Source organism: Anomaloglossus baeobatrachus, chromosome 1 (genome assembly GCF_048569485.1).
Source record: "Anomaloglossus baeobatrachus isolate aAnoBae1 chromosome 1, aAnoBae1.hap1, whole genome shotgun sequence".
NCBI lineage: Eukaryota > Metazoa > Chordata > Amphibia > Anura > Aromobatidae > Anomaloglossus > Anomaloglossus baeobatrachus.
The window spans coordinates 752,300,933-752,373,021 of NC_134353.1; the positions used below are offsets into that span (position 1 = coordinate 752,300,933).

The following is a 72,089-nucleotide window of genomic DNA, read 5'->3' on the forward strand; positions in this document are numbered from 1 at the left end:
GCACTGTAACACAACAAGGCAAAAGGATCATGTACACACAAAGGCACAGTGCAAGTGTAAGGTACTCAAAATTAGAGCACAAAATATAAACATAAAGTGATGTCATAGATAACACCGATAAAGTGATACAAAAAGAGTACGGCACTCAAAATTGATGCTAGAGTGAGTATTTTAATTGTGGTCCAAATAAATGGTGATTGGTGATGGAGATCACAAAGGAGAAAAGGCGCCATTTCCATTGCGATCTCCATCGCCGATCACATACGCTCTGCCTACACTCCATACACTAATGTGGTTCAGATTTTTGCATTATCAAAACCCTTACTTAACTGCGTATCCTGAATGGATTGATTCTCTACCCATTGTCACAGTTTTCCTGACAGTGTACATTTGATAAAGGTCATTTTTGAGCCGAAACGTCACATTTTGTGCACTCTTTATTTGGACCACCATTAAAATACTCACCTTAGCATCACTTTTGCGTTCTGGATTCTTTATGTATTATCTATTCTACCTATAAAGTGATGCCGCAGCAGGGTTGCTACAGTAACTTAACTTATTATTTTCTGGAGAGCTTGTCAAAAAATCACGGATATAATTTTCTATGCATATTGTGTACTGTAGGATATTGTGAAAACCTGCTGACAGGCAGCACTCAGAGGGTTAAGTTTCCCCTGTGCAGTCAGCCAATGACCGCAGTGGTATGAGTCCCATGCAAGGGGAGGAGCTAACTCCGACTACACGTGGAAGGATAGGGTCGGTTGGGAGGCGACAGTTGTGAGGAAAAAGAGAGAGTTGACATCCTCCATTTTGTGAGGATTTTCTAACTGACCCGGAGAAGAAAAGCTTCTCCTCAGAGGTCTGCCTGTCTGCTGTGGTTGAATCTACAACAGTATGTGTGGAAAACACTGACCATCTATCACCTGTAAATAGTTATCTATATTGTTATCACCAGTAAAGAGACTGTTCATTACCAAAGAAGAGTTGTTTTATGATTAAAGATTAACAACAAGAATAACAACTATTACCACCATCAGACTCTACCGTGTCCCACACGAGGTTACCACAATGTTACTCAACCAGTTTTTTTTCAAGGGACAAGAAACAAAGGGACACCGGAATAAGGAACTTAGCCAGAGAGCTCATTCAGACGTCACTTTTTCTTGTACAAAGTGTTTTTCACAAATGGCACTCATAGCTACAATAGTGAATGAGGCTTGTTCACGTCTGAATCTAGCAGGGAAATCTCTGTCCGATATTGATCCAAGAGTGGAATGAAAATCATCAATGCAAATCTATGGATCTGTAAAAAAATGGGACAGCACTCCAATGCCATCCAAGTGCAGTCTGATTTTCATGAACTGCTAGATAGGAAAAGAATAAAAAAATCATGTATGAGAAAATGTGATGACATTTGTGCTAAACTTAGTCCATACACTAATGGCAATAGGATGAAACTTTGTGATAAATCTGTTGCCTTTTCAATCTGATCATAAATAATACATTTAATAAGTGAAATCTTATGTTGTGCCACCTCAAAGAAGGATTACAATTTGGTGAGGCACCACTTCCTTCTATATTAATACAATCACACTTGCCGTATTAGTGTAAATATCTGCATCTAAACAACGGTGCAAACGCCTGAAGTCTAGAGCTTGGGGGCTTTTGGGCAAATTTGCCATATACCTAGTATATTCCTTCTTAGATTTATATAATAGCAATATACGCTGCCTTTGACAAGCAGAGGTATGACAATAGGGGCTGTGTCCCTTTGTTGGCTTAATAAATATAGTTTGTGAAGAGAAGTCTGAGCTTTATTTAGCTTGTAACAGTGAGAAGAAAGAACAGGTTCAGCTATAACAATGCAATGATACCTCGGGGCCACCATGCAACCACAGCAACAGCTGCCCTCATGTCATGAATCCAGAAAAGAACAAACTCATGAAAGAGCTCTGATGTGGAGGCATTGTTACAATATGCATTGTATTGTGCTGGGATTCCTTTATGTTGGTGACCTTAAGAATGGTAACAATACATTTTAGAGCCTTCCTGTATAAACCAACTTGAAAATTGAAATATGAGATCAATGTAGCTATTGATATATATTTTAATTATCAGGGATGGACACTGACAGCTTAGGGCCCCCGTCCCTGGGCCCCCCTCATTTTATTGTGACAAAGCTACAAATCTAGATATTTATGTATATGTGTCTATACAGTCATGGCCAAAAGTTTTGAGAATGCTACAAATATTAATTTTTACAAAGTCTACTGCTTAAGTTTTTCTAATGGCAATTTGCATATACTCCAGAATGTCATAAAGAGTGATCAGCTTAACAGCAATTACTTGCAAAGTCAATATTGGCTAAGAAAATGAACTTTAACCCCCAAAACACATTTCAACATCATTGCATTCCTGGCTTAAAAGGAGCAGCTAACATTGTTTTAGTGATTGTTCCATTAACACAGGTGTGGGTGTTGATGAGGACAGGGCTGGCGATCAATCAGTCATCATTAAGTAAGAATGACACCACTGGACACTTTAAAAGGAGGCTGGTGCTTGGTATCATTGTTTCTCTTCAGTTAACCATGGTTATCTCTAAAGAAACACGTGCAGCCATCATTGCTCTGCACAAAAATGGCCTAACAGGGAAGAGTATTGCAGCTACTAAGATTGCACCTCAGTCAACAATCTATCGCATCATCAAGAACTTCAAGGAGAGAGCTTCCATTGTTGCCAAAAAGGCTCCAGGGCGCCCAAGAAGGACCAGCAAACGCCAGGACCGTATCTTAAAACTGTTTCAGTTGCGGGATCGGACTACCAGCAGTGCCGAGCTAGCTCAGCAATGGCAGCAGGCTGGTGTGAGTGCTTCTGCACACACTGTGAGGCGGAGACTGCTTGAGCAAGGCCTGGTTTCAAGGAGGGCAGCAAAGAAGCCCCTTCTCTCCAGAAAAAACATCAGGGACCAACTGATATTCTGCAAAAGGTACTGGGAGTGGACTGCTGAGGACTGGGGTAAAGTCATTTTCTCAGATGAATCCCCGTTTCGATTGTTTGGGACATCTGGAAAACAGCTTATTAGGAGAAGTAGAGGTGAGCGCTACCACCAGTCTTGTCTCATGCCAACTGTTAAGCATCCTGAAACGATTCATGTGTGGGGTTGCTTCTCAGCTAAGGGAATCGGCTCACTCACAGTCTTGTCTTAAAACACAGCCATGAATAAAGCATGGTACCAGAATGTCCTCCATGAGCAACTTCTCCCAGCTGTCCAAGAGCATTTTGGCGCCCAACAATGCCTTTTCCAGCATGATGGAGCACCTTGCCATAATGCAAAGGTGATCACTAATTGGCTCATGGAACAAAACAGAGATTTTGGGTCCATGGCCTGGAAACTCCCCAGATCTTAATCCCATTGAGAACTTGTGGGCAATCATCAAGAGACGGGTGGACAAACAAAAACCAACAAATTCTGACAAAATGCAAGCATTGCTTATGCAAGAATGGACAGCTATCAGTCAGGATTTGGTCCAGAAGTTGATTGAGAGCATGCCAGGGAGAATTGCAGAGGTCCTGAAGAAGAAGGGTCAACACTGCAAATATTGACTTGCTGCATTAACTCATTCTAACTGTCAATATAACCTTTTGGTACTCATAATATGATTGCAATTATATTTCTGTATGTGATGTAAACATCAGACAAACACAATTAAAAACCAGAGGGCAACAGATCATGTGAAAATATAATTTTGGTGTCATTCTCAAAACTTTTGGCCATGACTGTACATATTGTAAAAATGCAGAGGGTAAAACATCAATGCTCTGATGAGTTGGTGCATTTTCCTTCTCTCAAAGCATTTATTTATAGTTTTGTACAAAATATCAGTTAATGATGAAAGTTCTGTCAATAGCTACTGTATTAGAAGTAAATGATTGCGTGTCTGTGAACAGTGGGGACTTTTATCTTTTTGGTCTGTTGATTAAGTTTTTTTATTTTTTTATTTATTTATCTCCCTGTAGCCCCTCTTTTATAGTTATTGGGATGGTGCAGGGTGCTGTAACAGTCACCGCTCACTGTATAGTAAGTATAGCTGTAATCACTCCCTGGCACAATGATTGACAGCCAACTCTGCACATACATATTGTGATGGGGTTACTCGCTCAGCTTGTTCCTTCAGGTAATGACAGGAACACTTTTTACTTAAAAAGTCCAGCAGTTTTATTCAACAAAACCTATACTTCTTTCCAGGAACATAACACAAGCCCTCTTATAGCTTCAAAAAGCATAGACAATATGTTACCCTTCATTTCACTTGCGGTACACCGCACCTTAGAAGTATCCCTAGAGTATTCAGCAGCCTCCACACACTGACCCCGGTCTGGACAAGCGAAACCTCTCTCTATCTCACTGATGTTTCTTCCAGAGCTATAACACCCTCCACAAATTGACCATGTGTCAAACAAACAGACACCATTATAACATATGAGTTGCACCCATGGGTGGAGGTATGTGGAATGAACAGGTGGCATGGTGGCTCAGTGGTTAGCAATGCAGTCTTGCAGCGCTGGGGTCCTGGGTTCAAATCCTACCAAGGACACCATCTGCAAGGAGTTTGTATGTTCTCCCCGTGTTTGTGTGGGTTTCCTCCGGGTTCTCCGGTTTCCTCCCACACTCCAAAGACATACAGATAGGGACTCTAGATTGTGAGCCCCAATGGGGACAGTGTTGCCAATGTATGTAAAGCGCTATGGAATTAATAGCGCTATATAAATGAATACAATTATTATTAATTGAGAAGAGAATACAGTGTGCTCTATATGTAGTAGATAGAAATTGTAACTGCTCCCTGCACTGCCCCTATGGCTGGAAGGACTGTCTGCAGAGAGAATAAAACTTGATATTTTCCCTGTAGCCACTGTTCCAGTATGTCAGCCATTTTAATATATATATTTGCAGATTACATCTATATCTGCAGGTATATAGGGCTTTTGAGGTTTCATTTTAAACATATCAGCAATTTATTTGGTATAAAAAGGGAAACTTGGATGAGCCTGTTCTTTACCAATCAGCTATGTTTTACATATTCTCAGGTTAAACATTTGCTGTTGACAATAGCTACAAAGTTAATATTTTTTTTATACTATAACAGAACGTAATAAACTAGAACAAATAATTAATTCCATCACCTCTGCTCTGTTTCCGGGCGTGCAAAAAGTTAACTTCATTATTGAAGAATATTCATTATATAGCTACCTGAGGAGGCCAAACTCTTTTTATCTCTAGCCATAGATCTTGTCACTCAGGAGTCCACATAAACCAGCCATCCTCTGATCAAATAGTCATGACAGTCACATCACAATGACCTCAGCGGTGATATGTTGGCCACATATAATCTAAGACTGGAGGCACTGCTATAGGGTCGTACAGGCTTGGAACCAAAGTCTGCAGTCATCAACACTGTCTCAATTCACTGGAATTGCCAGTGTATGTGGGTAGTCACTTGACTACATAAATATACACGATTTGCACGTTTGCAGTCACGTGCTACTTGGACAAGCTTGACGTCTCAATAGAAGTGACATAAAAGAAGCCGCACACTTCTAGCTGGTATGTTGGTATGTGATTGCAAGTAGGCAAATTGCGTTCATGTGGTCTCGTCCGCCCTCTCGCACCATCAATACCAAAGAATTGTAACATGTGCACACAAGATACTATCATGATTCAGTAGTTTGATGTCATAAACGGTGAGGGCAGACTTTCGTTCCAAGTCTAGGCTACCCCTTAACAATTAATACACAAAAGAAAATTTGGCACTTTTCAAAAATGCCTATTTTATCTGCTTCCAGATTACCTAGAGACTTTAAAATATTTGGGCTCAATGCATAGGAGCGCAGCTACACGAAGCAGGGCTTTGGAAGAGGTCTCTGATAGTTAGGGGTACTTTGCACGCTGTGACATCGCTACTGCGATATCGTCGTGGTCAAATCGAAAGTGACGCACATCCGGCACCGGTAACGACGTTGCAACGTGTAAAGCCTAGATGCGCCGATAAACGATTGCAAAAGCGTCGAAAATCGGTGATCTGTGTAGCATCGGTCATTTTCATAATGTCGCACCAATAGGTGATACAATGTTGTTCCTCATTCCTGCGGCAGCACACATTGTGGTGTGTGAAGCCGCAGGAGCGAGGAACATCTCCTTACCTGCCTCCACCGGCTATGCGGAAGGAAGGAGGTGGGCGGGATGTTTACGTCCCGCTCATCTCCACCCCTCCGCTTCTATTGGCCGCCTGCCGTGTACCGTCGCTGTGACGCCGCACGACCTGCCCCCTTAGGAAGGAGGCGGGTCGCCGGCCAGAGCGATGACGCAGGGCAGGTAAGTGCGTGTGAAGCTGCCATAGCGATAATGTTCGCTACGGCAGCTATCACAAGATATCGCATGTGCGACGGGGTCGGGTACTATCGCGCTCGGCATCGCTAGCCGATGCTAGCGATGTCGCAACGTGAAAAGTACCCCTTAGAGTCCCTGTAATGAAAGTGTAAAGGAGAAAAGCTTCACCAACGTTGAAGAGGAGTTCTGATATTAATTATTGTCAAACTAGACTACTAATAATTAACATCAAATATTAAATGCACCTTAATGCTTTCCTGTTCCTATTGCTATATAAATATTATAGTATATGATTTGTAAGTAAGAACGGAAAATAACTAAGACAAAACTGTATATTAAAAATGAATATTTATTAGACATCGAAAAGTCGACAATTAACGATTCTACTCACTACACAAACACAGTAATTGCATGATAATACAAATATTATTTGCTAATAAAATTACCCACTCACATTACCTAAAACACACACAGAATTAGCAGCCCACTCACCTAACACGCGCTATACATACAGAGGAGATCAAAATTAGAGAACAATGTATGATCAGTTGCTTTTTTTTCCAGAAATAATGTAATCTACATTAATCAACATGTGAAGGTTTTTTGTAAGGGGTACACTATGCCACTAGAAGAGTGTTTTACATAAGATCCAAAGTTTATCAACATAAAACCTGTATTTTGCCCAAAACATGATGATCATAATTATAGAACAACAATGACTGTAGCCACAGAGAAAAATTCGAAGTAAATTTTCTGTAGGTAACAACATTCACCAATCAGTAGGAAATATACAGGCTGCCACTGTGAATGACTTCAGCACATCTGCAGCCTCAGGACATCACTAGTCTCTCACACTGCTCTGGTGTAATTTTGGTCCTTTCTTCTTTCAGTCTCTTCCACAGTTATTTGACTGTTGTGGGTTTCTTGGCCACAACTTTGTCAGCAAGGATTTTCCAGAGGTTTCCTATTGGGTTTAGATCAGGACTCTGGGCTGGCCATTTCATTGTTTCAATGTTTTCTGTTTCAAGGAACTGCTTTACCCTTTTTGCTGTGTGACAGGGGACATTGTCCTGCATGAATATTGCTGGCTGCTTGAGTGATGAACACAAGTAAGGAACCATGTGTTGTTGAAGAAGGTTCTGATACACACTCTAATTACACAGTGTTCTCTAATTTTGATCTCCAGCATCACTATTTGTATATCAGAAGTTCCATACTACAGTAACAAAGCATGTCTGCTGGGGGCAAGGTACTCCCTGAACAAAGGAAGTGTACAGGAATGGGACAGTTGTTAATAAACCTGTTAGTTGCTGCCCACTGTTCCAATTTGTTTAGATCTTTTTGAACCCTCTCTCTCTCTCTCTCTCTCTTCTCTAGTACTAGCTATCCCTCTTAGCTTTGTGTTTTCAGCAAATTTAATCAGTTTACCCTCAATTCCTTCATCTAAATCATTGATAAAGCTGTTGAACAACACAGGTCCCAAGAGAGAGCCCTGTTGTACTCTCCTTGAGATATTCTTCCAACCAGATGTGCAGCCATTTATTACCACTCTTCGGGTTGGATCACTAAGCCAGATATGAATCCACTTAGTATTTGCCTTGTCCAATCCGTACTTGGTAATTTTTTCAATAAGGATGGTATGAGATACTTTGTCAAATGCTTTGCTGAAGTCAAGATATATTATATCTTCTGCATTTCCCTGATCCACCCAGTCAGTGATTCTGTCACTGAAGAAAATTAAGTTAGTTTGACATGACTTATTAGTCAAAAACCCATGCTTGCTTTGGTTAATCTCTTCATTCTCATCCAAACCATTGCATACATGTTGTTTAATAATTTGTTCAAAGATCTTTTCTGGTATAGAAGTCAGGCTCACAGCTCTATAGTTCGCTGGGTCTACTTTCTTCCCCTTTTTGAAGATGGGGACAACATTTGCAATTCTTCAGTTTTCTGGCACCTGTTTTCCAAGAATTTTCAAAGATTATGGAGAGTGGTTCAGAAATGTCATCTATCTCCATCCCTACCCTTGGGTGTAATTCATCTGGACCTGGAGACACGAATGCATTTATGTTAGCGAAGTATTCCCTCACTATCCCTGGATTCTTCTATTCCTTCAAAGGTACAGTGAAGATCAGTTGATGTTAAATTAATTTTCTGCGAGAAAACAGATGCAAAATAGAAATTTAAAAATGTGGTCTTCTCTACACCATTTTTTACTTGGTTTTCTGCCAGGAGATGTAGGTCTGTAAACTCAGTGACCTCACCTGAGGTCACTGACTTTAATGAGGTCACCTGAGGTCAATTTACTTGCAATCAAAGCTGGAGTACTATGGGAACCTCCAGCTATGACGACAAATAAACTGAGTGACGTCACCACTCATAGCTGTGGCTCAGTCTCTGCCTGAAGCCCACAGCATGCGGTCATTTTCTGTGCCCACGCACTGTGTCTTCAGTGTATATGTGTGGAAGGATGGGTCTCATGCTTATCACCATTCAAGAGGCAGATGTTTTTAATCCATTATTATTTATTCAAAATGCAGATACAGGTCTACGCATTTCAAGGGTCTCAACCCCCTTCCTCAGGACAATTTTGAATGACAGGATAATGATAATGTTCATTCTTTCTTGCATTTTTGTCAACATTTGTCACCCATTGAAATCAATGAGGGCATAAAAAATGCAAGGAAAAATGCATGCTATCAAATTGATGCATTTGGCATTTATTTTGCATGCGTTTTACCTTTTGTCAACAAAACTGGAGTGATTTTGGCATGCCGGTGTCCGTGTGTCAGTGTCCATGTAGGTGTCAATGGCCGTGTCAGTGCCAGTGTCGGTGCCCCTGTCAGTATCTCTGTCTCTCTTGCGCTCTCTCTCTTTCTCCCCAAGTAGTACATACTTACCGCTCACCGGCTGTCACACTGCTTCTGCAGCCTATCATCTTCTTCCGAACCGCTCATTAGCCTCATACATATTGACTCCTACCACCATCTGTGATTGGTTGCAATCAGACGAGCCCCATGCTGAGTGACAGCTGTGGACAGAGCCACAGCGACCAGAATGAACTGGGGTGAACCCCTGACGTCACAGCTACGGGTCCCCCAGTATGGCGGGTGTTGCAGCAATGACGTCACGGGTTTACTGCGGTTCAGGCTGCTACTGAAGTGAGCCGTGTGATCAGCGGTGCCGTCACTCACTTGAGTCCTCCAGCTGCGGCTCAATTCAGTCGCGGCCTAATGTGCGCTCACAGGTAAAGGACTCGAGCTGTGACAGCAAACACCTGAGTGACAGCACCGCTGATCGCGCGGCTCACTTCAGTCACTCGGGTAGTTTTCTGTGACAGCTGGAGGACTCCAGCTGTGGATCACATCGCTCTACAGCTGGAGTCCTCCAGCTGTCACAGCAAACCACCCGAGTGACTTAAGTGAGCCGAGCGATCAGCGGTGCTGTCACTCAGGTGTTTGCTGTCACAGCTCGAGTCCTCCACCACTGATAGAGTAACTCTCTTCAGTGCTGTACGATGTAGACACGCTCACCGGTGGCTGTGATTGGTTGCAGTCAGACAGCTGTCACACAATGAAGGGAATAGCACGATCAGCTGTATTCAGCGTTGTCCGCGAGTAACCTCAGTGGCAGCTCAGCTGATCGCGCTATTCCCTTCATTAGCTGCGTGGAGCGGACAGGAGCGGCGGTGTCTTCTGCAGCTCTGGTCACCTTCATGCAGCAGAGCTGGATGCGACGCTGCACCATCCTGGAGTACGCCGGACATGGAGGGCTTTTTCGGGCTTATTAAATTGGTGAACCAGGGTATATGTTTGTGGTTTTTTTTCTAATAAAGGATTGTTCGGGTGTGTGTGTTTATTTACTGTAATTTACAGATTAATCATGGAAGGTATCTCGGGGAGACGCCTGACATGATTAATCTAGAACTTATTGGCAGCTATGGGCTGCCAAAAACTCCTTATTACCCCGATTTGCCAACGCACCAGGGCAAATCGGGAAGAGCCGGGTACAGTCCCAGAACTGTCGCATATAATGTATGCGGCAATTCTGGGCGGCTGCTGACTGATATTGTTAGGCTGGGGGGCTCCTCATAACGTGGGGCTCCCCATCCTGAGAATACCAGCCTTCAGCTGTATGGCTTTATCTGGCTGGTATTAAAATTGGGGGGGACCGCACGCCGGTTTTTTTAATTAATTATTTATTTATTTTACTGCACAGTATAGACACGCCCACCGGCTGCTGTGATTGGGTGCAGTGAGACAGCTGTCACTCAGGGTGGGGGCGTGTCTGACTGCAACCAATCACAGGCGTCTGTGGGTGGGGAAAGCAGGGAATACGAGATTGATGAATGAGCGGCCGGCATATTCAAAGTAATTGTTGCCGCGTATTCTCTGCACAGCTGTTCCTCGCCGTGCTGATGATCGGGGAGCGGTAAGTATGAGAGAGGGCTGCTCACTTCAGTCACTCGGGGGATTAGCGGTCACTGGTGAATCCTTCACAGGTGACCGCTAATCAGTACGCGGCACACAGACAGAGCCGCGGCATGACAATGAAGTCGGGTGAAGTTCACCCGAGTTCATTCTCATTGCGCAACTCTGTCTGCTGTCAGCCGACATGTATCAACGACATTGTGCAACACACAAACGGACATTCCACACGGACATTCCACGTACACATACACGGGCATTTTAGACACAAACATGGACATTTTACACGTACACATGGCTCGCATACGCCATCACACGGATGCCATACGTACCGGAGAAACGCCCCAAAAAAATGGAACACGGACCCGAAAAACGGACCGTGTCACATGGACGTTTTTTTTGCGGAAGTGTGTTTTAGGCCTCACAAGGTGCAGTTTTGGTTGCTGTTTGTGTGCAGAAAAAACTGCAGAGTGCGCATGTAGCCATAAAGTGACACTGGTCAGAATTGAAAAAATTGGCCCGATCAGGAAGGTGAAAACAGGCTGGCTGGTAAAGGGGTTAATGTTTTTTTTTTCTTTCTCTTTAGTTGCATTGAAGTTCTCACATCAGAGTGCCCTGCATTGTCATGAAATCTTCACGAGGTGGGTGAAAATTGTTGTTACACAAATGGCCCCTATACATAGGCTTGTAATGACATTGCTACATAGTTCATCTTCTATCAGTTATGTTAATCTATACCTAATCCTTCATTAGATATGGCTTTCCCACCTACTTACTTAATTGGCCAGCTGCAGAGAAATTCAATATGATAAAACCATCTATGTAATGAATATTTCAGGATAAATCAGTCTTATCACCAGATATATAACATTTGTCATATACAGAAGTAATGATTTTCTGGTCTGTATTTATATTATACTATTTATACTATTAGTGTTAAAAGGATATTTTCAATATAGTAACTCCTTCCGGCTGAAGCCTGTTTTCACCTTCCAGACAAGGTCACAATTATTTATTTATTTTTATACTCTGCTTCGGGGAGTCAAACAGATAGTGTGAGGGCAACCAATCACAGACGCTGGAACAGAGGGTGAGGCCACAGTCTGACTGCAACCAATCAAAAATGCTGTCACAGAGGATGGACTGGGGAAGCAGTGGATATTCATAAGATTTCATTAGCAGACCCAGAACCAGTGTGAAAGCTGCGCAACTCGGTAAGTATAATTGTCCTGCTTTGCAGCCCCCACTAACACCATTTTATAACACTAAAGTTCGGGGTCCCATAGACTTATATAGGGTACGTGGTGACATGCGGGTCAAATCTAGTCCCAAACGAGACTTTTTTTTAAAGTCTGGCTGGACCTGCCCAACCCAAACATCTGCAAGTTCGCCCATCTCTACATATAACTGATCAATTACAGAGTCTGGCTCTGCTGCAGGAGTGGCGCCCCTGCAGCAGTCGAACTGCTTGAATCCGGGGTCACTGTGGCTCGAGGGTCTCCGGACCCGGGGGCTCGTGGCCACTTCAGTTGTAAAGGGGGTATTTACAGGGGATAAATGTTCGTGATGCCACCTGCGGGTTGCGGTAAAGGGGAGTACCACCGCTGCCGATGGGAGTACCGGGGCAGATGGTATGGGGCAGGCAGATGTCAGTCCCTCCGCAGGTAGGGAAGGCCTCGGATGATGGGGATTTGGTGTTCGGGTAGCTTGCTTGGCCTTGGTAAGCAGGGTACAAGAGTTAGATTACTCAGTGCGGTAGTCGTGGTGTTGGATCAGGTGGATTAAGCAGACACTCACACAGATGGTAAAACAAAGTCTCTAGGCACCGCAGTCTCTACGGGGGGAGCCCGTCCAGGTCCCGCTCCCACCAGTGTCACTTAGTAAGTCCGGAGCCCTGCCTCTGTGCACAAATTGTTTGACAGTTGTGGCCCCTTGGCTTGAAGCTTTCGGGGCCCCGCTACCTGTGTGTATAGCAGCTGTGCTCTTGGTGGCTGGCACTTGGGATTTCAGTGGGTTGTGTGTTCTGGAGAACCCTATCCCCCACGTTGTGCTGATGCCTCGAATCTCTGAGCTCTTGGGGAAAGTTCATAAAGAGACTATCCTCCACAGGTTAATTATCAGGTTGCTTGAAGCTACTCCCCGATCTAAGGTCCTGTACCCCGCCATGCTCGGTACCGATAAAGTTGCTGGGCTTTCTAGTGCCAACAGTCCTCCTAGACTGTGTCTGCTACACTCCTGTCCAGTGTTCCTAATACCGGTCCCCGACTCCTGTGGTCCCGGACCACCGTTTGCGACCCAACCTCTCATCTCCCTGGGAGCTCCAACTCCCACACTCCTCTCTCTCTGAGGGCTACCACTGAACTAACTTTCTCCCTCCCACCAGTCTACCTGACCCCTAGGTGGGCGGCCATGCTCCAACTTGATCAACCCACTGGTGTGTCTGTCCAGCCCTGGTGTGAGGTGTGGCTGGGATTTGTAGTGCGGATGGCATTGACACTGTTGATGGGAACCTGGAACCATGGTGGGTAGGCCCTGCACCCAGGTTGACAGGATGTAGTTCCCTGCAGCATTCTGACACAGTCAGGGGCGCTACACAGGCACCTCTCCTATCACTCTCTCTCACCTTATCAATTAAATCTCTGTATTATTCCCAGACTACTACTCTCATATTCATCAGTGCTGAAGTTATACAACACATTGCTCTCTGGAGTTTTTGCCCAATGTTGTAAGGCTTTTTCTTCCTATCTCTAAGGTGAGCTGTGAGATCTAACTATCACCATGAAATAGCTGCTGTACTCCCTGCCTAGGCTTTTATACAGGCTGTGATAGTTCCTCCTGATTGGCTATGTGTCACGATGACTGAGATAGCGAGGAACCAGGGCTCTTAATCTGTCCGTCAAGCTAGGGGGCCCTATGCTGTCCTTAATCTCAGGGATACTGTTGATGGTGGAGATGCCCAAGTCTCCTTCCTGGTCCAGCTCCTGACCAGTCCTGATCTGATTCCCCCTCCCCCCAGGGAGGGACGGGACAGGAATGGGTTGAAACCCAAAGATAAAGACAGACCAAGGAAAACTAAAACTCACACATATACAGGATAAGTCAATAAGACATTCAGGAGGAAAACAAGATCTGGATGGAAGCTACAAAACAACAGGGGTAACCTCCAAAACCACACCAAGCAAATAAGCACAACACAACGTTCACCAGACAGTCTGGGACACCACACCTCACAGACTAACACAGAACAAACTATAGGTGGCATGAGTGGAAGAATTCAACCAGCATAAATAGGAGGGGGGCAGATGTGATAGGCCTCCCCACATCATGTAATCAAAGGAGCATGCAGACCAGCAGAGATTAACTCTTGCTGGCCTGACTATCAGCAGCACACAGGAGGTTGATGCCCAAGTCTGTCTGTCTTAATCCCAGACACAAGCAAAACCATCGGGCAGAGTGTTAGAATCTGCCATCTGAACAGAGTCGGCTGCCACCATAACAGTCGGCAAAGTTTGTGCAAAACGCCACATGACACTTTGGTTCACCATTAGTGATGGGTCGATCCGGACTGTAAAAGTCCGGATCCATGCGGTTTCAGAGGTGCCCGGGTGCCGGGCCCAGGATTCCGGGTGTTTGATCCAGATCTGGCACTCAAGAAATTAAAAAAAATAAAGGCAAAATAAAGAAAATAAGAATGAAGCGAGTGCTTCATACTTATCAAGGCTCCGTTGCGGCTGTAAACTGCTCCCACGCAGCCGTCACACTGCTCCTGCGGCCTCCCTAGGCCGCTCATCATTGCTCTAACATACACACTGCTTTCCCTGCTTTCCCCTCCCACTGGCCGGCCTGGCTTCTGTGATTGGTTGCAGTCAGACGCGCCCCCAGCCTGTGTGACAGCGTCTGCCTGCAAATAATAACAGGCTCTGTCTGTGAGTCAGAATCATGTTTCATGAACCAGGAGGGCTCAGGATGAGCAGAGGAGGAGACATCACAGGCACAGCTCATCCTGAGCCTGCTGATTCCTGAACCAGGAGTGCTCAGCATGAGCAGAGGAGGAGACATCGCAGGCGCAGCTCGTCATGAGTCTGCTGCTTCATGATTCATGAACTAGGAGGGCTAAGAATGAGCAGAGCAGGAGACATCGTGGGCACAGTTCATCCTGACCCTGCTGCTTTATGATTCCTGAACCAGGAGGGCTCAGGATGAGCAGAGGAGGAGACATTGCAAGCACAGCTCAATCTCAGCCTGCTGCTTCATGATTCATGAACCAGGAGGGCTCAAGATGACCAGAGGAGGAGACATCGCGGGCGCAGCTCATCTGTGCTGCCCCCATGGAAGCAGCCAAGCTGCTCGGATCTGGGTTCACTGTGGCTCGAGGGTCTCCGGACCCGGGGGTCGTGCGGCCCCTCAGATTTAAGGGGAATATTTACAGGGGAATTGGTATGTAGTTTGTGATGCCACCAGTGGTGTACGGTAATTTGGGGAGTACCGCCGCTGCCATTGGGAGTACCTGGGGTTATGAAGCAGGGCAACAAGGTGTTGTAACCCTGCACGGGTAGGGGGGTGCCCCGGGACTCAGTGAGGGGTGCCGTGGGGCACAGGGGTCACTCTTGTACTCACTCAGTTCATAAGCAGACACTGACAACCGGGTAAACCAAGTCTCTGGGTACCGCTGCCGCTGAGGGGAGCTCGTCTGGGCCCCGTCCCCAATGGTGCTTCCTGGTGATCCGTGACCTGCCTCCTGGCACTTAGTTTGACTTCAACTTGATGGCCCGGTAGCATGAAACTAGCCGGGCCCCACTCCCTACTATGGCTAAGTATGGGAGCTTGCTCTCAGGCCTCCCGCTTGGGATTTTCTGGACCGTTTTGGATTTGGAAAGTCCTATCCCCCTCATTGCGCTAATACCCCGATTCTGGAGCAGATCATAAAGGCTTCGTTCTCCTCAGGTGAATTGTCAGGTTGCCTGCAGCTACTCCCCGACCTAGGGTCCGTGTACCCCTTCATGTCTTCGTTCCCGGACCGGTGATAGTGCTAGGCTGCCAGCTGTCCTCCTCGACAGGTCCAGGCCCCTTGATACAATCCCCTGCGACCGGGGGTCCAACTCCTCTAGCTCCAGACCACCATCTGCAACCTAGACAGTTCCTTCAGAAGTCACCACTCTCGACTTCCTCTGAGCTCCTCACAGCTCGAGGGCTAATTCCCAACTCTCTCCCTACTCACCAACTAACTAACTAACTAACTGACTACACTCCTCACCTCCCCTCCCTGACCCCCCAGGCAGGCGACTCTATTCCACTCAAGCCATCCACTGGTGTGTCTGGTGGGTGTGGTGCAGGGTGTATCTAGGATTTGATTTGCTGTTGGAGGCAACACCATTTAGTTAGGGACCCAGAACCAAGAAGGAGGCGGAATACTGCACGGAAGGGAAGCTTGTGCAGTACTCTGTGACGACCTGATAGTCCAGGGGCGTCACACATCCGTAGCCTGCTGCTTCATGATTCATGAACCAGGAGGGCTCAGGATTATATGGGTACCGGATTCCATACCAGAAACGGATTTTTTTCAAAAATTAGCAGGGACCCGCCGGTCCTGGTTTTCTGTGAGTCCACCCATCTCTATACAGTATGTTATATGATTGTTGTAAGGCATTATGAGGAAGCCCACACAGTCATGCCTGAGGTCATGTCAGCCCTTTGTGACTGATGCAATCTTCTGCAATGTGTAAAAGGCTATTTGGTACTTTTCGGTAATTTTCACCAATTGAACCACAAATTGTTCAAATTTGTATCGAATTGATCATCTATATTTAAGAGACATTGCAAGTTTAATGTCATGGCTATATATGCTTTTTTTTTGGATAACATAAAAAGGATCCCATTTATTCAGTTATTACATGAAACACCCCCCTTAATTAAAAAAAACAACAACATATTTTAGCACACAAAATACGGAAGTTGAAGCTTATAGATTTCTAATAGAGAGTTTTCATTACTAGTATCAAGAAATATAAGATTAAAAACTGGCAGAAAGTAAATCTGTGTAAGCAAAAAATCAATTTAGAAATATAGGAACCATATTGAAAAGCAAAGAGTAAAGACCCCATCACACATAGAGATAAATCTTTGGCAGATCTGTGGTTGCAGTGAAATCATGGACATATTGTTCCATTTGTACACAGCCACAAACCTGGCACCGATTGTCCACAATTTCACTGCAACCACAGATCTGCCAAAGATTTATCTCTGTGTGTGACAGGGCCTTAAGAGTTAATAGAAGCTAAATACTAGTGCTAAGTACTACATCACACCTTCTACAGTTTCTGGATTAGAAGGAAGTGAGAATCATTAGATATTTCCTGGTAGATAGCAGAAATGTACTCTGTATCATGTAGATCTCATATTATCTTACTTGTCGATTTGACAACAGATCAGGGACATCACTGTCAATTATTTGGGAACCTCAAGTATGTTGTTTTTTAACAGTTTGATAAGTCTAGGGCAGCGTAATCCTGCTCCCTGCACATTCAGGATTGTTGCTCTCTCGCTGTCTGTTAGGGCCAGGTGGACGGGCAGACCCAGGAGGTGGATCCACTGGGCCGAACACCTTACTGAAGGCAAGGGGTCCGGTAGCTCAGGTTCGGAGGCCGAGATGTTGTCAGGCAGAGTCCGGAACCGATGGAGCGAGAGGACGGATCACCACAGGGATCAGAGATGGTACGGACTGACGGGATGGCAGACAGTCAGCGTTCGGGGTTCTGGAATCGTCAGGACCGGATGGCGAGGCAGGAGCGGCTCTAGAAGAGAGATAGGTAAGTATACCAGCAGACGCAAGGAGACCTGACTCCTAGCTTAGGAAACACGAAGAACATGCCCCGCCCACTTGGACATTAAACCCCTTTATACCCTGTACCTGTGTGTTCAATATCCTATCAGTGGACGCTGGCCCTTTAAGAGAGGGTCAATGACCGCGCGCACGCCCTAATGCGCATGCGCGAGGCCCGGGTGCCAGAAGCCAGGGCAGGGAGCGGTGAATAGGAAGCAGGGGAGCCGGCCTGGAGCAGAGCTGCCGACGGGCGCCGGGAGCGAGGACCGGGCCGCCTGGAGACCGCAGGTGATGGGGGCTGGAGGCTGTGGAGCGGGGGACGCCTACCAGAGGAGCCGGGGAGCGAAGCAGGGAAGCCGGGGAGCGTGGCAGGTGAGCCGGGGAGCGAGGCAGGGGGCAGGGGAGCCGGGAAGCAGGGCAGGGGACCCGGGGAGCGTGACAGTACCCCCCCCACGCCCCCCTCCCCGCAACCGGGACAGGAAGGCACGTATCAGAGGAGTACCCACATTCTCCCGGGGTTCCCAGGACCATACCCTGCCCAGTCCACCAAGAAGAACTGCCGGCCCCGTACGGTTTTCATGGCCACGATATCCCTTACCGCATAGATGTCATCATCAGCAATAGGAGGAGGAGCCGAACTGGCAGAAGCGGAGAAGGGACCAAGGACAACCGACTTGAGCAGGGAGACGTGGAAGGAGTTGGGTATCCTCATCGTGGCCGGGAGCTGCAGCTTGTAGGAGACCTCATTTATTTTGCTGAGGACTTTAAACGGCCCGATGTAGCGAGGACCCAGCTTGTAGGATGGTAGCTTCAATCGGACGTACTTGGAAGCAAGCCAGACCAGATCTCCTGGAGAGAAACACGGAGGATCCAGACGCCTCTTGTCTGCGTGTCTCTTCATCCGCAGGGAAGCACGTCCAAGGGACGCCTTGACAGAGTCCCAAATTGTTGCAAAGTCACGGGCTACAGCATCAGCAGCAGGGACATCCGAGGAAGAGGACACAGGTAAAGGAACGGAAGGCTGAAGTCCGTAAACGACATGGAAGGGAGAGCTGGAGGAGGACTCACTGACGTGGTGGTTATGGGAGAATTCACCCCAAGGAAGAAGCGTGGACCAGTCGTCGTGATGGGCGTTGACGTAGTGACGTAAGAAGGAGGTCAAGATCTGATTGACTCGTTCCACTTGGCCATTCGACTGAGGATGGTAGGCTGAAGAAAAGTCCAGAGTCACTCCCAGATGTTTGCAGAGAGCCCTCCAGAAGCGGGAGGTAAACTGAGTTCCTCTGTCGGACACAATGTGTGATGGAAAGCCATGCAAACGGAAGATGTGCTGTATGTAAGCGTCAGCGAGTTCCTGGGCAGAGGGCAGTCCAGCCATAGGGACGAAATGAGCCATTTTGGAGAACCGATCCACCACGACCCATATGACTATGTGTCCGGAGGACAGGGGCAAGTCCGTAATAAAGTCCATTGCAATGTGTTGCCACGGAACAGAGGGTATAGGCAGAGGCAGAAGACGACCATAAGGCAGGTGTTTGGGCGTCTTGTTCCTGGCACAAGAGGAGCAGGCTGAGACAAAAGAAGCGACGTCCGTGCGAAGGGATGGCCACCAGTAGTGACGTACAATCGTACTCCATGTTCTCTTCTGACCAGCATGGCCGGCTGTTTTCGAGGCATGGCCCCAGTGCAACACTTTTTGCCTGTCAGTCTCAGAGACATAGGTCTTCCCGGGCGGTAGCTGGGCCAGGGTGACAGGGGCCACCGGAATGATTTTACTAGGGCAGATGATGGGCTGGGATGTCTCCTCCTCCTGCTCCATGGGCATGAATGACCTGGACAAGGCATCTGCGCGTACATTCTTGTCCGCGGGTCGGAAATGGAGCTGGAAATCGAACCTGGCAAAGAACAAGGGCCACCTGGCTTGCCGTGGGTTCAGTCGCTGAGCGGACCGCAGGTACTCCAGGTTCTTGTGGTCCGTGTAAATGATCACGGGGTACACTGCTCCCTCCAGAAGGTAGCGCCATTCTTCCAGAGCCAGTTTGACTGCCAATAGCTCTCGGTCACCGATGGTGTAGTTGCGTTCAGGCGCTGAGAAGCTCTTGGAGAAGAAACCGCAAGTAACCATCTTCCCGTAGGAGGACTTCTGCATGAGCACTGCTCCGGCTCCCGAGGAGGAGGCATCCACCTCCAAGGTGAACTGTCGGTTTAACTCCGGACGGTGGAGCACAGGGGAGGAAGCAAATGCCCGCTTCAGGGAGCCAAACGCGGCGTCGGCCGCAGGTGACCAGTCCTTTGGATTAGCCCCCTTCTTGGTCAAGGCGGAGAGAGGTGCAGTCAGAGCAGAGAAGTGAGGGATGAACTGACGGTAATAGTTTGCGAATCCCAGAAAGCGTTGGATTGCCTTCAGTCCAGAAGGAGGGGGCCAGTTGAGAATGGAAGAGACCTTCTCAGGATCCATCTGCAGGCCGGTATCGGAGATTACGTAACCCAGAAAGGGAAGAGAAGACTGCTCGAAGACACACTTCTCGTACTTGGCGTACAGACGATTCTCCCTCAGTCTTTGTAGTACCAGCTGCACGTTCTCTCTGTGGGTCTGGAGGTCCGGAGAGAAGACCAGGATATCATCAAGATACACTACCACACAGACGTAGAGGAGGTCCCGGAACACGTCGTTCACCAATTCCTGAAAGACTGCTGGTGCGTTACACAGGCCGAAGGGCATCACACAGTATTCATAGTGCCCATCGCGAGTATTGAACGCGGTCTTCCATTCGTCCCCAGAGCGGATGCGGACCAGGTTGTAGGCACCCCAAAGATCCAACTTGGTGAACACACGAGCTCCTCTAAGCCGATCAAACAATTCGGGGATGAGCGGCAGGGGGTATTTATTTTTCACGGTGATTTGGTTCAATCCCTGGTAGTCAATGCATGGGCGTGTGTCGCCCTCTTTCTTCTTAACGAAGAAGAAGCCTGCTCCAGCAGGAGAGGAGGATCTCCGAATGAATCCCCTTGCCAGGTTCTCTGTGATGTAGGTAGACATGGCCCTTGTTTCGGCAGGAGACAGCGGATATATCCGTCCTCGAGGTGGTGTAGTTCCCGGGAGCAGGTCGATGGCGCAATCGTAAGGACGATGTGGCGGCAGTACCTCTGACTCCTTTTTATCAAAGACGTCCGCGAAGGACCAATAGGCCGAGGGCAGTCCCGGTAGGGACTCTGGAACCGGAGGTCGTCGGATGGGTTGTATAGTCTTCAGACAGTTCTCGTGGCAAGAGGAGCCCCATCGGGTGATTTCACCAGTACCCCAGCTGACTGACGGTTCGTGTGTCCGTAACCAGGGGAGTCCCAGCAGGATTTGATGAGACATGTGTGGGAGGACGTAGAGAGCGATGTTCTCGGTGTGCAGGGCACCGATACGCAGTTCCACAGGTTTGGTGATCCACGAGATGGTGTCAGAGAGGGGTCTCCCATCTACTGAGGCAATCACGAGGGGTTTGTCGAGTGGAGTAACAGGCACCTGGTACTTGTCCACCGTGGCCTGCTGGATGAAATTGCCTGCTGCCCCAGAATCGAGGTACGCCTCGGCCGTGAACCGCGTCTCTCCCGTTGTCACTTGAACAGTCCACGTAACCGGGTCTGAGAGAGTCCCAGCACCTAGGGTGGCCTCTCCTACCAACCCTAGGCTTTGGAGTTTCCCGGCCTCTCTGGACAGGAGCGTAGAAGGTGTGTACCCTCTCCGCAGTAGAAGTAGAGACCCTTGGCGAGCCGTTCTGCTCGGCGTTGTTCAGACTGCCGCAAACGGTCGATCTGCATGGGCTCGTGGACGGAGACACCAGACGACGTTGACTGAAGTACGGCGGGCTTCTGCGGAGGAGAGGAATGCCGTATCGGACGTCTCTCACGGGACACCTCTTTGGATCGTTCCTGAAAGCGAAGATCCACTCGAGTCGCTAGGGCAATCAGGGCATCCAGGGTGGACGGCACGTCACGACCAGCCAGCTCATCTTTAATTCGACCCGAGAGTCCTTCCCAGAAGGCGGCGGTTAGTGCCTCATTGTTCCACCCGAATTCCGAAGCCAAGGTGCGAAAACGGATGGCATATTGGCCCACCGTCAGAGTCCCCTGACGTAGCCGGAGGAGAGATGAGGCAGACGCGGAGGCGCGTCCGGGCTCGTCAAAGGTGCCACGAAATGCCTGCAGGAATTCCTGGATGTTGGTGGTCACCGGATCCTCCTTCTCCCACAAGGGGTTCATCCAGGCCAGTGCCTCTCCCTCCAGATGGGACATCATGAACGTGACCTTGGCTTGGTCGGAGGCAAACAAGTGCGGCAGCAGCTTGAAATGGAGAGAGCATTGATTGATGAATCCCCTGCAGGTCTTGGGATCTCCGGCGTACCGGGGTGGTAAGGACAAACGAAGACTGGAGGCATCCGAGGAGGCTGCCACGGGAGCAGTGGCCGTGGATTGTACAGTGGAAACCCGAGATGCCGAGGATGTGGCCGCTGCTTGTAGCGCGTTCAGCCGGGTATCCACAGAAGACATGAAGTTCAGCATGCGGGTCTGGGTCTCACGCTGGCGTGTGAGTTCCTGCTGCAAGGCCGCTAGTGCTTCGGCGGGATCCATGGCCTGTTCTTACTGTTAGGGCCAGGTGGACGGGCAGACCCAGGAGGTGGATCCACTGGGCCGAACACCTTACTGAAGGCAAGGGGTCCAGTAGCCGGAGCACTACAGGTAGCAGGACAGTCCGTTCAAAAGAGTGGAGTGGAGAAGTCCCTGGGACCACGGAGTCACTGATGGTAGTCCGGGTGACGTAGCTCAGGTTCGGAGGCCGAGATGTTGTCAGGCAGAGTCCGGAACCGATGGAGCGAGAGGACAGATCACCACAGGGATCAGAGATGGTACGGACTGATGGGATGGCAGACAGTCAGCGTTCGGGGTTCGGGAATCGTCAGGACCGGATGGCGAGGCAGGAGCGGCTCTAGAAGAGAGATAGGTAAGTATACCAGCAGACGCAAGGAGACCTGACTCCTAGCTTAGGAAACACGAAGAACAGGCTCCGCCCACTTGGACATTAAACCCCTTTATACCCTGTACCTGTGTGTTCAATATCCTGTCAGTGGACGCTGGCCCTTTAAGAGAGGGTCAATTAACCCGCTCGCGCCCTAATGCGCATGCGCGAGGCCCGGGTGCCAGAAGCCAGGGCAGGGAGCGGTGAATAGGAAGCAGGGGAGCCGGCCTGGAGCAGAGCTGCCGACGGGCGCCGGGAGCGGGGACCGGGCCGCCTGGAGACCGCAGGTGATGGGGGCTGGAGGCTGTGGAGCGGGGGACGCCTACCAGAGGAGCCGGGGAGCGAAGCAGGGAAGCCGGGGTGTTACGAGGGGGACCCGGGGAAGCGTGCCAAGATGGGAAATGGACTGCTTCCGCCGGTCAAGGTCCACTGTGCGGTGTAAGGGACCGCCGCTATGGTGGGTGAAGAGTGAGCGGGTTGCTGCTAGCGATCGTCTGGAATGTCACAGACGATCTATGTACACCGATCTGCCCTAACCCGTGAGGGTTGTATGGCACAGATCTCACGGCTCGGTGTACCTGTTGCACGGGGAAGCACAGAGGTGCCCACGCACGTGTGCCAGTGGAAGTCACGAGAATATGGCACGAGGGTAGCACAGAGGTGCCCACGCACGTGTACTTTCAATAACCAGGTGAGTCCAATGGAGACTTGAGGAGCTCACCTGGGACAGGAACACGGCCTGTTGACGGGGGTACTGCCGGAGCAGCAAGACAGGAACATGGCCTGCAAACGAGGTACTGCCGGAGCAGCAAGGGCCAAGCCCACAAGAGACAGTAATGCCTGAGCAGTGGCGTGGCAGCATGCTGCCAGACATCCAAACATAGAAGGACGGTCGCGCGCCGCCATGATGGCAGGGGGAGCTTTTAAGGAGGTGCAGCTCCACCCGAGGGCAGGCGCAAGGCGGAGATGACGGACTTGACCCAATCAGGGTCCACGACGTCCCAGCCTGGCCAGTCAGGATTCACCACGTCACCAGCCTTGTCATCAAGCCGTGTGACGTCAGTGAGCGAATCAGGACCCACCACGCATTGCACATGCTCACCCTCCTGCCTCTGGGAAATAGAGGCGGGATCCTCGGTCTCACAATGTGCAGAGATAACGGGAATCTCACTGCTTCCCTGAGCAGTAAACCTCTGCACATTGCGCAGCCTCGCAGACCTTCGGGGCTGCTGAGCAGGAGAGTCTGCGGCAGGCCAGGAATGGGAGACCGCTTCACTCCTTGTAACAGGAGAACCACTAGGTGTCACCATTCTGGTGCCTCTCTGAGAAGGTATCTCCTGCACACTGCGCAGTCTGGCAGACCTTCGGCGCTGCTGAGCAGGAGTGCTCGTGGCAGGCAAGGAATGGGAGACTGCCTCAGTCCTTGCCTCAGGAGAGCCACGAGATGTAACGCCGGGGAGCGAGGCAGGGGAGCCGGGAAGCAGGGCAGGGGACCCGGGGAGCGTGACACTGTCACACACAGCGATGTGTGCTTATCAGCGGGAGAGCAACAATAAAAAAAACAAACCAGGGCTGTGTGTAACGAGCAGCGATCTCACAGCAGGGGCCAGATCGCTGCTCAGTGTCACACACAGCGAGATCGCTAATGGGGTCACAAAAACCGTGACTCAGTAGCGATCTCGCTGTGTGTGAAGTAGCCCTAAGTCTTATGATTTTCTACAGTCTACTGGCAGTCATAGATTACGCTGCTTGTTGTGTGACTGTGTGTTGTCTCAGCCTTACATGCTTATTGTTAACTAATACATTTATGAATTTATAGGCTTTATGGAAACACTTTTGGGTCACTTACAATCTATAGGTGATCTAAAACTAAAATAAAGAGTTATTTAGTTTTCTCTTCCATCTCTTGAATCATCAGCAGAGATACGTAGGTAGTAATAAAAGCACATGACAAACAATGGGTGCGTGAAATCAAGAGTTCTGCATCAATTGTCATGAGTTCACAGCATCTGCTATGGCATTGTTGCTTTAAATAAGATTGTACATGGGATGGAGCTTCACAGGCATTGGGTTTCCATAACCTTCAGATCTTCTTTGTCTCACATATCATCAGAGTGCACAACAATGTGTCAAGTTTGGAGACAAGGGAAAGGCATGTTTGAGGATGGGGCTACCCTACACTGCCAAAAGTGGGCATGAGTTTATTTATAACTAGTATGGGGCTTATTTATTGTGTGACTGGGCAAAGCTCGCAGATCAGGACTAGCAGGTTCGCTGACAGTAACACCCCAAGTGCCAGCCGAACAATGGTAAGTACAATGTGGAAATTTGTAACCTTGGTGTATCTCATCACTCAGGGAAGGGCAGTGGGGAATCATGAATTAAGAGATGGAGTATATAGTTATGGTTCATGTAAAATATACTGACTGAGTTCAGAAGTGGGAGAGTGATGGTAGAAAATCCACACTTAATGTTTTTTACTGGGTTAGTAAAGGCATCTTACTTATGCTACCATCTTGTCTGTATTTACTTCTCACATTGCAATGATATATTTTTTACACACAGTGCAGTATATAACAGATATGCAATACATCTGTTTGTTACAAATTTTGATGACAATTATTGACACTATTTTGAGACAATTATTGCATGACAATTGCTTTACATTACCTTGGATGACAATATGTTTTTTACAATAATTGCATCTGTAGTATCAGAATAATCCTCATGAGACAGCCTTCATCAATATCCAGATTGGTTTATGAAATTGAGAGTCCTTAAAGGAGTTGTCTACTTTCAAACACCCTTTTTAAAATATCTTAATAGAGAATTCTGTTCAAGACCCTCATCTGTAACCAGACTGAGCAGGTTCTAAAAGCAGTTTGAATTTTGGAAGACAGAATAAATGGAAATATCACAACACCCCACTAATAAATAATTGTGAATCCTTTAAGCTATATCCCTACCCTGGTTCTTACACATGTAGCATCCCAACCCCAGCCACCTGTATGAGCACAGGACTCTGAAAGAATTGGTATAACCTGAGTCCTATAGGTCTCAATGTAAAATTTGGACCTGCCACCCCCTGCATGGTGGTCAGATGTATGGGCCATTGTAGCATTTTAAATCCTATAAGAGATGTGTTGCCCTCCCTCTCTCTTCATCATGTAGTAACGTCCTCCATCATGTACTATTGTCCCCCATCCTGGGTCACTTCCTGGTAAATATTTCCCCCATTCTGGTATATATGTCCCCATCTTGGTTAATATAACCCCCCTCCTGGTCTATAGTTCTCCCATCCTGGATCCCTTCCTTGTAAATATTTCCCCCATTTTGGTATATATGTCCCCATCCTGGTTAATATGACCCCCCTCCTGGTCTATATGTCTCCCATTATTACAGGAAGAAACCAAGAAGGAGGACATTATTACACAGGGGGTGAACATATGTATTTATAGGATCTAGAATGCTGCAAGGGCACAAATATCTGAGCAACATGCAGGTGGAGTTCCCAATTCCAAATTTTGCACTGGGGCCCATTGGACTCCAGTTATGCCACTGGGTGGAGGATGTATCATGCTGACAGTTTCCTTTTAATCTTCTAGGTTAAAGTTTAAATAGAACCAAGAAACTTAAATCTGAAGTATTCAGCAGTCATTCATTTTTTCCTGCCTTCACAGTTACTCTCAACAACAGACGTACATGCAGTTATTTTCATCAGTGTATATTTTTATGATTTATAGGACTGTTGAAGGGGTTGTGCTTTTTCAACTAGCCTCAGGGCCGTATTTGGCATTCATGCTGCCCTAGGCACTTTAAATTGTAACGTCCACTACTGGTAAGGCTGCTTTCACACTTCTGTTGTTTTGCATCCGTCACAATCAATTGTGTGATTTATGCAATGGATGCGTTGCAGATAGTGGCACAACTGATGTGACTGATGCTGCAAAACAACGATCCGTTGTTTTTTGTTTTTTTTTTACTGTTTTACCAGCGGCTGGCTATTGTGAACGATCAGCTGATCACCCGGCGGCCGGCCACTGGGCGATCACCTGATTGTTCACAGTAGCCGAGCGATCAGATGATCATTCTCAAAACCAGCTGATCGATCTCAAAATCCAGCCACCGAGCAATCAGCTGATCGTTCAGCCGCCGAGAGAGAGAAAGAAACATTGATTTCAATTATTAAACACAAGAGCTGAGCATGCGCAGTAGAAAAAAAAAGTATTCCGACGCTCAAAAAACGCTACATGCTGCGTTCCTATGGTCGTACATAACTACATCACAAGAACAACCATCAGTACATGAATACATCACCAGAACCACAGTCAGTACATGCCTACATCACCAGAACAATCATCAGTACAGAAATACAGCCCCAGAACCACTGTCAGTACATGACTGCATCACCAGAACAATTGTCAGTACAGAAATACAGCCTGAGAATAACCGTCAATACATGACATATCACCAACGTTATACAGCGATCACTTTCAATGTCAAGTTAGCCCCCATCATATAAACATGTATACCTTAACAATGGTAAAGAGATTATTGAAATTGTTGTTACCAACTATCATCAAACTAGGTACCACAGTACTGATTACTTGCTAGTAGCTGCACTAGTAAACATTTAAAGAGTAACTTAAAGGTTTGGTCCGAAGGCAAAGTAATTTTCATTCTAAATCCCTATATTTAGTGCCAAAATATAATTTATTTTTTTTTAATATACTTGCATTAAGAATTTCCTATCCTGTCCCTTGATGACGCTTCATTTCAGGGAGGGGCAGAGGCTGTGGCAGTGACTGCAGCCTCTGCCCCATGATAACGCTTCTTTCGAATATCCCAGCATGCACCATGCTATAGGATTCTCAAAAGAAGGGTCATCAAAAAGGTCCATTAATTCTCAAACTGGTGCAGTAATGTGTCCTGAGACCCCCATAGGTGAAGTGCACGGCTCAGGAGACAGGACTCTGATTTTCTACTGAATCCGCGCTGCTCTGTCTGCTCTCCTGCACTATCCTAATAGGTCTTTGGAGCAATTGTGGGGGACTCAGGACCGGGTTCTCCTCAGATATGCTCAAAATTAATTACCCTAAAACATAAAATAATTTCTAAAACATTAAGTCGCTCTTTAAGGTGCGTTTACACTGCTGCGGATTATTGGTCTACCTCAACAAACTGTCAATCAGCTGATGTAGGAGCAAAATATCTGTCACCCACAAAATGCCGATCACCCTGCACAAATATTCATAATAGGGATATTCGCCCATAGAAAAATCACACCAGGTGTATACAACCCATACAGATATCACACCAGGTGTACACAGCCCATACAGAAATCACACCAGGTGTACACAGCCCATACAGAAATCACACCAGGTGTACACAGCCCATACAGAAATCACACCAGGTGTACACAGCCCATACAGAAATCACACCAGGTGTACACAGCCCATACAGAAATCACACCAGGTGTATACAGCTCATACAGAAATCACACCAGGTGTACACAGCCCATACAGAAATCACACCAGGTGTACACAGCTGATAAAAGATTCCCTTTTGTTTATGCCATAGGCCACTCCAAAAGTGTACAATGCCCCCTCACTGCAAAATAAATAAATAAATAAAATAGAAGATTTTTTTATTGTTAGGTTGCACTGTTACTACCTGGCATGATTTTTATATGGGCTGTGTTCCCTAAAAAAATGTTTGTACAGTTTAATTGGCATTTGGGGGGTGACAGACGCCTTTAAATATCTTTCTTGGCCGCACATTGTCCTGTGAACACATGCTGCCAAGAACAATGCTATTCTATGTGCACAGGAGGATCATGGTAAAGATCGTACTGTGCACATGAAAGTGCGGTCACACTCTCAGAAGCTGTTAAACCACTGACCATCTGCTGGATATAGATCAGCGATCACTTAAAACCTGCATTTAGCAATGTGTTTAGCCATCACCTGCATTTATCCAGCCTCAAACCTCGGTACCTCACAGGTCCTGGTGCCATGATGACTTCACATCCACAGCTCGTCTCTGCACACCTCCATCTTCTCTGCTCTTCTGCAGCACATCACGACACAGTGCCCTTAAAAATAACATGTCATTATAAAAATAATCAACCATGCTGTTCCCTAAATAAGCCCCCAAAATAAATAAATGTCCCTCACTTTAATCCCTGCACAAAAAAATGACCCCCACACTGTCTATATTATGGTACATGGCTTCCACACTGCCCCCTTTATATACCACACCGTCTCCCCTCATGAGTTACACCCACTACACCCTCCTCACTTAGGAACTACGATCTCCAAACTGTCTGCACCACATGCTGCCCCCTATTCGAACTGTCTCCCACACATTAGACTTCTACATATTGAGCCATGTTGCCCTTTCTCCATACTGAGCCCACCCCACGCTGCCCCCTTTTCCATACTGAGCCCACCCCACGTTGCCCCCTTTTCCATACTGAGCCAACCCCGCAGGCTGACCCCTGCCCCCCACAGAGCCAAATACATGCACCCCCTTTATCATACAGAGCGCTCCCTATGCTACTGCTCTCTGCCCCCTAGAGATGACCCTCCAATGCACCCCCTTTTCCCATACAGAGCGCTCCCTATGCTGTTGCCCCTGCCCCATAGAGATCCCCCTCCATTCACCCCGTTTTCCTATATAGTGCGCTCCCTATTGCTGCTGCCCCCTGTTCCACAGAGATCCCCCTCCATGCACCCCCTTTCCTATACAGTGTACCCCCTATGGCTGCTGCCCCTGCCCCATAGAGATCCCCCTCCATGCACTCCCTTTCCTATACAGCGCGCCCCCTATAGCTGCTGCCCCTGCCCCATAGAGATCCCCCTCCATGCACCCCCTTTCCTATACAGCACACCCCCTATGGCTGCTGCCCCCTGCCCCATAGAAATGCCCCTCCATGCACCCCTTTCCTATACAGCGCGCCCCCTATGGCTGCTGCCCCCTGCTCCATAGAGATGCCCCTCCATGCACCCCCTTTCCTATACAGCATGCCCCCTATAGCTGCTGCCCCTGCCCCATAGAGATCCCCCTCCATGCACCCCCTTTCCTATACAGCGCACCCCCTATGGCTGCTGCCCCCTGCCCCATAGAGATCCCCCTTCATGCACCCCCTTTCCTATATAGAGTGCCCCCTATGGCTGCTGCCCCCTGCCCCATAGAGATCCCCCTCCATGCACCCCCTTTCCTATACAGCGCGCCCCCTATGGTTGCTGCCCCCTGCCCCATAGAGATCCCCCTCCATGCATCCCCTTTCCTATACAGTGCGCCCCATATGGCTGCTGCCCCTGCCGTATAGAGATCCCCCTCCATGCACCCCCTTTCCTATACAGCGCGCCCCCTATGGCTGCTGCCCCTGCCCCATAGAGATCCCCCTCCATGCACCCCCTTTCCTATACAGCGCGCCCCCTATTACTGCTGCCCCTGTCCCATAGAGATCCCCCTAAATGCACCCCCTTTCCTATATAGAACGCTCCCTATGCTGCTGCCCCCTGCCCCATAGAGATCCCCCTCCATGCACCCCCTTTCCTATATAGAGCACCCCCTATGGCTGCTGCCCCTGCCCCACACAGATTATACCCCAAGCACCTCCTTTTCCCATAGAGAGCTCTCCCTATGGCTGCCCCTGTCCCATGTAGATTACACCCCGCCGGTTACCGCCGCTATCTTCGGCTCTACAGCGCCTACCTCCCGGCTCCGGTGACTTCTCTCCTCAGCTCCTCAGCGGCACTCAGTCTGCAGAGACGCCGGCAGCGGTGACTCATCGCGCTGCCCGTGACGTCATCAGTGAGCGCGCCAGGCCAGGTAGCTGATTGCAGCTCCTAAGCCCGGAAATGCCGGCACGCAGGGAACAGGTTTGGAGGATGATTTGTATTAGCGTTTAAGACGCTAATACAAATTAAAAACGGGACCAACTAACACCCCCCAAGCCCCCCCTCCCCACCCCCGACTCCGGTTATAGTAATGAGTCTGGGGAGGGAAATTTTAAAAAAAAATATTTTTTTTTTTTACTGTCGCCCTTGGCGCCGCCCCCCCGCAACACGCCGCCCCAGGCACCGGACCCCCGGTGCCTAATGGTAAATACGGCCCTGACTAGCTTTCGTCCATAAGCTCAGTTATGTGTAAATGAGAAACCAAGCTTTACAGACCCTCCCTGGTCCAGCACATCCTCTCTGCCGCTGCCCTGTTTTCTGTTGATCAGAAACTACAGCAACCTCACAGTAACGTCACATTGACCGCTGCTGACAGTGATTGAGCTCAGCAACTCATTCCATCTTCATCAGTAGAGCCGCTGAGCTCAGTAACTGGCTGTAGTGTTGTTAATGTGATGTCACCACTGCAACCAATACACAAAGATCAGGACTGGGCTTACAGAGAGCTTGGTTTGTCTTTTTTTTACACATGACTGAGCTTATGGGCAGAAGTTTTTTTGAAACGGGACAACTTTAAATAAAAATAATGAATTTTGGGCTGTCACAACAAAGTTTGTTCTGCGTTCCAAGTACATATTCTCTTCTATAGAAGGCTTTTAATCTTTATTCAAAAATGTCTATTTAAACATTATATAGAAAGTGCTGAGACATTAGTTTCATTCTATTTGTTGTGACAGCAGTTTCTTAACCACATTTGTTTTGTTTTATGTCACCCCATTGTGATTAACTTTAAAGGTGTTTTCTGGGACTGACATAGTGATGAACTATCTGTACGCATCACTTCAATGGGAATTAAAGACTTTAATTCCTATTCAAGTGATGCCTATGGATAGTTCATTTAAAGTGCAGTACTTGATGGCAGCAATTAAAGAGGTGGTTCAGTGACCACATCTCTTTAAAACTGATAGGGGAGGCTTTTTGTAAATACCGTGTGTTGCCAATTCAGCCTCTGAGCAGCGCTATCTCTGTCTGCTCTTCCCCATAGTGTGACCCCCTGGGCTCATGACCTCTGGGATCCAAGGCCAGCCCCAGTCTTCCAGAGTGACTGGGCTGTGGGTGGCCTTTCACCACTCGTCACAGCCCAGCGTCACAGCCCAGGATCTTGCGTGCGCTCTCCTTCACTGCAGATCGCCGCAAGCAGGCAGATGCTGCGCTGTGACGCTGGGCTGGGATGAGCGGTAAAACTCTGCCCACAACCCAGTCACTCATGAATACGGGAGATGGCCACGTGATGTCAGGTCAATTGGAAGCTGACGTGACATAACCGGATCCCAGAGGTCACGGAGCCCGGGGGTCACGCGATGGGGAAGAGCAGCTCAGAGGATGAATTGGCAACACAAGGTATTTACAAAAAGCCTCCCCTATCAGTTTTACAGAGATGTGGTCACTATTGCAGAGTAGTGAACCACCCCTTCAAGCTATGTATAGAGCTGTGGTGTTCCACCCCATACATCGCTGCTGTAGTGAATTTCAGATCAGTCGGGATATCAGACGTCAGACCCACTGATCTCATATTGATGATCTATCCTATGAATAGTTCATCTGTCAGTATATCAGTCCTGGACAACCCCTTCAATGGTCTGGTGTAATATAGACAATAGGAACAAAGATCTGATTGGTTAACGTTTATTGAACTACAAAAGCACTGTTCCTATATTTACCATGGTAGGAATCATTTTCCAAAGTAAGAAAGATTTGTCCAAGAAACGTCTCCGACATCTACCCGCCTGTCTCAGCTGTACTAACAGGATTCTCCCTATATACAAACAGGAAGAAACATGTGAATTACAGATTAGCTGTTACCATGTCGAAAGTCGCCCTTTTTTCTTTCATTTTTTTCCTGCTGCTCCCCTGGGTATTCAATTTTTATTTTCCTTTTTGGTTTTTTTTAACTCTCCATACGTTTTCAGAGATATTGACCTTTTTCTTAATGGACTTTAACAAGTGTTTGTGGCTTGTTGAATTCACTGGGAGTGTGCCTTTAGGCTGCTCTGCATTATTACCCTGTGAACCACGTTCTGTCCTTAAAAATTAGGACCAAATATCTCTGGAACCATGTAGTGGATTTAAAAGAAACAAACAAACAAAAAAAGAAACAAAACAGAACAAAATAAGAGCAAAAAACTGGCTACTTTTGCTCTGGTGACAGGAAGAAGGTAAAGAGCGCCACTTAGTGGACACTTTATAATTAGCCAGGCAGTTAGTAAACCTACTGTATATGTTTTCGTTGAAATATTTCAGTACTACAGAGTAAACTATATTTCAGCATATTCAAGGCACTTCCTGGTTGAGTTTAAATAAAAGAAGTTAAGTTACCAGATTGTCTAACCAGCCGTATACAGTATAAGAAAGAAGAGGTGAATCGTGATCTATCAGACAGGTCAAACATCTGTCTATTCTTCTGTTTTCTTATCCTACAGACTAAATTTGGACGTTTTTGACCAGAATGACACTGTTGATAATAAGCAAATATAAAATGTTACTTTCCATTAATATGTATTACAACTTTTTTTAAGTCTCCCAAGAAAGCAAAGAAGAGGGCAGAAGGGGCCAACTCCAATGTATTCTCCATGTTTGAGCAAACACAGATTCAAGAGTTTAAGGAGGTAAATGATGTGTGTAGGTAAATGGAACGACAGTCGTAATCTGTCATACTGCTTTGGCTCTTATGATATTAAAGTCGAGCACTAAGTTTGGCTGAAGTCTGGTATATGCAGCCAAAAACTAAGCAAATAGAACAAAATGGATCAAAACTACTACATTTATGTGAAACTCGTAAGAGATGTTTATCAGTGGAAAACTAGAGATGATCGGATCTGCAGAGATTCTAATTAAATCATGTGGATTTTTCAGGGAAAACTGGTGTACAGGGAACTAGAGAGGGTGTTACACGCAGCGATATCGCTAGTTGTTTACCATTTTGCTGCATTTGCATGGAGGAAATTACAAAAAAATCAATTTTCTGAAGAATATGAAGTTTTGTAAAATTTGAGAATTTAATTCCACTAAAATAAATGTACTCCTCTCTACAGAAAATGATATTCTGTATCATAATCTGATACAGTTTGTTAATAAATTTAGCCATCTTTTTTTTTTTCTAGAGACACATGTAAAAAAGTGTCTAAATGCACTTGCCACAAATTCCACTTTTTTGGCAATAAAATCAGAATTGGACTCTCTTATGCTGCAACTTAATTTATCCACCCAGCAAACTATACACCAATAGTAGTACTTTTTGTCATGGTTTTTGTTTTATATATATATATATATATATATATATATATATATATATATATATATATATATATATATATATATATATATTTATATATATATATATATATATATATACACACACACACACAGAGTATGTGTGTATATATATACTATATATATGTATATATATATATATATACACATATGCAGAATATTGCAAGAGTGAATACTCCTCTGACATTTTTCATTTTTGTAAATATTTTATTTTATCTTTTCTTCATGGAACAACACTGAAGATCTGACACTTTGAAACAATGTAAAGTACTCAGTGTACAGCTTGTATTTTAGTGTAATTTTGATGTGTCCTCTAAATAACTCCACACACAGCCATTAATGTTTAAACTGCTAGCAAAAAAGTGAATACATCCCTAAAGCCCGCTTTACACGCTGCGATCTCGCTAGTGAGATTGCTAGCGTGCGTACCCGCCCCCATCGTTTGTGCGTCACGGGCAAATCACTGCCCGTGGGCACAAAATCGCATGGTCCCGTCACACATACCTGCATAGCGACGTCGCTGTGACCGGCGTACCGCCTCCTTTCTAAGGGGGCAGTTTGTTCGGCGTTTGTTCGGCGTCACAGCAACGTCACTAAGCGGCCGCCCAATCAGAGCGGAGGGGCGGAGATGAGCGGGACGAACATCCCGCCCACCTCCTTCCTTCTTCATTGCTGGCGGGACGCAGGTAAGGTGAGGTTCCTTGTTCCTGCGGTGTCACACATAGCAATGTGTGCTGCCGCAGGAATAACGAATAACATCGTACCTGCAGCAGCAACTATAATTGAGATGAGGGGAGGATGTCACCGATTAGCGATTTTGACCGTTTTTGCAACAATTCAAAATCACTAATAGGTGTCACACGCAACGACATCGCTAATGCGGCCGGATGTGCGTCACAATATCCGTGACCCCAATGACATCGCTTTAGCGATGTTGTAGCGTATAAAGCGGCCTTAAGTGAAATTGGTGAAATTGTGCCCAGTTAGCCATTTTCCCTCCCTAGAGTCATGTGGCTCATTAGTATTACAAGGTCTCAGGTGTGAATGGGGAGCAGGTGTATCGCTCACACACTTTCTCATACTGGTTACTGGAAGTTCAACATGGCACCTCATGGCAAAGAATTCTCTGAGGATCTGTAAAAGAGAATTGTTGTTCTACATAAAGATGGCCTAGGCTATAAGAAGATTGCCAACACCCTGAAACTGAGCTGCAGCACGGTGGCCAAGACCATACAGCAGTTTAACAAGACAAGCTCCACTCAGAACAGGAATCACCATGGTTGACCGAGGAAGGTGAGTGCACATGCTCAACGTTATATACAGAGGTTGTCTTTTAATAAGACTTATGAGTGCTGCCAGCATTGTTGCAGAGGTTAAAGGGGTGGTAGGTCAGCCTGTCAGTGCTCAGACTACATTCCGCACACTGTCAAATTGGTCTGCATGGCTGTTGTCCCAGAAGGAAACCTTATCTAAACATGATGCACAAGAAAGCCCACAAACAGTTTGCTGAAGAAAAGCAGAATAAGGACATGGATTACTGAAACCATGTCCTGTGGTCTGATGAGACCAAGATAAACTTATTTGGTTCAGATGGTGTCAAGTGTGTGTGGCGCCAACCAGGTGAGTACAAACACAGCTGTGTCTTACCTACAGTCAAGCATGGTGGTGGGAGTGTCATGGTTTGAGACTGCATAAGTGCTGCCGGCTGTGGGGAGCTACATTGAAGGAACCTTGAATACTAATATGTACTCTGACATACTGAAGCAATGCATTATCCCCTCGCTATGGAAACTGGGGCGCTGGGCAGTATTCCAACATAATAATGACCCCCAACACACCTCTAAGACAAACAACTGCTTTGCTAAAGAAATTGATGTTAAAGAAGCTGGACTGGCCACCATGTCTCCAGACCTAAACCCTATTGAGCATCTGTAGGTCATACTCAAATGGAAGGTGCAGGAGCGCAAGGTCTCTACCATCCAACAGCTAGCTCCGTGATGTCGTCATGAAGGATGGAAGAGGATCCAGTGGCTCCTGTGAAGCACTAGTGAACTCCATGCCCAAGAGCGTTAAGGCAGTGCTTGAAAATAATGGTGGCCACAGAAAATATTTACACTTTGGGCACAATTTCACTATTTTCACTTAGGGGTGTATTCACTTTTGTTCCCAGAAATTTAGACAATAATGACTGTGTGTTAAGTTATTTAGAGGGCACCCCAAATTTACACTATAATACAAGCTGTACACTGACTACTTTACATTGTATCAAAGTGTCATATCTTCAGTGTTGACCCATGAAAACATGTAATAAAATATGTACAAACACATGAGGGGGTGTACTCACTTTTGTGATACACTGTGATTGACATTCATTGTTACTGCCATTGACATTTATAGTTAAAAAACGTTAACCAACTGAAATATAAAATAAACCCTACAAAAAATTATTGTATTTGTTATCTCGTTATCTCTTATATCTTGTTATCTTCAAAAAGGTCGAATATTTGGTTAACCTATCGTGAACCTTGGTTCGTTCACATAATAACATATTCACTCTGTTGTTTGTGCTTTATTGTTTAGCTACTACTGTACATCACTCTCATTAGGCCCCGCTTTAGCTATAAAAGACAAAATCCTTACAGTAAAACAATTAACTTCTATTTTATTCTTCCTAATTGAGGCTTTTACCATCATGGACCAGAATCGAGATGGGTTCATTGATAAAGAAGATCTCAGAGATACCTTTGCAGCTTTAGGTAATACGAGCGATACTTATACTGTATGTGTACTTGTTGCACTCTCCTATGAAGGTTCCAAAATAACATCAAAGTTAAACAGACACAATCTGCTGCTAATACAATATCTGAGGACATGTTGCCAATAATATATGAGCAGTTTATAGAAATGATTCTACAAGTTAATCCTTATTATCACATCCTGGATATACAGTCCATTACTTAAATGTCACACATACCACATCGCCATGTCCACACATGAAACTGTAATGCCATCCACATAATTGTGTAGGATCCACAGGTCTCAATTGTCATTGGAGAGTATACAGCTGTTATCGGAGTTAGCATTAGATAAAAATAGCTCGTTTATGTTACTAAAGGCAAACTCAAAAGTATTTGTCACCTGGGGGAGTAACATCCATTTAAAGAGAATGTCACCTATCGTGACATTTCTGTTGTAACAATCAATATTCAGAACATATTTTCTTAAAACCCTACAGTGTGGTGTTCCTCTGTTGTTCTTCTTGGTAGTCTCCGAATAAGTTGACAACTGAGTGTTACCATCTGTGTGCCACCCATGTGTTAAATGATTGATTGCTCTCAGGGAGAGAAATAAAATTATAATTTTGTAGTTATGATACCTTTTAATGGCTAACTAAAATAAAATAAAAAGATGTTATAAAGCAAGCTTTCGAGACTTCTCAGTTCTCTTCATCATGCATGGTATACCTGAGAAGACCTGAGAAGTCTTGAAAGCTTGCTTTGTAACATCATTTATTTTATTTTAGTTAGCCATTAAAAAGTAACACAACTACAAAATTATAATTTTGTTTCTCTCACTGAGAGCAATCAATCATTTTTCAACTGGCTAACACGGTACCACAACTTTTTTTCTTTTAACTAACCCATGTGTTATATGTGTATAACATTGCAAAAAGAAGAAGATGTGTCATTTATTTATTTAGCATCCGTGAAAAACACACTGATGGGAAAACGGACACACTGATGATACACTGATAGGAAAACAGATACACTGATGATACACTGATAGGAAAACAGATACACTGATGATACACTGATAGGAAAACAGATACACTGATGATACACTGATAGGAAAACAGATACACTGATGATACACTGAGAACACACTGATGACATGCTGATGTGAAAAACAGACAAACTGATGATACACTGATAGGAAAAACGGACACACTGATGATACACTGATAGGAAAACAGACAAACTGATGATACACTGATAGGAAAACAGATACACTGATGATACACTGATGGGAAAACGGACAAACTGATGATATACTGAGAACACACTGATGATATACTGAGAACACACTGATGATATGCTGATGTGAAAAACAGATAAACTGATGATATACTGAGAACACACTGATGATATACTGAGAACACACTGATGACATGCTGATGTGAAAAACAGACAAACTGATGATATACTGAGAACACACTGATGATATACTGAGAACACACTGATGATATACTGATGTGAAAAACAGACAAACTGATGATACACTGATGGGAAAAACGGACACACTGATGATACACTGATAGGAAAACGGATACACTGATGATACACTGATGGGGAAAAATGGACACCCTGATGATATACTGAGAACACACTGATGACATGCTGATGTGAAAAACAGACAAACTGATGATACACTGATGGGAAAAACGGACACACTGATGATACACTGATAGGAAAACAGATACACTGATGAAACACTGATGGGGAAAAATGGACACCCTGATGATATACTGAGAACACACTGATGATACACTAATGGGGAAAAATGGACACCCTGATGATACACTGAGAACACACTGATGATATGCTGATGTGAAAAACAGACAAACTAATGATACACTGATGGGAAAAACGGACACACTGATGATACAGTGATAGGAAAACGGATGCACTGATGATACACTGATGGGAAAACGGATACACTGATGATACACTGATGGGAAAACGGACACACTGATGATACAGTGATAGGAAAACGGATACACTGATGATACACTGATGGGAAAAACGGACACACTGATGATACAGTGATAGGAAAACGGACACACTGATGATACACTGATGGGAAAAACGGACACACTGATGATACAGTGATGGGAAAACGGACACACTGATGATACAGTGATGGGAAAACGGACACACTGATGATACACTGATGGGAAAACGGACACACTGATGATATACTGAGAACACACTGATGATATGCTGATGTGAAAAACAGACAAACTGATGATACACTGATGGGAAAAATGGACACACTGATGATACAGTGATAGGAAAACGGATACACTGATGATACACTGATGGGAAAACGGACACACTGATGATACATTGATGGGAAAACGGACACACTGATGATACACTGATGGGAAAATGGTCACACTGATGATACACCGATAGGAAAACGGATACACTGATGATACACTAATGGGACAAACGGACACACTGATGATACACTGAGAACACACTGATGATATACTGATGGGAAACTGGATACACTGATGTTACACTGATGGGAAAATGGACACAATGATGATACACTGATGGGAAAAATGGACACCCTGATGATACACTAATGGGACAAACAGACACACTGATGATACACTGAGAACACACTGATGATACACTGATGGGAAAAACAGACACACTGATGATACAGTGAAAGGAAAACAGACACACTGATGATACACTGATGGGAAAACGGACACACGATGATACACTGATGGGAAACCGGACACACTGATGGGAAAACGGACACACTGATGATACACTCATGGGAAAATGGACATACTGATGATACATTAATGGGACAAACGAACACACTGATGATACACCGATAGGAAAACGGATACACTGATGGGAAAAATGGACACACTGATGATACACTGATGGGAAAAAACAGATATACTGATGATACAGTGATAGGAAAACGGATACACTGATGATACACTGAAGGGGAAAACGGATACAATGATGATACACCAATGGGAAAAATGGACACACTGATGATACACTGAGAACACACTGATGATACACTGAAGGGAAAAATGGACAAACCGATGATACACTGATGGGAAAAATGGACACTGATGATACGGTGATGCAACATACTGATCACACAGGTACCATTTTTATCATGTACGTGATTAATTTCATAGAGGTATAACAAAGGAACAGTACAATGGAGAGTTATAAGAAACGTGTTCCAGAATTGTTATTTGAAGGTGAATGCCATGATTTACTAAAACAGAGAAGTCAGACATTGCCACAGGTTTCATTCAAAGTAATTTATAGGGAATTCGCCTCAGATTATTAAAGGGTTTCGTCTATGGTGCTCACTTCTGCAGCACTTGTGATGCTTCATGGGCAGATGCCTAAGCGTCTGTCTGTATCACCAGCACCTGCTCTATGCATTAGAAAGCCACATGTGAAAAAGACCTGCTCGCTGTCCATGCCTGGTAGTCATCATTTCCTAATGTGGAAGTGAGGGGCAGCAGAAATCCCTTTTAACTATTAGGCTGAGGTCACACAGGGATTTGTGCGAGTCCTCGTATGAAACTTGGCTCACGCTCACCAGTGTAACGCGAGAGCAATGCAATGTTTCTCTTGCCCCATAGACTTGAATGGGTGCGAGTGAAATAAACTCGTATTGCACTCGCAGCATGCTGAGACTGTTTTCTTGGTCTGATTAGGGCTGAGAAAATAATCGCTCATGGGAGCTGCCCCATAGAGTAATATTGGTCCGAGTGGAATGCGATTTTTTATCGTATTCACTAACCTCTGATTATCACACCCGTGTGTGCTAGGCCTTAGGGCAACAAACCTACCACACATAGAGCTGATGAATGATACAATGCTGTTATGTTATTATACACACATTCTTTTGTCTTGGAAGGGCGTTTGAATGTAAAAAATGAAGAACTGGACGAAATGTTAAAAGAAGCTCCAGGACCAATCAATTTTACAGTGTTCTTAACAATGTTTGGGGAGAAGCTGAAAGGTTTGTACTTTATCATTTCTACCAAGAATCTTAGATGTATGTGGCCACTTTTTCTGAAATGCTAACAAGCAGAGTCTTTGTTAGAATACTAAAAATCTACTTAACAATAGTAGTATGTCCTCCTTCACATATCCATGTTTCCAGTACGAGTGGCACCTTTTGTTCTTTACGGATACCACACTTACCCATTATAATCTATGGAGCTATGCATTTGTCCATGTTTTTTCACGTGCCATGTGTCTGCGCAAAAAATACATGGGTCCGTGAAAAACGTAAATTTGTGTGTCATCTGTGTGCTGTATATGTTTAATATTGAAAAGTATAAGATAAGCTTTGTCATGTCTTTATTTCTATAGCCATTTATGAAAAATACTGATTACACACTCGTGCTAAAAACAGACACACTGATGATACCATGATACAAAACACTGACTGAGGCCTCTTTCACACGTCTGTGCAAAACACACACATTTGCTGTCAGTGTGCTATCCGTATGTCATTCGCATAGCACACTGACATGAAGGATGAATTTGTATACTCACCTGTCCATGGTGCTGCTGTGTCCGGCGCTGCTGCTGCTTCCGGTCCGAGGTGCAGTGAATATGCAAAGAGCATAATGAGTGGGGGTCGGATGCAAGGGACACCAGTGATGGAGGCAACAGCGGTGGAGACAGGTGAGCATAGAAAATAATTTTATTTCACTGACACGTGGTTTTCTCCGGTACGTGTCACACTGATGTCACACAGAGCACATCAGTGTGCGGTCCATGCGGTCCGGTCACACCCGTGCTGCCGGAGAAAAATGGATATATCGTCGTGTGGAGCACACAGACACACATATGCTCCACATGGACACATGGTCCATGGGAAAACACGCACGTGTACACAAACCCATTGATTTTAATGGGTCTATGTGTGCACGTGTCTCCGGTATATGGATGTCACACGTACCAGAGACACCGATGTCTGAAGGGGGCCTGACACCAGTACTATTTTTTTTTCATGTACGTGTTTTATGCAGACGTGTGAAGGAGGCCACAACTACAGAACTAAATATTGTGGTCCTAACTCCAAAAGTTACTTCTCTAGCTAATTATTATATTGCTTGAAATAAAAACACAAAAAATATTGTGTAAATACAATAAATTCAATTAACACTACAGCACTTGTTTGTAACGCCAAACAAATGCAATATACAATGCCATACTTTCAAATAAATAGATGAAAATACCACACTTCAGAATGTGAACACCTGAATGAGGCTCTGCAAAGCAGATGGTCAGAAATATTGCGGTGCAAAGAAAACCACTGAGAACCTGTATTCCAATTCATTTAAAGGGAATCTGTCAGCAGGTTTTTGGTATGTAATCTGAAGACAACTGCTGTAGGGGTTAAAACACATATTTCAATTATGTGTTTCTTATCAAGTTCTGCGCTGTTTACTTGCAATGATTGTTATAGCACCAGGAGATTGTCATTGTTCAGAGTACTGCAGTGCATGCCTGGTAGTCCAATATGCCCCTTGCTGTGATAACCAGCTCACTGTTTATAAACATTGTAGATATAGAGCTGTGGCTTGGGCAGGGGCAGCTTTCTCAGCTCTGCTGCATGCTAAATCTAAAAACTTTGAATTTGTGAGAACTGCAGCATCCATTAAAGTGATACATCATTGGATTCAGGGCCATTTTGCCTACATCATGCTGCTCTCAGATGACGTAGCAAAAACCTGTAAATGTAGAAGGGAAAAAGAAGTAGGCAAAAAGCACTCAACTCACTGGATAAATATACAAAATATAACATAGAATTTATTAAGGAAAATTACAGTGCAAACACCATAAAAACAAGTAAAAACAGCAAGACACTCCTCCCATGGACCACAATTAAAGTGCTGAGGCAATATGCATTACAATGCAGGTATACCAATATAGGAACCAAATATTGAAACTGACTGGGGCACTAAAAGTCAGTATGAAACCAAAATTATCAACAATTGTAGTGGCCCCAATAGTATGTACTAGTACACCAATGCAAATATAACAGTGCATAAGAGGGAAAAAGCACTAATAACAGCAAGTAAAAGGCCTAAGAGGGACCCAGAAAGATTAATCTAGGTAACCTAGAGGATAAGTAATATAGGCATAGTACCAACTAAGGGGATAATCACCCAGAGGTCCAGGGAGATAACACCCGAATCAGGGAACCATGTAAGAGTGTCAGGGGGGAGACACCGACCCGACGCGTGTCGCTCAAGGGAGCTTCATCAGGGGAGGGTAGTGAAGTGGAAAAAAGCACACATATAAATACAAAATCAAATGAATAAATTAGATACCGGTGTGGCAGTAGTTCGGACCGTATGCTTTCAGCGTCCGGAAATGAAGGAGACCAGGAAGTAGATAGTGGTGCATCCATAAAGGGCTTCCCCAGAACACAGAGACCTTAGGCGCAACTGCGCATGCGCGAATAACGGCGAATAAGTGCGCAACTGCAAAAAGTTTCCCCCAGTAAGACAGGGATAACGGGCGCATATGCGCATGCGCGGTGGCCACCATGCGTAAAAAACGTAGAATATCATACTGCGCAGGCGTCCAAGGTATTCACAGCGCAGCCAAACACATAAAGCGTCTAGACATTAGTATAATACTGGAGATGCACCAATATAACGGAGCGCAGTTGTTTGTTTGTGTCATAGACATAGAGTATTGCTTATTTAGATGGCTGTAACAGAGCCATATCCCCTCAGTACCCTGGTGTACACATAGGACACATATAAACATAATCAGTTATAGAATATAAGTCTGAAAAACACTCTGATGGTATTAGAACAATGTAGAATGTTATCATAAGGCAACAGGGTGGATGGGAGAGAAAAACATTAACATAATCATTAATTGACAAGGGAAGGCAACAATTTAGTCAAAGCATAAATGATTTACATATAAAGGGGAAAAGGTTGATATAATAATGACCAAAAGAGTCACTACCCTCCCCTGAGAAAATGTACAGACAGGATGGTACCAAATACAGCTAGAAAAAGCATGAAATAAATAGGGATATACAGATTTTGTTATATGACACAGTAATCAGGAGGGCCAAAACAGATCCCTGTAATACAGGAGAAGGTTGTCCTTAATGAGGAGTTGCTTTTTACTGGGTTCCTTGGGTGAGCGTGGGGTTTCCTTCCTCCCTTTGCCTTGGCCTTCGTTTTGCTGTTCGTGCGTTGTTTATTTTATTTTATTCTACCATCGTTTTTTCAGTTTTTTGGAATTATCCTTACCCTTCTGAGCTCCCTGGTTTTAATGTGACAAAGAAGAAAGGGAGAATCCTGTGTCCATGGTCTCTTCTGGCCTCGTTTGAACATATGGAAGTATCGCTCACTGATGGACCCCGTCTCTTTGGACTACCTTTGATCGTATTTTTTGATCTTCCTTAGGACTTTGATTGGACCTTCTCCTGTATTACATTGTTGCCTTCCCTTGTCAATTAATGATTATGTTAATGTTTTTCTCTCCCATCCACCCTGTTGCCTTATGATAACATTCTACATTGTTCTAATACCATCAGAGTGTTTTTCAGACTTATATTCTATAACTGATTATGTTTATATGTGTCCTATGTGTACACCAGGGTACTGAGGGGATATGGCTCTGTTACAGCCATCTAAATAAGCAATACTCTATGTCTATGACACAAACAAACAACTGCGCTCCGTTATATTGGTGCATCTCCAGTATTATACTAATGTCTAGACGCTTTATGTGTTTGGCTGCGCTGTGAATACCTTGGACGCCTGCGCAGTATGATATTCTACGTTTTTTACGCATGGTGGCCACCGCGCATGCGCATATGCGCCCGTTATCCCTGTCTTACTGGGGGAAACTTTTTGCAGTTGCGCACTTATTCGCCGTTATTCGCGCATGCGCAGTTGCGCCTAAGGTCTCTGTGTTCTGGGGAAGCCCTTTATGGATGCACCACTATCTACTTCCTGGTCTCCTTCATTTCCGGACGCTGAAAGCATACGGTCCGAACTACTGCCACACCGGTATCTAATTTATTCATTTGATTTTGTATTTATATGTGTGCTTTTTTCCACTTCACTACCCTCCCCTGATGAAGCTCCCTTGAGCGACACGCGTCGGGTCGGTGTCTCCCCCCTGACACTCTTACATGGTTCCCTGATTCGGGTGTTATCTCCCTGGACCTCTGGGTGATTATCCCCTTAGTTGGTACTATGCCTATATTACTTATCCTCTAGGTTACCTAGATTAATCTTTCTGGGTCCCTCTTAGGCCTTTTACTTGCTGTTATTAGTGCTTTTTCCCTCTTATGCACTGTTATATTTGCATTGGTGTACTAGTACATACTATTGGGGCCACTACAATTGTTGATAATTTTGGTTTCATACTGACTTTTAGTGCCCCAGTCAGTTTCAATATTTGGTTCCTATATTGGTATACCTGCATTGTAATGCATATTGCCTCAGCACTTTAATTGTGGTCCATGGGAGGAGTGTCTTGCTGTTTTTACTTGTTTTTATGGTGTTTGCACTGTAATTTTCCTTAATAAATTCTATGTTATATTTTGTATATTTATCCAGTGAGTTGAGTGCTTTTTGCCTACTTCTTTTTCCCTTCTACATTTACAGTTTGGTAGGCCGTGCACCCTCACTTTATGTATTGTATTTTTTACATCATAGCTGTGCAGCTCTGTCCTCTGCTTAGTAGCAAAAACCTGATGACAGATTCCCTTTAAAGATGGACTAAAAAATTACAGCACTCCTGCACAGTGCTCTCAGTGTGAGGCCTCATTAACACAACCGAGTGCAGTCAGTGAAAGGAATGGACAGCACTCGGACCAATGTTATTCAGTGAGGCAATGCAGATGACTGATTTGCTTCACTGGCTTAATGTGAGTTGTGAAAAAAATCACAGCATGCTTGATTTTCCTATGGGGATTGGATGAGTCTAAAGCGGGCTTTACACGCTGGGTTCTCGCTAGCGAGATCGCAAGTGATCGTACCCGCCCCCGTCAGTTGTGAGACACGGGCAAATCGCTGCCCGTGCCGCACAACCTCGCTTACACCCATCACACACACTTACCTGCCCTGCGACGTCGCTCTGGCCGGCGATCCGCCTCCTTTCTAAGGGGGCGCTTCATGTGGCGTCACAGCGACGTCACACGGCAGGCGTCCAATAGAAGCGGAGGGGTGGAGATGAGCGGGACGTAACATCCCACCTACCTCCTTCCTTCCGCATTGCCGGCGGCCACAGGTAAGCTGCAGTTCATCGTTCCTGGGGTGTCACACGGAGTGACGTATGCTGCCTCGGGAATGATGAACAACTGGAGCACAGAAGGACGTTAGATTTTTTGAAAATGAGCGACGTGTCAACGAGCAACGATAAGGTAAGTATTTTTGCTCGTTCACAGTCGCTCATTTGTGTTACACGCTACGATATGTCAAACGAGGCCGGATGTGCGTCACTAACGACGTGACGCCGACGACATATCGTTAGATATATCGTAGCGTGTAAAGCGGCCTTTACTCATTTATGTCTATGGATGCGCTAAAAAAAAATTGGATGTCACAGTATGGCATGGTAAGAAACACGACTGTAGCGCGTTCTCTTCTTTACAAGGGTAAATAGAGAATATTGCAGTTAGGCCTCTTTCACACATCCGTGAAAATCACACACGTTTTTCACGGATGTGTCAAAGGGGCGTATTGCCCTCGGTGAGCCGTGTGTATGGCACACGTGTGTTCTCCGTGTGTTATCCGTGATAACACACGGAGAATGGCAACTTTCTACTCACCTGTCCCTGGCTTCGCTGTCCGTGGTGCTGTTCTTCGGTCTCCGGTCCTGCCGACTCCCCGCTGCTGCTGCTTCCGGCCCGCAGTGGAGTGAATATGCAATGAGCATAATGAGCAGCAGTCGGAAGCAAGTGACAGCAGCGGCAGAGGCTGCAGGGCTAGAGAAGGTGAGTAAAGTTTTTTTTTTCTCGCAGACACATGTGTTTTCTCCGGTGCGTGTCACACGGAACACATCCGTGTGGTCCGTTTGTGTTACGTGTGACCCGTTTGCTTTCCATGTGACACCCACGATGCCGGAGAAAAACGGACATGTCTACATGTGGAGCACACGGGCACACGTATGCTCCACACGTACACACGGTCCATGGCAGAATACGCACGTGAACGCAGACCCTTTGATTTTAATGGGTCTACGTTTGCCCGTGTCTCCGGTATGTGAGAAAAGTGACCAAACACGTACCGGAGGCACGGACGTGTGAAAGAGGCCTTAAAAGAAGAGCACTCTATACAACCAGCTGTACTCCTCTGAGTGTGGCAGAATACAGATTTATATTTCTGGTAAACCCACTACAGGACCTACTATTTACATGAAATCAGCAAAATAGGATGATTAACTGTATTACAAAATATATCCAAATTACAATTCTAGTTGAAAAATAAAAATAAATAAAACTTCAGTTACTTTTTAAAGGGATCTCGTCACCTCAAAAAAACTATTTACCTACAAACAAGAGATTAAACTAGAGGTGAGTAGTATGATAATGCTTTTTGGTGCCTTACTAAAAGTGCGGAGACTAAAGCGGGCTTTACACGCTACGACATCGCTCAAGTGATCTCGTTGGGGTCACAGAATTTGTGACGCACATCCGGTCGCTTTAGCGATGCCGTTGCGTGTGACACCTATGAGCGATTTTGCATCGTCGCAAAAACGTGCAAAATCGCTCATCGGTGACATGAGGGTCCATTCTCAAATATCATTACTGCAGCAGTAACGAAGATGTTCCTTGTTCCTGCGGCAGCACACATCGCTCCGTGTGACACCGCAGGAACGAGGAAGCTCTCCTTACCTGCCTCCCGGCCACAATGCGGAAGGAAGGAGGTGGGCGGGATGTTCGTCCCGCTCATCACCGCCCCTCCACTTCTATTGGGCGGCGGTTCAGTGACGCTGCTGTGACGTCACTGTGACGCTGAACAAACCACCCCCTTAGAGAGTGTGCAGCTCTGTCCTCTGCTTAGTAGCAAAAACCTGATGACAGATTCCCTTTAAAGATGGACTAAAAAATTACAGCACTCCTGCACAGTGCTCTCAGTGTGAGGCCTCATTAACACAACCGAGTGCAGTCAGTGAAAGGAATGGACAGCACTCGGACCAATGTTATTCAGTGAGGCAATGCAGATGACTGATTTGCTTCACTGGCTTAATGTGAGTTGTGAAAAAAATCACAGCATGCTTGATTTTCCTATGGGGATTGGATGAGTCTAAAGCGGGCTTTACACGCTGGGTTCTCGCTAGCGAGATCGCAAGTGATCGTACCCGCCCCCGTCAGTTGTGAGACACGGGCAAATCGCTGCCCGTGCCGCACAACCTCGCTTACACCCATCACACACACTTACCTGCCCTGCGACGTCGCTCTGGCCGGCGATCCGCCTCCTTTCTAAGGGGGCGCTTCATGTGGCGTCACAGCGACGTCACACGGCAGGCGTCCAATAGAAGCGGAGGGGTGGAGATGAGCGGGACGTAACATCCCACCTACCTCCTTCCTTCCGCATTGCCGGCGGCCACAGGTAAGCTGCAGTTCATCGTTCCTGGGGTGTCACACGGAGTGACGTATGCTGCCTCGGGAATGATGAACAACTGGAGCACAGAAGGACGTTAGATTTTTTGAAAATGAGCGACGTGTCAACGAGCAACGATAAGGTAAGTATTTTTGCTCGTTCACAGTCGCTCATTTGTGTTACACGCTACGATATGTCAAACGAGGCCGGATGTGCGTCACTAACGACGTGACGCCGACGACATATCGTTAGATATATCGTAGCGTGTAAAGCGGCCTTTACTCATTTATGTCTATGGATGCGCTAAAAAAAAATTGGATGTCACAGTATGGCATGGTAAGAAACACGACTGTAGCGCGTTCTCTTCTTTACAAGGGTAAATAGAGAATATTGCAGTTAGGCCTCTTTCACACATCCGTGAAAATCACACACGTTTTTCACGGATGTGTCAAAGGGGCGTATTGCCCTCGGTGAGCCGTGTGTATGGCACACGTGTGTTCTCCGTGTGTTATCCGTGATAACACACGGAGAATGGCAACTTTCTACTCACCTGTCCCTGGCTTCGCTGTCCGTGGTGCTGTTCTTCGGTCTCCGGTCCTGCCGACTCCCCGCTGCTGCTGCTTCCGGCCCGCAGTGGAGTGAATATGCAATGAGCATAATGAGCAGCAGTCGGAAGCAAGTGACAGCAGCGGCAGAGGCTGCAGGGCTAGAGAAGGTGAGTAAAGTTTTTTTTTTCTCGCAGACACATGTGTTTTCTCCGGTGCGTGTCACACGGAACACATCCGTGTGGTCCGTTTGTGTTACGTGTGACCCGTTTGCTTTCCATGTGACACCCACGATGCCGGAGAAAAACGGACATGTCTACATGTGGAGCACACGGGCACACGTATGCTCCACACGTACACACGGTCCATGGCAGAATACGCACGTGAACGCAGACCCTTTGATTTTAATGGGTCTACGTTTGCCCGTGTCTCCGGTATGTGAGAAAAGTAACCAAACACGTACCGGAGGCACGGACGTGTGAAAGAGGCCTTAAAAGAAGAGCACTCTATACAACCAGCTGTACTCCTCTGAGTGTGGCAGAATACAGATTTATATTTCTGGTAAACCCACTACAGGACCTACTATTTACATGAAATCAGCAAAATAGGATGATTAACTGTATTACAAAATATATCCAAATTACAATTCTAGTTGAAAAATAAAAATAAATAAAACTTCAGTTACTTTTTAAAGGGATCTCGTCACCTCAAAAAAACTATTTACCTACAAACAAGAGATTAAACTAGAGGTGAGTAGTATGATAATGCTTTTTGGTGCCTTACTAAAAGTGCGGAGACTAAAGCGGGCTTTACACGCTACGACATCGCTCAAGTGATCTCGTTGGGGTCACAGAATTTGTGACGCACATCCGGTCGCTTTAGCGATGCCGTTGTGTGTGACACCTATGAGCGATTTTGCATCGTCGCAAAAACGTGCAAAATCGCTCATCGGTGACATGAGGGTCCATTCTCAAATATCATTACTGCAGCAGTAACGAAGATGTTCCTTGTTCCTGCGGCAGCACACATCGCTCCGTGTGACACCGCAGGAACGAGGAAGCTCTCCTTACCTGCCTCCCGGCCACAATGCGGAAGGAAGGAGGTGGGCGGGATGTTCGTCCCGCTCATCACCGCCCCTCCACTTCTATTGGGCGGCGGTTCAGTGACGCTGCTGTGACGTCACTGTGACGCTGAACAAACCACCCCCTTAGAAAGGAGGCGGTTCGCCGGTCACAGGGACGTCACAGGGAAGGTAAGTCCATGTGACGGTTCCAGGCGATGTTGTGCGACACAGGCAGATATTTGCCCGTGTTGCACAACCGATGGGGGCCGGTACGCACGCTGGCGATATCGGTACCAATATCGCAGTGTGTAAAGCGGCCTTAAGAGAAAAAGAACGTATTTCCTCCTGGGAGCCATCGACTTTTTGTTACGGGGGTGTGCAAGCAGTAGCTACAGTCATCGCTAGCAGACCCGCTCATGATACTGTGAGCGTCAGCTATAAGCCCCAGCACTTTGATAGACAGCTCGATCTGCACAGAAGCGCTTTATAGCTGCTGATCAATCGACGTGCCGGCGCATACTTAGGGGTACTTTGCATGCTGCAACATCGCAAGCCGATGCTGCGATGCCGAGCGCGATAGTCCCCACCCCTGTCGCAGCTGCGATATCCTTGTGATAGCTGCCGTAGCGAACATTATCGCTACGGCAGCTTCACATGGACTCACCTGTCCTGGGACGTCGCTCTGGCCGACGACCCTCCTCCTTATTATGGGGGCGGGTCGTACGGCATCATTGCGACGTCACACGGCAGGTGGCCAATAGGAGCAGAGGGGCGGAAATGAGCGGGATGTAAACATCCCACCCACCTCCTTCCTTCCGCATATCCTATGGGAGCCGCGGTGACGCCGGTAGGAGATGTTCCTCGCTCCTGCGGCTTCACACACAGCGATGTGTGCTGCTGCTGGAGCGAGGAACAACATCAGACCATCGCGTCAGCGTACTTATGGATTACGCCGACGCTACACCGATGATACGATTACGATGCTTTTGCGCTCGTTAATCGTATCATCTAGGCTTTACACACTACGATGTCGCCTGCGATGCCAGATGTGCGTCACTTTCAATTTTACCCCACCGACATCGCACCTGCGATGTCGTAGTGTGCAAAGTACCCCTTAGAGCGGCCCCTCACAGTATAGGGAGTGATGACTGTACAGTAGTGTTCTGTGCATGCCCCCATGACTGAAAGTTGGCAGATCCTGGGAGAAAATAAACTTATTTTCACCCAGAAGCTGCACTTTCATTAAGGTGGTCAGGCAGCATTGTGATGCTATTTACCTCCATTATTGCTTTCTCCTGCCATCCTAGGCAGATCATCAGGGAGATCCTTTGATCTATGATTAAAGCCAAATTCATCTGTTTATTATGGCCTGGTACGGACGGTGATGCACAACATAATAATAAACAGCCATCTGAACTTGGCCTAACCAGCAACATTTTAGTCTCCATTTGCACACAGCTACTTTTATAAAGGTAGAATGGTATACTATAACGTTGGGCTTTTTCTGTGCAACTGGTAAAGGCATCCAAAGCCATTTCCATGTGTACTCACTAATGGATGCTTGATTTTAAAGGTAATGCGTATGCATGGTGTTGGCCTCAATGTCAAAACCTCGTTTCACTGGTACTTCCAGTGTGCAATTGAGAGAAGTCCACCATATATATTGTGCATTATGATTTATTTCATTAATAAAGATAATTATTTCAATTTGCAGGAGCTGATCCAGAGGAAACAATTCTAAATGCTTTCAAAGTGTTTGACCCTGAAGGCAGTGGTCTTCTGAAATCAGATTAGTAAGTGCAAGTGACTGCGGAACTGCGGTGCTGGGATCCTATTCTAAGACATCTTTTTAATCTTTTTTTATGTCTTATTTTTAGCATAAGAGAAATGCTGATGACTCAGGCTGAGAGGTTCTCAAGTGAAGAGGTGCAATTTTTAGCTCATTTACTGTACTTATGTGTGACTGAATAAATACAATTGAGACTATTCAGCCTATTTTGGGGTTGTAAGCGTGAATATACCTTGTTGGGTTTAATGATGTAAGAATTTCTTAAATAAAAAATAATGTCCTCTGCTTGGGGAATTTGTTACCTAGAGCTGCTCCTAAGAACATTTGGTTGGGCATCATGTAGCACCACATTTACGTGGCGCTCATTATATGTGCAGCGAGGAGAGAGTCAAGTACGGCACTCGGCTATCTGTATCAATTCCATAGATATGAATAGAGGTGGCGGTCATACAAGACCATGTCAGTTCATGTAACCCTAAGGCCCCTTTCACATATCAGTTTTTTGCCATCAGTCACAACCCGTTGGCTCGACGGATCGGTCACAGAGTATGGAAAAACTGATGCGACAGATCCGTCGAAAAAATGGATCCGTCACATCAGTTTTTTCAGCCCAGCAGTGTTTTTACACCCCATCTGAGCCTGCTCAGTTAAAAAACGGAATCCGTCGCCGGATTCCGTCATTTGACGGATTACGACGGCTCGTGCGCCCATAGGCTTCACCAAACGATGGAGAGAAACGGATTTGTTGCTGTCCGTTTTTTTGAAGTAGACAAAAAATGTTGTTTCGGCCGTTGTCTCTGTCCGAAGTACAAACAATTTTCGACGGATCCATCAAAAGACGGATGAAACGTGAGGCCATCCATCGCAATCCGTCGCTAATACAAGTCTATGAGAAAAAAATGGATCCAGCGGCATCAGTCGCCTGATCCGTTTTTTTAAAAATTCGACGGATTGTGACTGATGGCAAAAAATTGATGTGTGAAAGGGGCCTAACACATAAGGAGAACCAGATAATCAGGACACCCTTCTTGTGATGCATGTGGGCCCCCATCGATCAAACATCTGTCACCTATTTTGTGATTATGTGATAAATATCTTTGATGAGAAATCTTTTTAAATGTCTTTGCCTACTGTCCCAGAATAAGGATTAATTTGCCTGAGTGTATATGTCATAAAAAGTATAAAAATATCAACTTTTCAAGGTTTTACTATGTCCCATATTACTTGGGTAAAAAGTGTGTTTGATTTTCAATGGAACATTGCAAGGTTACATAAAAAAGATAGCCATTTTTACCTTATTATTATTTTATTGCCCTAAAATACACTAGCAGATGAGAAAGTGTATAGACCTGACATGAAAAATTCCCAAAACCCAGGTAGCAAAACGGTTGCTTGGTTAAGATGGAACTTATAAAAATTGGGAGTGGTGTTCTCATATTTAGAACCCCCATATTAGCCAGAGTATAGAGCCAATACAAAATTTAGGCCATGATTCATCAAAGCAATAACACCAAAGCCACAACATTTTTGTGCAAGGTGGCGTTTCGCAAGCTAGTTACAACTTTTGGTATTTCCACATCACTTTAGGCCAGCTCTATCAAAATGTGCAACACTGAGGTGGGACAGGGGCGTGAAGGGCTGTGACAACTCCAATTCATGACAAGCTGCGGTGTGCCTTAGGCAACAAATCCTACTCCGCTCACTAACCGGAGTAAGATTTGTGGCAAGGTGAACAGAGGAACTCACCACTTTTCAGACATGTCTGATTCATTAAGAGGCATATACCTTCTTAATGAATCGCCCCTATGACTCCTCAACAAGACCAGCATGAGCAATGCCAGTCGTGATGAATCAGGGCCAGAGTTCTTAATCCGTAGGATCAATTCTGAGTATGTATTGCATAGTCAGACCATTAATTTCAATGGGTGCCCTGTAATGCTCCATTCTCCCTAGTCATGGGATCCTTTTAACAAAACTATTCTGTTACAATATTTTAGATGTATATATTTCTTATCTTTCTTTTGTTCTTTAACTGTTACAGGTTGACCAGATGTTCACAGCTTTCCCACCGGATGTGACTGGAAACTTAAACTACAAAAACCTTGTGCATATTATCACCCACGGTGAAGAGAAAGAGGAATAAACTATAGTCTTGTCTTCTGCTTACCATCCTGTTGGTATTTCTGTCTTATTTATTATGTGCACTCGTTCAGGATTTCCAGCAGAACAATGAGCTCATTTTTATCATTTTTTAAATGCGTCTTTGTTGCAGGTTCTTTCCCACTCATTAGTATATGCCTGATATCTGCAGCAAAAACGCTGAAAAAATTGACATGCTGCAAATGTAAATCTGCAAGGAGAAAAAACGCAGCGTGTGCATGAGACGTCAGGAATCTCATTCACTTTGCCAGTACTAGGGCATCCTTCATGGTTTGTGACAAAACTGAGTGGGAAAAAAATGTGACAAAAACGCAATGTGTGCATCTCACAACCCCTTATGACACAGGGAATCATGATAATCAGTAGGATTTTTAATCATCTTCAAAATATGTTACCTTCTCAGGAATTCCTACCTAGAAAAAGTCTCACAAAATCAATAAAATGTGAACAACTGTGTAACACAATAATAAATCATAATATTTCTGTATCTCCATTCTTTCTATTTCTATGTCTGGATCTTCATTGTACGCTGTCATGAACCTATGCCAATATTTATCAGTCTGGGAAACATAGGACAAATGAATAAGAAAATTAAGAAAAAGTTAGAGTACAATTAGACAAAATAGTGTCTGGATGGGAAAATGAAAATAATGTCTAATGGATGACTTAGTATAAAGTATTAAGCTTGGTAAAATAAAAAAAACTAAAACTCAATCAACCTATTTTTTTTTTAACTATACATTTTTATTAAAGTTTAGTAATAACAGACATGTGCGCATTACAAATGCATCCAAATAGTACATTAATCATAATAAGCATACAAAACAAATATAATAATATAATGTAACAATTATAACAATAACAAAGGCGACACACAATTAAGACGTACAATGACAAGACAGGAAGGGTGGGTTAATAGGGGAGAGGGCGGGGAAAAAGGTGGGGGAAAAGTTGGAAGACAAATGTAAGTTCAGTAAACCTTAACCCTATAGGTCCTCATCAGCTGCAAAGTAATCCCAGGGCGCCCAAACCACCAAGAATATTGACGCATTTAGTTGACACAGTTAGTAGCGCGGTAAGGTGTACCACCCTCCTGACATATAGTATTCTACTCTTGAGGTTCTGGAGGGACGTAGCCCTCGTCTGTCTCCAACAACGTGCAATCAGGCACCGGGCCGCTGTAAGGATGTGAAGCAGTAACTTGGAGGCCAATTTGCCCATGCCCCTCACCCCCAGTCCCAAAACATAAACTAGTGGATCGAGGTCTACCACTACATATAAGACCTTGTATATCAGGACTTTAACTTGCTCCCAGAAGGGTACTATATTCTGGCAGGACTAGAAGATGTGTGGCAGGGTCAAATCAACCTATTTTTTAATGGCGATTTTATCTAGATAATGAGCAGCGGTAAGATATCGAAGGATATACTGCTTCCCTAATCATGATAAAGTAAGAAAAAGTAAAAGCCAGCACACCACCACTGTTCAGTCCAGAGTTAATCACAATGCTTGCACAAAAACGCCAAGGCTAGGGCTGGTAAATCCAGAAAAAGACAAAATCCAGGGAGCTTAGGCAGGGATGGAAGAACTAAAACTTTAGTTTATTTTACATATTAAAACCAACAGAGCTGATGTGTGGAAGAAAAATCGAACACATTTCGGCAAGTAAATAATGCCTTACTCATGGATAAACAACTTCTCCAACATATCACAAATATATAAATAAATAAAAAAATCTTGGGGTATATTAGACACACCAAGGCCATTATCAATAATTTACAAAATTTACATTGGGATAACAATTATAAGTGGTTAACTTGTGATATTATTACTAGTGATGGACGGACTTACAGATAATCCAGAATGATGGGTCCTGGTTATATTGTTTTAAAATCTTGTTCCGGGCTGGATTCCGGTCCCCATATAAGTCTATGGGGACCAGAAGCTGGCAATTGAAAATGGTGGTAGAAGGGATAGGGGGATAGAAACAAGGGCACTGTACGTATGCAAAGTAGAAAGGCAATTTCCAGCACAATCCATACTGCAAATAAAATGAAAAGTTTATTCCAGGGATTAAAATTTAAGCAGGATCCTTTTTAAAGTTAACATGTTTCGGGCAAAGTGTGCCCTTACTCATAGCATAAACATAAAATGGAAGTAACTCATTTATATACAAATATATTAAGCATAAAAAAACAACACAGATTAATCATTTCTTAGGATAAATTAACCAATTGCACACACCAACAGTTCTCTAGATTCTATCAAAAATTCAATATATATATAAGAGGTCATTTTTAAGGTTGCTTGTGCAACATCTTTAGTCAGTCTTCCAGTCTGGCAGCTAGTTGTCAGGTCCTGTAGTTCCTGTGTCCATCACCTGTACCCACCTACCTCAGTCATCCCGCCTGTACCTGTGCCCATACCCGAGTCCGTCTCCTGTCCTAGGGGTTAGCTGCCACAGTCCCGGTCACTGTCCTGGGAGTGGTACTTAACATTCTGCCTTGTGGCAAACACTTAGTTAAGTCATTCCCACTAAATGGTAAGCGTGGGTGCCCCCTGTAGTCCAGTAAGTCCGCTCCTGCTTATCACCTCAGCAACAACGGTGGTGGGTGTTACAATCATGCTAATGCTTCTTTGGGGTAGAACTTATTTTCAGGGTAACATGGTATATTGAAAATCTGTCTTGTGTGGTGTAGTATATAAAGGATCTATCCCATGTGGTGTAGTATATGAAGTATCTATCACATGTGGTGTAGTATATAGAGGATCTGTCCCATATGGTGTAGTATATAGAGGATGTGTGCTGCCTGGTGTAGTTTATAGAGGATCTGTCCGCTCTTGTGTGTGGTCCTGTAAAGACTGAAAGACTCATTTTCTCACCTGACACCATACAAGTAAACTGACAGGTCTCCCTATTGATATAACATTCTTTTTTTTTAGAAGCAATGCAAGGTCTTCTGTAGGACGGCTTACATGGCACTTAGAGTAAGATTAGTTGCACATTCTGCATCCATACTGATTGTATATGCTGTAATATAAATATAACATGGCTAGGGAAAGTACAGGTGCATAAGCCTGTATGCAAAGGTTGTAGTCACAAGTTTTATTAGAGAGCATGCACTAACTTTAATAAGCTAATATTTTGATTACATATTTGTCTATATTAAAGAGACAGCACAATGTCTTCTAAAGGAAATTCAGATTTAAAAGACAAGTCAGAATAAGTTGTTGCAAAAAATATAAGTTTGGTGTGGTAAAGAGACTAGAGTCATCGAGAAAGGGGATAACCAAAGTTGATTCAGCATCAGGTAAGCAAAAATTATGCCAACAAAGAGGAGTTGTCAGTGCAAGATTTGTGCAGCCACCAGTCTCAACCTCAGAAACGCCTACTCAACCTGAGTAAGTGCTAGATGTAGCTACGTCTGTAGATATAACGTGATGCCAGAGAGCTTATCGAGTTATATACCGTTGAACAGAATTGCACAAATCAAACTTGTGAGTCAGAGAAAATATCTGACTTGGATTTAGGGAGTTCAACCTATGCTGTAATATACTCTGATGTGTCGACAACACCTGACACTTGCATTGCTTTTAAAGCACCAGATCAAATGTGCAACCTAGTTACAAAATTGGACTTTATGAAAAAATATCCAATTCGACCATGATCTGATGCTACCCATACATTGCCATTCTATACACACAAAGTTTACTTCTCTCCCATACATAAGGTGATGGCGGTCCTACTGTGCGCAAACTCAAACGCTATTTTTCTCTACATGCATGGCATTTTGTAGTAACAGAAGAAGCCATGTAATTAATGAGTGGACAGTTGATAAAATACATGTGAATGCTCACATAAAGGAATATAAGCAATCGATCCAACATCAGTCATCTGCAACAGGTTAGTGTTTTCTAAGCATACTGTTAGGGCCAGGTGGACGGGTAGACCCAGGAGGTGGATCCACTGGGCTGAACACCTCACCGAAGGCAAGGTGTCCGGTAGCCGGAGCACTACAGGTAGCAGGACAGTCCGTTCAAAGGGGTGGAGTGTAGAAGTTCCTGGGACCACGGAGTCACTGAAGGTAGTCCGGGTGACGGAGCTCAGGTTCGGAGGCCGAGATGTTGTCAGGCAGAGTCCGGAACCGACGGAGCGAGAAGACGGGTCACCACAGGGATCAGAGATGGTATGTACTGACGGGATGGCGGACAGTCACCGTTCGGGAATCGTCAGGACCGGATGGCGAGGCAGGAGCGGCTCTAGGAGAGAGATAGGTAAGTATACCAGAAGACACAAGGAGACCTGACTCCTAGCTTAGCAAAACACGAAGAACAGGCCCCGCCCACTTGGAAAGGATCCCCCTATATACCCAGTACCTGATTCTTCAATATCCTGTTGGAGGACACTGGCCCTTTAAGAAAGGGTCAATGACCGCGCGCGCGCCCTAATGCGCATGCGCGATGCCCGGGTGCCAGAAGCCAGGGCAGGGAGCGGTGAACAGGAGGCAGGAGAGCTGGGCTGGAGCAAAGCTGCCGACGGGCGCCGGGAGCGGGGACCGGGCCGCCTGGGGACCGCAGGTGATGGGGCCTGGAGGCTGTGGAGCGGGGGACGCCTGACAGAGGAGCCGGGGAGCGAGGCAGGGAAGCCGGGGAGCGTGGCAGGGGAGCCGGGGAGCGAGGCAGGGGAGCCGGAGAGCGTGACAGGGGACCCGGGGAGTGTGACAGTACCCCCTCTCCCACGCCCCCCTCCCCGCAATCGGGACAGGAAGGCACGTATCAGGGGAGTACCCACATTCTCCCAGGGTTCCCAGGACCTATCCTCAGGACCATACCCTGCCCAGTCCACCAGGAAGAACTGTCGGCCCCGTACAGTTTTCATGGCCACGATATCCCTTACCGCATAGATGTCATCATCAGCAATAGGAGGAGGAGCAGAACTGGCAGCAGCGGAAAAGGGACCAAGGACAACCGGCTTGAGCAGGGAGACATGGAAGGAGTTGGGTATTCTCATCGTGGCCGGGAACTGCAGCTTGTAGGAGACCTCATTTATTTTGCTGAGGACTTTAAACGGCCCGATATAGCGAGGGCCCAGCTTGTATGATGGTAGCTTCAAGCGGACGTACTTGGAAGCAAGCCAGACCAGATCTCCTGAAGAGAAACACGGAGGATCCAGACGCCTCTTGTCTGCGTGTCTCTTCATCCGCAGGGAAGCACGTCCAAGGGACGCCTTGACAGAGTCCCAAATTGTTGCAAAGTCACGGACTACAGCATCAGCAGCAGGGACATCCGAGGAAGAGGATACAGGTAATGGGACGGAAGGCTGAAGTCCGTAAACGACATGGAAGGGAGAGGTGGAGGAGTACTCACTGACGTGGTGGTTATGGGAGAATTCAGCCCAAGGAAGAAGCGTGGACCAGTCGTCGTGATGGGCATTGACGTAGTGACGTAAGAAGGAGGTCAAGATCTGATTGACTCGTTCCACTTGGCCATTCGACTGAGGATGGTAGGCTGAAGAAAAGTCCAGAGTCACTCCCAGATGTTTGCAGAGAGCCCTCCAGAATCGGGAGGTGAACTTAGTTCCTCTGTCGGACACAATGTGTGATGGAAAGCCATGCAAGCGGAAGATGGTGTTGTATATAGGCGTCAGCGAGTTCCTGGGCAGAGGGCAGTCCAGCCATAGGGACGAAATGAGCCATTTTGGAGAACCGATCCACCACGACCCATATGACTGTGTGTCCGGAGGACAGGGGCAAGTCCGTAATAAAGTCCATTGCAATGTGTTGCCACGGAATGGAGGGTATAGGCAGAGGCAGAAGACGGCCATATGGCAGGTGTTTGGGCGTCTTGTTCCTGGCACAAGAGGAGCAGGCTGAGACAAAAGAAGCGACGTCCGTGCGAAGGGATGGCCACCAGTAGTGACGTACAATTGTACTCCATGTTTTCTTCTGACCAGCATGGCCGGCTATTTTCGAGGCATGGCCCCAGTGCAACACTTTTTGCCTGTCAGTCTCAGAGACATAGGTCTTCCCGGGCGGTATCTGGGCCAGGGTGACAGGGGCCACCGGAATGATTTTACTAGGGCAGATGATGAGCTGGGATGTCTCCTCCTCCTGCTCCATGGGCATGAATGACCTGGACAAGGCATCTGCTCGTACATTCTTGTCCGCGGGTCGAAAATGGAGCTGAAAATCGAACCTGGCAAAGAACAAGGACCACCTGGCTTGCCGTGGGTTCAGTCGCTGAGCAGACCGCAGGTATTCCAGGTTCTTGTGGTCCGTGTAAATGATCACGGGGTACACTGCTCCCTCCAGAAGGTAGCGCCATTCCTCCAGAGCCAGTTTGACTGCCAATAGCTCTCGGTCACCGATGGTGTAGTTGCGTTCAGGCGCTGAGAAGCTCTTGGAGTAGAAACCGCAAGTAACCATCTTCCCAGAGGAGGACTTCTGCATGAGCACTGCTCTGGCTCCCGAGGAGGAGGCATCCACCTCCAAGGTGAACTGTCGGTTTAACTCAGGACGGTGGAGCACAGGGGAGGAAGCAAATGCCTGTTTCAGGGAGCCAAACGCGGCGTCGGCCGCAGGTGATCAGTCCTTTGGATTAGCCCCCTTCTTGGTCAAGGCGGAGAGAGGTGCAGTCAGAGCAGAGAAGTGAGGGATGAACTGACGGTAATAGTTTGCGAATCCCAGAAAGCGTTGGATTGCCTTCAGTCCGGAAGGAGGGGGCCAGTTGAGAATGGAAGAGACCTTCTCCGGGTCCATCTGCAGACCGGTATCGGAGATTACGTAACCCAGGAAGGGAAGAGAAGACTGCTCGAAGACACACTTCTCGTACTTAGCGTACAGACGATTCTCTCTCAGTCTTTGTAGTACCAGCTGCACGTTCTCTCTGTGGGTCTGGAGGTCCGGAGAGAAGACCAGGATATCATCAAGATACACCACCACACAGACGTAGAGGAGGTCCCGGAACACGTCGTTCACCAATTCCTGAAAGACTGCTGGTGCGTTACACAGGCCGAAGGGCATCACACAGTATTCATAGTGCCCATCGCGAGTATTGAATGCGGTCTTCCATTCGTCCCCAGAGCGGATACGGACCAGGTTGAAGGCACCCCGAAGATCCAACTTGGTAAACACACGAGCTCCTCTAAGCCGATCAAACAATTCGGGGATGAGCGGCAGGGGGTATTTATTTTTCACGGTGATTTGGTTCAATCCCCGGTAGTCAATGCATGGGCGTAGGTCACCCTCTTTCTTCTTAACGAAGAAGAAGCCTGCTCCAGCAGGAGAGGAGGATCTCCGAATGAATCCCCTTGCCAGGTTCTCCGTGATGTAGGTAGACATGGCCCATGTTTCAGCAGTAGACAGCGGATATATCCGTCCTCGAGGTGGTGTAGTTCCCGGAAGTAGGTCGATGGCACAGTCGTAAGGACGATGTGGCGGCAGTACCTCTGACTCCTTTTTATCAAAGACGTCCGCGAAGGACCAATAGGCCGAGGGCAGTCCCGGTAGGGACTCCGGAACCGGAGGTCGTCGGATGGGCTGTATAGTCTTCAGACAGTTCTCGTGGCAAGAGGAGCCCCATCGGGTGATTTCACCAGTACCCCAGCTGACTGACGGTTCGTGTGTCCGTAACCAGGGGAGTCCCAGCAGGATTTGATGAGACATGTGTGGGAGGACGTAGAGAGCGATGTTCTCGGTGTGCAGGGCACCGATACGTAGTTCCACCGGCTTGGTGATCCACGAGACGGTGTCAGAGAGGGGTCTCACATCTACAGAGGCAATCACGAGGGGTTTGTCGAGTGGAGTAACAGGCACCTGGTACTTGTCCACCGTGGCCTGCTGGATGAAATTGCCTGCTGCCCCGGAATCGAGGTACGCCTCGGCCGTGAACCGCGTCTCTCCCGTTGTCACTTGAACATTCCCCGTAACCGGGTCTGAGAGAGTCCCAGCACCTAGGGTGGCCTCTCCTACCAGCCCTAGGCTTTGGCGTTTCCCGGCCTCTCTGGACAGGAGCGTAGAAGGTGTGTGCCCTCTCCGCAGTAGAAGCAGAGGCCATTGGCGAGCCGTTCTGCTCGGCGTTGTTCGGACTGCCGCAAACAGTCAATCTGCATGGGCTCGTGGACAGAGACACCAGACGACGTTGACTGAAGTACAGCGGGCTTCTGCGGAGGAGAGGAATGCCGTATCGGACGTCTCTCATGGGACACCTCTTTGGATCGTTTCTGGAATCTGAGGTCTACGCGGGTGGCTAGTGCGATCAGGGCATCCAGAGTAGAAGGAACATCGCAGCCTCCCAGCTCGTCCTTAATACGACTGGAGAGTCCTTCCCAGAAGGCGGCGGTGAGGGCTTCATTGTTCCACCCCAATTCTGAGGCCAAAGTGCGGAAGCGGATGGCATACTGCCCCACCGTCATGGTCCCCTGACGTAGCCTGAGGAGTGATGAGGCGGATGCGGCGGCACGTCCGGGTTCGTCAAAGGTGGTTCTAAACGCCTGCAGGAAGTCCTGGATGTTAGTGGTTACAGGGTCCTCCTTTTCCCACAAGGGGTTCATCCAGGCCAGTGCCTCACCCTCTAGATGGGACATCACAAGCGCCACCTTGGCTTGGTCGGAGGCAAACAGGTGCGGAAGCAGCTTGAAATGGAGGGAGCACTGGTTTAAGAATCCTCTGCAGGTCTTGGGATCTCCGGCATATCGGGGTGGAGAGGCCAAGCGGAGTTTAAAAGCTTCCGAGGGAGCCGCCATGGGAACCGTGACCGTGGACTGTGCAGTGGTAACCTGAGATGCCAGGGACGTGGCAGTTGCTTGCAGCGTGTTCAGGCGGGTATCCACCGAGGTCATGAAGGCCAGCATGCGGGACTGAGTCTCGTGCTGTCGTCCGAGTTCCTGCTGCAAGTTGCCCAGCTGGGCCGCTAGTGCTTCGGCGGGATCCATGGCCTGTTCTTACTGTTAGGGCCAGGTGGACGGGTAGACCCAGGAGGTGGATCCACTGGGCTGAACACCTCACCGAAGGCAAGGTGTCCGGTAGCCGGAGCACTACAGGTAGCAGGACAGTCCGTTCAAAGGGGTGGAGTGTAGAAGTCCCTGGGACCACGGAGTCACTGAAGGTAGTCCGGGTGACGGAGCTCAGGTTCGGAGGCCGAGATGTTGTCAGGCAGAGTCCGGAACCGACAGAGCGAGAAGACGGGTCACCACAGGGATCAGAGATGGTATGTACTGACGGGATGGCGGTCAGTCACCGTTCGGGGTTCGGGAATCGTCAGGACCGGATGGCAAGGCAGGAGCGGCTCTAGGAGAGAGATAGGTAAGTATACCAGAAGACACAAGGAGACCTGACTCCTAGCTTAGCAAAACACGAAGAACAGGCCCCGCCCACTTGGAAAGGATCCCCCTATATACCCAGTACCTGATCCTTCAATATCCTGTTGCAGGACACTGGCCCTTTAAGAAAGGGTCAATGACCGCGCGCGCGCCCTAATGCGCATGCGCGAGGCCCGGGTGCCAGAAGCCAGGGCAGGGAGCGGTGAACAGGAGGCAGGAGAGCCGGGCTGGAGCAAAGCTGCCGACGGGCGCCGGGAGCGGGGACCGGGCCGCCTGGGGACCGCAGGTGATGGGGCCTGGAGGCTGTGGAGCGGGGGACGCCTGACAGAGGAGCCGGGGAGCGAGGCAGGGAAGCCGGGGAGCGTGGCAGGGGAGCCGGGGAGCGAGGCAGGGGAGCCGGAGAGCGTGACAGGGGACCCGGGGAGCGTGACACATACCCATGTTAAATCATACCTTATAGAAATATTTATTGGACCTCACCATGCTGGATATCTTTAAAGAGATAATAAGAAAAACAAGTTGTCACCTAGGCAATTACTGGAGTTGTAGTTTGAAAACTGGCCACAAGGAGGCAACAGTAGATAGATTCAAAGTCATTCTCCCATATTGGATCCCTGTCAGGTGATAATACAGACTATAAATTCATAAATCAAGCATTAAACAATTGAAAGGAGTAACTAAAGCCCTTTTAAATAGCAAATTCTTAAAAGACATAAAGGGGTTTTCCCCACAAACAAAGTAAAAAAGTCTGCAGATAGCACAGCATGGGATCATAGATAATTATTTTTGTGGAGTAAAACGTTTCCTGCCTGTTTTTAAGAAATGCTTCACCTCAAAGAAAAAAATATTTGTGATCTTGTGCTGTAATATCTGTATACTTTTTTATGTCCTCCCCGGCCTAGGAGATGCGCTATGATCAGACCATGTCCCTGTACAGTGAGACACAGCCATTACACAGTACATAGCGATGTGTGCTACCGCAGGAACGAAGAATAACCTCGCTACGTACGAGACAACGATTTTTGGTAAATGAACGACCTCTCATATACCAACGATTTTGGTCTCTTTTGCGATCGTTTAAGGTTGCTCCTGCCTGTCACACGCTGCGATGTCGCTAACACGGATGTGCGTCACAAACACCGTGACCCCAACGATATATCGTTAGCGATGTCGCAGTGTGTAAATGGCCCTTTAATCAACGACTTCAGGGAGATTACAAGGGAAAAGCATTTCCTCTTTATTAGCACAAACAAATGTATTCACACCCGTAGATACATACTAACGTAAAACTGGCTGTCATCTGATTGCTCTCTGCAAGCTCACATACTGCCTATATTTTTAATGGATTCTAATAGACTCATACTTTTGATCATACAGTCATGGCCAAAAGTTTTGAGAATGCTACAAATATTAATTTTTTGAAGAAAAACCAAAAGCCAGCACTAAATGTGCACTTCAGCACTAAAATTCCAAACTGTACTTATTATAAAAATTTTGAGATTTTTGGCAAAAAATTGCAATTTCTTCAGCTGCCTCACCACGTCACGGCAAATCTCATTTGAGGCAGTCCTACACTAAAATATTTTTATAAAATGGGCCATACGGCCTCACATATGAATAGTAGAACTGCTCTTAGCAGCACTCACCTGGTCTATTTCAATCCCGTACCCATGACTGAGTCATGGCTGTGGGCGGGACAGGTCCAAGCAAATGCTGCATGAAGTAAATAGCCTGTGGACAAGGCCTGATGACTTAATGTGAACAGTCACCAACCGCCAAAATCTAGACAGATGGAATACATCCCAAATTGGGGTGCATAGCAAGGTGGAGGTCAACCACCGACCAATTCAATGAAGAAAAACAAAAAGCCAGCACTAAATGTGCACTTCAGCACTAAAATTCCAAACTGTACTTATTATAAAAATTTTGAGATTTTTGGCAAAAAATTGCAATTTCTTGAGCTGCCTCGCCACGTCACGGCAAATCTCATTTGAGGCAGTCCTACGCTAAAATATTTTTATAAAATGGGCCATACGGCCTCACATATGAAAAGTAGAACTGCTCTTAGCAGCACTCACCTGGTCTATTTCAATCCCGTACCCATGACTGAGTCATGGCTGTGGGCGGGACAGGTCCAAGCAAATGCTGCATGAAGTAAATAGCCTGTGGACAAGGCCTGATGATGTCGCAGCATGTAAATGGCCCTTTAATCAACGACTTCAGGGAGATTACAAGGGAAAAGCATTTCCTCTTTATTAGCACAAACAAATGTATTCACACCCGTAGATACATACTAACGTAAAACTGGCTGTCATCTGATTGCTCTCTGCAAGCTCACATACTGCCTATATTTTTAATGGATTCTAATAGACTCATACTTTTGATCATACAGTCATGGCCAAAAGTTTTGAGAATGCTACAAATATTAATTTTTACAAAGTCTACTGCTTAAGTTTTTCTAACGGCAATTTGCATATACTCCAGAATGTCATAAAGAGTGATCAGCTTAACAGCAATTACTTACAAAGTCAATATTGGCTAAGTAAATGAACTTTAACCCCCAAAACATATTTCAACATCATTGCATTCCTGCCTTAAAAGGAGCAGCTAACATTGTTTTAGTGATTGTTCCATTAACACAGGTGTGGGTGTTGATGAGGACAGGGCTGGCGATCAATCAGTCATGATTAACTAAGAATGACACCACTGGACACTTTAAAAGGAGGCTGGTGCTTGGTATCATTGTTTCTCTTCAGTTAACCATGGTTATCTCTAAAGAAACATGTGCAGCCATCATTGCTCTGCAAAAAAATGGCCTAACAGGGAAGAGTATCGCAGCTACAAAGATTGCACCTCTGTCAACAATCTATCGCATCATCAAGAACTTCAAGGAGAGAGCTTCCATTGTTGCCAAAAAGGCTCCAGGGCGCCAAAAAGGACCAGCAAACGCCAATACCGTATCTTAAAACTGTTTCAGCTGCGGGATCGGACTATCAGCAGTGCCGAGCTAGCTCAGCAATGGCAGCAGGCTGGTGTGAGTGCTTCTGTACGCACTGTGAGGCGGAGACTGCTTGAGCAAGGCCTGGTTTCAAGGAGGGCAGCAAAGAAGCCACTTCTCTCCAGAAAAAACATCAGAGACCGACTGATATTCTGCAAAAGGTACAGGGAGTGGACTGCTGAGGACTGGGGTAAAGTCATTTTCTCAGATGAATCCCCTTTTCGATTGTTTGGGACATCTGGAAAACAGCTTATTAGGAGAAGAAGAGGTGAGCGCTACCACCAGTCTTGTCTCATGCCAACTGTTAAGCATCCTGAAACGATTCATGTGTGGGGTTGCTTCTCAGCCAAGGGAATCGGCTCACTCACAGTCTTGCCTAAAAACACAGCCATGAATAAAGAATGGTACCAGAATGTCCTCCAAGAGCAACTTCTCCCAACTGTCCAAGAGCAGTTTGGCGCCTAACAATGCCTTTTCCAGCATGATGGAGCACCTTGCCATAAAGCAAAGGTGATCACTAAATGGCTCATGGAACAAAACAGAGACTTTAGGTCCATGGCCTGGAAACTCCCCAGATCTTAATCCCATTGAGAACTTGTGGGCAATCATCAAGAGACGGGTGGACAAACAAAAACCAACAAATTCTGGCAAAATGGCAAAATGCAAGAATGGACAGCTATCAGTCAGGATTTGGTCCAGAAGTTGATTGAGAACATGCCAGGGAGAATTGCAGAGGGTCAGAAGAAGAAGGGTCAACACTGCAAATATTGACTTGCTGCATTAACTCATTCTGTCAATATAACCTTTTGGTATATTTCTGTATGTGATGAGGCAACCAAAGGCGACAATTGGATCATGTATCAGTGATGAGTACACCCCTTTCTTAGTCCCCTGCATCTTTGATTAAGCACATGCACTTTCTGGTTTAAAATGCTGCTGTAAATTTATTATTGCATCCTAGTATAAGTGCCTCCTTATCGTTATTTATCACTATGCACTTTAGGCCCACAGCACAGGCACTTTATATTTGTATGCATATTGTCTGATAGGGTGCAATAGGGACTCTTTAGGGGCAGCCTTCGTGGTGTGGGGGCGCCATATGTTATCGTGTATTCAGGGTGCCGACCCCCGCTTGAGGTAGGGAGTGGTTAGGAGACAGTTATTAAGGTCCCCTCCACGTTTTCTGGCGCATCCTCGCCTAACCTCTAAGGCCAATTGATTTACATGATCCTCTTTTTATACCTCATTAGCTATCCGCACTTATGCACTTTATGAGTTTTTGAGCACCTTTCATACCTGCCGCTAGGGTTAACTAGGGCAGGCTAAGGATAGCCGGCGGTGAGTGGGGGCGCCATATCGTGCTTTTAGGGTGCCAACCCCCGCGTGAAGTAGTGGACAGGAGGGAGGTTTATATTTAGGGGTTACTTTATCCTTTACCCTCCTCCCTTCTCCACCTGTGCACTTTAGGTTCTATAGTGTGTATTTTGGATGTTTTTAGATTTTATAATAAAATGATGTTTTAAGGGTTTATAGATATATTTGTCACTTCAAATTTCCCTTCACTTTATATATTCAGAAGAAGAAGGGTCAACACTGCAAATATTGACTTGCTGCATTAACTCATTCTGTCAATATAACCTTTTGGTATATTTCTGTATGTGATGTAAACATCAGACAAATACAATTAAAAAACAGAGGGCAACAGATCATGTGAAAATATAATTTTGGTGTCATTCTCAAAACTTTTGGCCATGACTGTACATGGTAAGTGTGATTACCTCTTTATATGATTAAATATTTCCGGGTTATGACCTTAGAAGTCTCTGCAGTCTCAAACACTTGTCATTACCAAGGACTAAAAGCCATTGACCTGTACCTGAAGGCAGACAGATGTATTAGAAATAAGTAGAGAGATTTTCTATGGGTTGAGTTAGAGTTCATCCTCAAGCATAATGTTTTTACCTTTTAGGATAATGTCTATTACTAATGGCATGGAACTGCAATGTGGACTCAAGTCACCCCCACTTACACAAATATGTTTATGGAGCGATTTGATTCCCTTGCAATATTTGGTTCCAGATGCTTCAAAGACAAAATAAAATACTGTCTTTGGCTCATCAACGATTTGTTTTTGTATTTTGTAAGGCACTGTGAGCAGGCAATACTTTTTGTTGAAGATCTCAATGAGAATGATTGGGATATATCATTTACAGCAAATATTTCAACGTAACGTAACATATTTTAGATTTAGAGATTTCTCATCCAAAGCACCTCATAGTTAGGAAAACCCATTTTTAACCTGTAGATGGCAACAGTTATTTGTATTACAAAATGGGGGAAAAAATGATATATCAAAAGATATTTTACTCAGCCTAATAACTATAAAATGAAATTGAAAATGAAAAATGTTATCAAAAAAGAGATTTCATAAGAAAGACTATCCAAAAACTACCATACTACCACCATCCAAAATAATCTGAGGATTTCTCGAGATTATTGTCTTCTTAAAAAAAATAGTTATTAAAAATTAAAATAATCGGAGAAAATACAATGTTATTATATCTTATGAAAAGGGGTTATGAGTCTATTAAGAAAATCTTCAAAAAATATTGGTACATATTAAAGAAAAAAGAAGGGTTAATTCCAGCAGAGCGCGGTATAACATTCTGCAGAGGAACCAAGATAACAAACATCATTGCCCCAACTAATTTAGTGGCACACAAAAAGTCAAATATCAACAAAGAACCAAATGCCAACAATGATAAAAAAAAATATATGGTGGTATTAAAATGTGGAGTAAAAAAGTGGTGTTTCTGTAAAAATTGTGTTTTGGTGTACTCATCGAGATCCATGCATGCCCGTAACTATGGAAAATTTCAACTGTTCACAGTAGACTAACAACCACGCTATATGCTGGGTCGTCGCGATTCACGCATGCGCGCAACCGTGGAAAATTACAACTGTTCACGGTAGACTAACAACCACACTCTATGGTTGGAACCGAGGCAAAACAGTATAGAGATGCAAAATGACGGTCAATTTCTCACTCACTCAATTGACAGATGATAGTCCAAAACATGACTGTCCCGTCACAGATTTTGTTGCTGTGACTGGAATGGAAAAAATGTTATATGCTGGGAGCGAGGCGACCGTCCCGTCACAGAGATTTTGTTTCTCTGACTGGAATGGAAAAAATGGTATATGCTGGGAGCGAGGCAAAAAATTGCTATAGCTGATCAACAACACCAAAAGAAATATTGTATACCCACAAGTGTTAAATTAAACTCTTGCTGGAAACGTATCTTCTGTTTCATTTCTTATCCGTTAAACAAGAATGTGCCACAGTGAAGCGTGGCAGGGTACAGCTAGTGTTAAATACATCAGATCTAATAATACGTGGAAACAATTAATACTAAACAAACCCTATAGTGCAGATCAGATTCTCATTTATGTAGCTGACTGTACATGTGGTCTTCAATATGTTGGCTGCATGAATCAACCCTTGCATGAACAAACAAATTCTTAAAAGGAATAATGGATTTTTTAAACAAAGTCTATCACGACATTTATTCCTTAAACATTGTGGAGCATGTGAAGGTTACTCCACTGGAACAGATTAACACTGACAACCTAAATAGAAAAAATGCACTTAATAAAAAAAAATCCTACTGGATATAATAACTTCAAAGTATGCATCCTAATGGCCTAAATGAGATAATGGAGTCCATATAATTTCTGATTCCCTTCCCACATACAGCCAATAGATTGCATTCAGTTACAAAATGAGTACAAATGAACACGATAATCGAGGGAGATAACACCGCTGAAGTGGTGTGCTTACTTGGTGCACAACCTCCTAAGATAAGACTATAAAGCCTACTTTACACGTTTCAATATATCGTGCGATCGCATTTGTGATCGCACCCACCCCCATCGTTTGTGCGGCATGGGCAATTTGTTGCCTGTGTCGCACAATGCTGTAAGACCCCATCACACGTACTTACCTTCCAAACGACCTCGCTGTGGGCGGCGAACATCCACTTCCTGAAGGGGGAGGGACGTTCGGCGTCACAGCGACATCACACAGCGGCCGCCCAATAGTAGCAGAGGGGCGGAGATGAGCGGGATGTAAACATCCCACCCACCTGCTTCCTTCAGCATTGCCGGCGGGACGCAGGTAAGCTGTGTTCATTGTTCCCGGGGTGTCACACGGAATGATGTGTGCTGTCTCGGGAACATTGAACAACCGGACGTTCGATTTTTAGAAAATGAGCGACGTGTCAACGATGAACGAGAAGGTGAGTATTTCTGCTCGTTCATAGCTGTCACACGCTACGATATCACTAACGATGCCGGATGTGCGTCACTTACGATGTGACCCCGCCGACATCTCGTTAGATATATCGTAGCGTGTAAAGCCCGCTTAAGCGGCAGGTTGGTTCTAGCCTGTTGCTTTCTACCCATCTTCAAATTATTGCGCTAGGAGGCGTTGTGTTTCTCTCTTGTTCTCTCCCAGGTCCTGTTTTTGTCAAGAAAATCGGTTGCTGCTACCAGACTGTACAGGTGGCCAGTAAACTAAAGAATCCCCAATCCCTGTGTTCTTCAGTCTAAAGAGGATTTTGTAATAACAGGTAAATTCCAAAGATGCTTGTTTTTGGGTCACCAAGGGTATGTTGACAAGATTTTATTGCAATGCGGTTAATTTTCCATACATATTTTAAAAATTGCTGAAAAAGAGTGATTTCCAACAATTTCGGAGAACTGCGTAAAACAAAATGCTGCACATTGCATATGTGTAAAAGAACTTGGTACTCCAAAATGGATGTAGGGAATTTATTATACAGGCAGTCCAGAAAAATTATAACGTTTCGACCCCTATATTTGGGTCTTCATCAGACATCAAAATAGACACAGAAAAAAAGAACATAAATAAACATATAGGTGTGACTTTCAGATATAACCTGTACCAAAGAACACACATATTATATTCATCATCATATGAATATCATATCCAATGTAATTTGCTTTATAATACAGAAATCACGATCACACAAATTTATGAGCAGCAAAACATTAACCAACCAATAGACTACTGCACAGGATATGCCTTTAAGACGGTGATACTGTCAAAAGTCAATGTGAGATTAATAGTTTCTATTAATCTCAGAGACTTTAGACAGTATCACTACCTTAAAGGCATATCCTATACAAGAATCTATTGGTTGGTTGATTTTTTTCTGGATATAAATTCATGGGATCATGATTTCAGTATTATTAAAGGGAACCAAACATCAGGATTTTCGTGTATAAGGCGCAGCCAGTGCAGTACTGGCACTATCAGGCACATTGTGTACATACCATTAGGGGGCAGCTCGGGTGTTTAGGCTGTGAAATTCAACTTTATAAAGTTTGAAAATTCATGCACTTTTTGATTGACGTGTGCACCTTTGTTGCTAATGTCCGGGCGGGTTATGCACGTGTATCCCCTCCCCCCGCCGCCTGTTCCTCCCTCCCTCTGGCTGTATGTAAATTTCTAATCTTCAGTTATACGGCGTCGGATTTAGCACCTGCGCATAGCAATAGTCAATTTGTGACCGCGCGCGCTCCCACAGTCACAACAGATGTGAAGAAGCGAGGGCGCATGCGCCGCCCTCTCATGCACCATAATACTGTGGGCTTCAGAAACATGGCGCCGGAGATAAGCGCTGTGCGCAGGCGCTAACTCCGACGCCGTGTAACTGAAGATTAGAAATTTACATACGGCCAGAGGGAGGGAGGAACAGGAGGCAGGGGGGCGGGAATCTACGTGCATAACCCGCCCGGACATTAGCAGCGAGGTGCACACGTCAATCAAAAAGTGCATGAATTTTCAAACTTTATAAAGTTGAATTTCACAGCCTAAACACCCGAGCTGCCCACTGATGATATGTACACAATGTGCCTGATAGTGCCAGTACTGCA

General features: G+C 45.8%; 1 protein-coding gene across 1 annotated transcript; it reads left to right on the top strand.

Annotated features, from left to right (window-relative positions):
* The first annotated feature begins 24,820 nt into the window (after window positions 1-24,820).
* Window positions 24,821-54,298, top strand: MYL2 (myosin light chain 2). Its single transcript, XM_075341843.1, has 7 exons — window positions 24,821-24,949; window positions 33,124-33,213; window positions 36,558-36,633; window positions 40,568-40,672; window positions 51,577-51,655; window positions 51,740-51,788; window positions 53,693-54,298. Exons 1-7 carry the CDS (start codon window positions 24,836-24,838, stop codon window positions 53,792-53,794), a joined length of 615 nt encoding a protein of 204 aa, XP_075197958.1. The 5' UTR covers window positions 24,821-24,835; the 3' UTR covers window positions 53,795-54,298.
* Window positions 54,299-72,089: the final 17,791 nt, after the last annotated feature.

Excerpts from the sequence above, each read along its gene's own strand:
- MYL2 (XM_075341843.1), top strand. The coding sequence starts at position 24,836 with ATGAGTTTATTTATAACTAGTATGGGGCTTATTTATTGTGTGACTGGG. Across the intron at positions 51,656-51,739 it reads GGTCTTCTGAAATCAGATTA|CATAAGAGAAATGCTGATGA; the intron begins GTAAGTGCAAGT and ends TCTTATTTTTAG. Across the intron at positions 51,789-53,692 it reads AGAGGTTCTCAAGTGAAGAG|GTTGACCAGATGTTCACAGC; the intron begins GTGCAATTTTTA and ends TAACTGTTACAG.